The sequence below is a fragment of the Chenopodium album genome, chromosome 21 (genome assembly GCF_948465745.1).
Source record: "Chenopodium album chromosome 21, dcCheAlbu1.1, whole genome shotgun sequence".
Classification (NCBI taxonomy): domain Eukaryota; kingdom Viridiplantae; phylum Streptophyta; class Magnoliopsida; order Caryophyllales; family Amaranthaceae; genus Chenopodium; species Chenopodium album.
In genome coordinates, this window is record NC_137854.1 from 4870843 (window position 1) to 4931790 (window position 60948).

Consider the following 60948-nt stretch of genomic DNA (forward strand, 5'->3'; position numbering starts at 1 on the left):
TAATTGCATAGTTTTAAACCCATAGGGGTAGGCCTCATGTGAGTATGTCCTAGCTGGCAAAAGTGCCCTTAAATAAAATTTGGATAAAATTTCAAGCAAAAATATGGAGTACTTTGTAAGATTGAATTTAAAGTAGGGTTTAGATTTGGAAGGTTAGATATTTCCAATGTGTGGTTCCTACAGGCGTGGATACCTTACATAGTACAACCATGTCGCGAAAAGAACATATTACACACATGTAAAGAATATATCGTTGTAGTGAAAAGAACATATTATTAAGAAGTAATGAACATAAATCTAAAGTAAAAAGAACATATTTATACGAAGTATTAAAAAAGAGTGAAAAGAACATATGTTCATGTTCTTTAATTATCAGTGTAATGTACTTTTATTTGTGATATAATGTTAATTACTTATTGTGAAATGTTCTTTGATTTTTATTTTTTTTTTAAAATCATAGTGAATATACATAAATAATGTTCATTACATAACATTTTCATGTTCTTTTATAAATATTACGAATGTTCTTTAGATGTATAAAAAAACATAAAATTGGATGTTCTTTACAAAGCAGTTATATGTTCTTTACAAAACAGCTTTATGTTCTTTAAAAAACTGCTACATGTTCTTTCCGCGTTTTTTTGTCTATACCTTGCTAGGTACAGGCTGCTGTATCTTAAAATTATAAATATTTCATAGATATTTTGCAAATTAAAAAGAACATATATATGGATTTGATCAACATTTGCAAACAAATTTTGAAGCCTAATTGAAAAACAAAATAAAATACAGTTTATTTTTATTCCAAAATTAAAAAAAAAAAAAATATAGGTCGTATTGAAAAGAATATAAATCAAAAACTTAAACAACATAAACTTTAAAACCAAAGAACATATAAAACGTGTTGTTATTGATTGGGGGCCGCCAGGCCAGGGTGTCCCAACTAGGCAACTAATTTGCAAACACCCCCCCCCCCCAATCTGCTAGCAATACACAATCTTAATTCATCATAAAATATGCTAATAATATGTGGAGCAGCTCACTTGACATATGCAATTCACTAGTTATCATTCTTTCTCTTGTTTAATGTTCAATGTTCGCAAACTCATATACGTAGTGTTTCGGGTAAAAACAATGGGAAGTGGTGAAGACTGGGCTCGGTCCGAATGATGTTGGGCCGAGGGTTTCCTGCACAGCAAAGACACGTAAACTAGCCTCGGGGGTGTTGCCGAGGAAGGCCCCTCCGATGCTAAAGTCAGTACAATGTGTAGAGAGAGAAAGCTATGCAAGAGAATTAATTGCTTGAGGCTTTGTGTGAATGAATGTACAAATGAGATACTGATGACTTTTATACCTTTGCATATATGGGAGAAGTGGGCCTTGGCCCAATTGACTTGCCTTGTTGACTGATCTTGACTTTAGCACAATTGGAGAGTTGAACCTTGACCTTGGGCTTTTAATTGGATCATTTAATGACTAGGCCCAATTGGACTAAATTGGACCCAAACATGTAGCATGGTTTATGTTTCATGTGTCATATATAGCTTCCAATTGAGAAGATTGATAATATTTGAAATGTGGATATGACAAAAGTAATAAGTGGTACATCTTAGTTAATCATCGAACTTACTCTCGAAAAAGGATTAATCCAATAATATCTACAATTTTTTTACGTAAATTGAAGACAAATCAAATGACCAAAGCATGGAATTTCTATTTACTATTAATACTTACTCACTCCGAAATATCTATCATGTGCACTACTAAACAAAATTTTAAACAATTGTTAAAAAATCTCCCTACTATTTAAATCAAGAAATTCCTACAAAAAAAGACAAGTAGAATTTGGCTAACTTTGAGCAACTTCACTCCTGTAATTTCGCACCAAATCTTCCCTTTCAAGTGGCAAGATACTCACTACTATCATCTCCCTAGATGATGATGATGTAGTTGAAGACGACGAAGACGACGACAATGACGATGATGATGAGGTAGTTTGATGATCATCATTACAATCAATAATCTTTTGACTAGTTTCAACTAAAGATTGTCTACAAGTAGGGCAAGAAGAGTTAGAACCAAGCCATTTATCAATGCACTTAACATGAAAACCATGATGGCATTTTGGTAATATCCTAACTTTTTCACCACCCCTAAACTCTGACAAACATATCACACACTCTGTACCCAACCCTTGAATTTCCGCCTCCTTTGAGTACTTCACCACTGGAAATGTCTTTAATGCCCTTTTGTCTAAGCCATTACATTTTTTCTTCTTTTGATCATGACTAATTATGTTTAGGTAGTAATTAGGCTCACCGGTAATCAAACTTGAGCACTTGATCACAAACCTAATGATGGCGTTTATGCAAAACGAACATATTAACGCGCATATTAAGACCGCGAGGATCATGACTATGTTAGCATCAAAGCCGGGGTTGCCATGGCTCGAAGTCGGGTCTAGGACTTGGTAGGTTGGTGTTGGAGCATCTGTTGTAGGGGGTGAAGGGTGGAATGGGGAGTGAAGTAGTAATCTTCTAGAATAATGAAGGTTAGTAATGATTTCTTGGGGAATAGAAGAAAAGGAAGTTGAAGGAAACATGTTTTTAGTTTGGATTTTGGTAAAGAAAAAGAGAGATTATTATTGTTGTGAGGGGAGTGGATAGAGTTGGATGTGGAATTGTGATTGTGTTGGAAGATGAATATATAGTGGCCTAAAGTTATAAAAAGTATAGATTTTGTGGATCCTCTACCTATATCTTCTTTGCATTCTATATGTTTGTTCGTTGTTGGCAAGGATATGATATGTATCTTTATCCTTGGCTTTCTTTACCTTTTACTAATATTTAATCAAGTATTTAGTATACTATTTTGATGTTTATTAAGGGCCTAATCTCTTCAGCTTAATTTCAGTTCAGTTCAGTTCACTTTAGTTCAGCATCAATCAGTTTAGTTCAGTTCAGTTCACTTTGGTTCAGTTCAGTTTCTAATTTTCTTCTCTCATAAATAATGCATTTCAACTAGATCTATTCAATTCAGTTCTATTCAGTTCGAATCAATTGAGTTCAGTTCAGTAAATCAGAAAAGGCTCTAAGAACTTTCAATATTAGTTGGTCATATATAAGTTTGTACTTAGGAAGAAAGAATGAGATAGAGAAGGAGTAGATAAAGTCGTGTCAGACTCATGTGTGAGAAATTAAAATCTGGCCCAGCAAAACCTTCTTAAGTACGTACAATAAAAATATCATATTTTTAAAGGTATATTAATTTTTTTGAAAGTCATTTTATAATAATAATTTACACTTCATATCTACCAGAACACTGCTTCACTAACGGTTTGCTAAGTGGTAGATCAATAGTTGAATAGTTGGTATGTAATTTGACATTTTGACCTGAGAGTGTGTACTTTACACATGTTTAGTAGGCGGACCGACACGAGTAAAATTGAGAAAAATTAGTTAAGATTATGCTATACGCCTATACACTTGTGCTGTTAATCTAGCTTCTAAGTAGGTATTATAAACATTCTAGCCGGGCCCAAACATGGAGTTACAATTTGACGGGTCAAACGAAAAAGTGAAATCAGTAGGGATGGCAAATGGGCGGTACGGTATGGGTGTAAGTAACTCCATACTTACACCCACCTAAAACTTTTATACCCGCAGTCTACTACTATTCACAGCGAGTACATGTTCAACATCCATACCAGCGCAAGTGATCTTGAAAGTGCTACGTTGTTACAATCTTGCGGGATATTGCCATCTATCCACATAGACCTCGTATGTACAATTATAAGAGTAATAGAGATGTTATTGGTCTGAATCTAGTCATTCTAATTGGATCAGTTATATTACTTGAAAGGAGAAGATAAGCTTCTTGCGATTATTGATCCAATTGTCCAATTTAGTGGTTAATTAAGAATACTAAGTGACTCACAAGCTTAGCAAGTTTCAAGTTGACATAAAACTATAACATGCATTTTTAAGATTAAAAGCAAAAGATTATCTCGTATTTAATTTGCTAGCTTAGCATTCTATACCACAAGTTCGATTCAAAAAGACGTTACATTAAGGCATGCAATTAGTAGCTGGATCTCACAATTCGATTACTTGTACGGTTGTACCCTATCAACTTGGCTGTTTTTTAGTACATATACTTAATACTTGCTATTGATTTAATATAAAACATGCGTAGTATATAGTAAGCAAGCATCTTGTTAGTCCTTTTCAAGTGTTTGGATATATATTACGAGTAATAAGTTTATTTTCAGATAATAAAGTACTATTAAGTGGGAGTATGATTGCTTTTACAAAAGAGTTTTTATACATAAAGTGTTGAAGTACACATCATATACGAGAAAATGAAGGCCATCTAATTTACAATAACGAAATTATATATCTATTCATTATCGAGTAATCACATTTATTATATTAGAGGCTTTGAAAATTCAGTACGTCACTTAAAATTTTATAGATTTTAGAGATTGGAATAGTTGAATGACCTTGGTCGGCATGAAAAAAAATTCTAAATACCCACTTCTATTCATACATAACAAGTTTTTTTGACTCGGTCTAAATTGACCTAACCTACCTTAGAAACATAAATCGAAAACGACCCAAACCTATCTTGACATAAATCAAAAATTGGCCCAAGTTAAAACTGGTATGACCAAACTTGAATTGTACCAAAACAAGATGATGATGACCCAAACTAACTTGAAATGAAATTCACCAAGCTCGTCGTAAAAAAAAAAAAAAAATAAATAAATAAATAAAGACCCAACTTAAACCAAGGCTATATCTGCCCCATCAGCAGGTTATATCTTGCATTAATACTCAATATATCTTTTGTCAAAAAAAAATACTCAATATATCATCATAAGATATTTATATATCAAAAGCAGCTTAATAAATATCTTGCACTAACACTCCGTAAGGACCGTCGTAACGTATTAGAAAGATATTTATGTATCAACGGTCTTAAAGTGATAAAGTACCGGAAATGCTATTAAGCTTCATTATAGCTAAGACAAGAGATTGCAACTTACAACTCTCTTGAAGAAACATTAAACTATTCAAACAAGTATCATTAAACAAGATTATAGTTACATTGTCGCGTTTTGATTGGTGTTAGAAGAAAATTAACGAAATCAAATCTGCCTATTTCCAAAAAGCACGATTCTATTCTTGGTACAATTGTTCTAAATATTATTTTATCGGATAAAAGACCTTTATTCATTTATAGATAGTAAATTTTTGTATTTTTATTTTTTACTATTAGTCATGATAGGTGAACTTTTTTTATTCGGCCATAAGTTAGTCTTTAGATTTAAGAAAAAATAATACTAAATTTCATATATGTTTTTATTTTTGAAAAAATAGAATAACATTAACAATGGATAATTGAGTGTAGGTGTATGCCTTCAACAGCTAGCTAAGTCACATTACTATCATAGTAAATAGTAATGCATTATTAAGTAGACCAACTTAAGTGGAAAAATATAAGTGTAATTGCATTATTAAGCGGGTTAAGCCCACAGGGCTGGGCCCCATGTGTGTCTGTCCTAGACTCCTAGTTGGCAAAAGTGCCCTTAAATATAATTTGAAGCCTTTACAAGAAATGAAGCCCGTTAGATTTGGATATTATTTTGAAAATTGAGTATATATTGTATTTTGAATGTTATTACTTGTAATGTTGTAATTGACTAATTGTAAGTAATTACATTACTTTTTTCCTAATAGAAATGTGGGTGTGAATTGTGAAACATCTTATATTTTAGCAAATTACTTTTTTCCTAATAGAAATGTGGGTGTGAATTGTGAAACATCTTATATTTTAGCAAAATCACCTGAACAATCTAGCAATACACAATCCTAACAAAGTTTCATCCTGAAATCCGCTAATAAGACGTGAAGTAGTTCACAACACTTAAATGAATAAATGATGGTTATCATTCTTTCTCTTGTTCATTGTGAGGCAGTTAGCTCCAACTCACATATGTTTACTCTTAACAAAATATATTTTATCAATATAATTCAATAGATTCATTCTTTTTTTTTTTTTTTTTTTTTTATTGAGATTAGTTTATATCTATTGGTGTTTTAAAACGATTATTGTTTCTCTATTTAACTTCATTAACTAGTGTTTGGGCCCGGGCGATGTCCCGGGTCATTAAATTTTTTTCTTGTAAATAATATGTTAAATATATTAATATTTGTGTCAAAAAGTAACATAAAATGTTCTATAGTTTTGTGGTAAGATGCTCAACTTTAGAGTTAGAGGTTAAATGTTCAAATCTTGTGGAGAACAAATATTTATAGTTTTGTGGTAAGATGCTCAACTTTAGAGTTAGAGGTTAAATGTTCAAATCTTGTGGAGAACAAATATTTATTTTTAATATTAGTGCATGACATGCAATGAGAATTGCAAAATATATAAGAAGGTAGAGCCACGTGGTGTTGAGTGGGTGACATGGCGTAATAAGAAGTTGAGTGGGTGACGTGGCACATAGACTTTCTTAGGAACGCTTTTTAATATATAATAATAATAATAAAGTATAGATGCTAGTATAGTTGAGAAAATAGTCTGAATAAATGATCTAGAAACTCCTTTAAGCTACCCCCATCCTCACAACATAAGAGCTTAACTTTGATATATGTGGAATGAGATACATATTAAGCTACATTCCAAGCTTTCATATATTATGTGATCGACCTATTATTTGGTGTCATTGACAGTCCAATTCCATAAAATTAAATTACAATGCTTTAGCATAATTTACATCTTATTGTAGCATTAAATTTTACTCATATACTATTGAACAAACTGATATTTATCTATCGTAACTTATTACAACCGCGATCCTGAGGTGCAGTCGTTGTAGCTTGAAATTCTCTCTGGCTACATAATACTATAATAGAGTTTGCTTAGTATGACCATTGAAGTGTGTGGATTTTTTGATCGAAATATCAACCAAAACAACATACTTTGACACTTTGTAGTAATTTATTTAAAAGGGAAATTAAATTAGATAAATTAGTGCATCAATATATGTTAGGTCGTTCAATTCATAAGCCAATAATACTGACAATTATTTAAAGGAGGTTATGGACAAAAATAAATAACCAAAGCAGGGAATTGCAAATTATTGCTCTTTTGTTTGTTTGTACACTTGCAAGATGAACAACAATTAAGAACTACTCATTGTTATAATTGATATAATATTAATCATGTGCACAACTAAACAGATTAATTAATCATAAAATTGTTAAAATCTATCTAATTTTTTACTCTTTAAATTAACAAAAATCTACAAAATCAACAAACTACTGAATATGGCTAGCTTTGAGCAACTTCACTCCTGTAATTTCTCACCAAATCTTCCCTTTCAAGTGGCACAATACTCACTACAATCATCTCCCTTGATGATGATGTTGTTGTTGATGATGTCGACGACGATAATGATGAAGATGATGTGGCTGATGATGAAGATGAGGTAGTCTGATGATCATCACCACCAATAATCTTTTGACAAGTTTCAACTAAAGATTGCCTACAAGTAGGGCAAGAAGAATTAGAACTAAGCCATTTATCAATGCACTTAACATGAAAACCATGATGGCATTTTGGTAATATCCTAACTTTTTCACCACCCTTAAATTCTGATAAACATATCACACACTCAGTGCCCAACCCTTGAATTTGCACCTCGGTTGAGTACTTCACCACTGGAAATGTCTTTAATGCCCTTTTGTCTAAACCATTGCAACTTTTCTTCTTTTGTTCATGATTAAGTATGTTTAGGTAATAACTAGGCTCTCCGGTAATTATAAATGAGCACTTGATCACAAACCTAATGATGGTGTTTATGCAAAATGAACATATTAACGCGCATACTAAGACCGCGAGGATCATGACTATGTTAGAATCAAAGCCGGGGTTGCCATGGCTTGAGCTCGGGTCTAGGACTTGGTAGGTTGGTGTTGGTGCTTCTGATGTAGGTGGTGAATGGTGGAATGGAGAGTGAAGTAGTAATCTTCTAGAATAATGAAGGTTAATAATGATTTCTTGGGGAGTAGAAGAAGAAAAGGAAGTTGAAGGAAACATGTTTTTGGTTTGTAAAAGAAAAAAGAGAGTATGTATTATTATTAATGTGGAAGGAGTGGATAGAGTTGGATGTGGAATTGTGGTTGTGTTGGAGGATGAATATATAGTGGCCTAAAGCTACAAAAAGTATAGATTTTGTAGATCATATATAGTATATAGAAGTATATCTTATTTGCAATTTTTGCATTCTATATGTTTGTTGTTAGCAAGGATATGTAGTGTATCCTTGGCATTCTATACCTTATTATTTAATTAAGTACTTTGTATACTTTTATTATGTAATTAAGTACTTTGTTGTATAACATATAGTTGGTCGTATATAGGTTTGTATGTAGGAAGTTATGTTTTTTCGAGTTTATGATCGGCATGCATGCTGTGGATTGGCGTTGATGATGTGAAATTCTACTTACGCAAGAGGTAAACAAGTTTTATTAAGTCTACTCTAGTTTCTTTATATTGTACTTCCTATGTTATTTATCAGAATTAAATTATCCAGTCAGGTTAGTTTTAGTACACGACGAGAAATTATTATTATGTATTCAATGATCTTTTAAAAAAATAAGTGAAGATAATTTCGTTATTGATTCAATCTAGTGGTTATTAAGAAAACGGAAGTGAGTGACAAGCCTAGCAAGTTTCAAGTTCACATAAATCTCTAAGATGTTAGGTTATACATGGTGTTTAAGAGTAAAAACAAAAGATCACCTCGTATATTATTTAATTTGCGTGCATCCTATACCACAAGTCTGATTCAAAAAGACGTTATTGCATTAAGCCATGCAATAAGTAGCTGGATCTCACAATTACTTATACCCTATCAACTTGCTTGCTCTTTTGATACTTAATTACATTAATTATGAGTATTTGCTATTGTTAATACAAACTATACGTCCTATATTGTAAATTTGTAAGCAAGCACCTTGTTAGTCCTTTTCAAGTGTTTGGATATATTAACAAGTTTATATTTAGAAAGTGCTAAGTGGGAGTCTTTAATTTATTTTCAGAGGGTATACTAACGGGAGTTTTGCTTTGATAAAAGAGTTTTTCTACCTAGTGCTGATTGGATTATACAAATAAAAGATGAAATGAAGGCCATCTAAAATTTACAAGGAAAAAATATATCTATTCAATCTCGAGTAATCAAATTCAAATACTATAAATATATTGTTAGAGTCTTATGAAATACAATATAGATTTTAAAGATTGAAATAGTTGACTAACCTTAGTCAACACACGCAATGATGAATCTAAAGACCCGCTATTATTGTCGTCCTTATGTGCCAAATTAACTCGGTCTATATTGACTTGACTTGACTTACTGAATTGAATCAAATATCGGTCTAAATTGAAATTTGTTTGACCAATTTTGAAATGTACCCTAAACCAATGACTTAAATTATGAAAGCCCAAAATGACATCGACCGGACTTAATTGACCCTGTCAAGTCATACCAAAAGTCTATAACAAGATGACCAAAACGAAACTGGCAAAAGATGAGCCGATCTAACTGAAAATCGATCCAATATACTAGTTGAAATCTACAAATTATATTAAAGACATTTTAAGTTTATTAATTAAGAACTTTAATTTTAAAGCTCGGTCTTCCCTCAAAAACGTGCTTCTCTTTTCTTCTTCTCCATTAACTCCCTTCTTGTAAAGTTTTAAGATCTTATCTTAAACTAATATATGTGCATGATTTTATATTCTATTTGTGTAGTAAAAGTTAATATCAGCTGCTTAATATCCTGCACTTGTACAGTTGTACTCAGTATCATAATATAAGATATTTATATATCAAGAGCATGCATAGCAGCTCACTATTAATATCTTGCACTAATACTCCGTATCACGTACAAGATATTTATATATCAACCATCTTAAAGTGATAAAACACTGGATAAACTATTAAGCTTCATTAGCTGATTTACTTAATTAAATGATTGAATTTAGCCAAGATAAGAGAGTGGCAATTTACCACCCTCTTAAAGAAACATTAAACAATAATTCAAACAAGTATGATTATACAAGATTATAGTTACAAAGTTTTGGTTGGTGTTTGGAAGAAAATTAAAGACATCAAATCTCCGCCGGTTCCCAAAAGCACGATCTTTTTCTTGGTACGATTGCTATTTTTTTCTTTTTTTGACGACACGATTGCTCTTAAATATTATTACTCCGTATTTCGTTCATGGACAGTAAATACTATCAATCGTCATAGTTTACTTTTTTTGGTGTTTCAACCCGATTCATCCTTTGGGCTTTTCTGAATTCAGGGATTTGTTTTAAATGGCTAGGTTTTAATACCCTTTCAATTGTTGTTGCAAGAGGTCGAATACACGGTCTTTCTTACCAAGTACAACCTCAATTATCACTGCATCAATAGTCAATTGGTTTCATAGTTTACTTCTTAATTTTGAGAAATATTATCCTCATATTTGTATATTATTTATTTGGAAAAAAAAAAAAGTAACAATAAACCAAAATATATACGAGTAATTGATCATGGGTGTGAGGATCATAAGAAAAAAGGATTGAAAATGTAGTATGGCTTCAAATAGCTTAATTGGAGAAATATGCCTTCAAGAAAAAAAATTTGGAGAAATATTGTATTTAGCCAATAACAGTGGGCCCCGTGAAAGTCTGTCCCAGCTGGCAAAATTGACCTTAAATAAAATTTGAAGCGATTTTTTTTAATCAATAAAAATATAATAAACCCGTTACATTTGGAAATTGGAAGTTTAGATATCTCAGAAAATAGAAACCATTTACATTTTCATGTACTGGGCAACCCGAACAAGAAGGAGGAGAGTTAGGTCCACAAATAAGGCTTTGGAGCTTCCATACTAAAACCAATTGGCAATAGTAGGAGGTACTCCTCTACCTTATAAAGTGAAACCATCTCTCCTCTTTCTCCAATGTGGGATACTCATAAGTGGGCTACAATGGGTTTCAACATAATTAGAGCAGCATGAATTTTTTTTTAATGTGTCATATCATGTCTCTTAACTCTACTAACAAAATTTAGATGAAAATGTGTGCATCTCCTGTCAATTGCAAGCTAGTATGATCTAGAAAAAAAAATGATGATCTAGAAGCTCTTTAGTTAGTACTCCTTAATAAGTTACCCTCACCGGCTTCACAATCTAAGAGCTTTTGGTGGAATGAGATCATATACATAAATTAAGCTTTGCAACAATACACAAATATTCAAATAAAGACCTATTTGATGTCGATAGTGATCTTATTGTAGCATTTAATTTAACATTTTGCACGCACATTTAAAGATATATCATTGTAAATTATTGCAACTCCGATCCTAGCTAGGGTGTAGTTGTAGCTCATCGAAAATTTTATGGCTAGCTACATAATTAGAGCTTGCTTAGCTTGACCATGGGAGTGTGGGTTTAATTTATAAATTGAACTATCTACCCAAAACAACGTACTCTACTGAAGTCTATATATAGAGAAAAAAGATAGATATATTAGTACCGGCATCAATTGATGATATAATATAATGAGGTTGATACCATTCCGGAAAATTATAATTAAAATGATAAATGGTATAGCCAGAAATGTTGATATGGCAAGTCAAATTATAATTTGTCTTACTTAATCTATTATTGAAAATACGCCTTGAAAAAACATTCAATCCAATAATTTTGACAGTAATTTAAAGGAGATCAAGGATAAAACAAATGGCCAAAGCAGGAATTGTTAATTATTGCTCTTTTGTTTATACACTTGCAAGATGAACAATTAAGAACCGCTCGTAATAAATTTGTACTTGTATGTAATATCTATCATGTGCGCAACTAAACCAATTAATCATATAATTGCTAAAATCTCCCTAATTTTTTACTCTGATCTTTGAATTAAGATAAACCTACAAAATACTACTAATTTAAGCTAGAATTTGGCTAGCTTTGAGCAACTTCACTTCTATAACTTCTTACCAAATCTTCCCTTTCAAGTGGCACAATACTCACTACAATCATATCCCTTGATGGTGGTGGTGGTGTTGTTGTTGTTGATGTTGTTGATGATGTCGAGGACGACGACGACGATGATGATGTGGTTTGATGATCATTACCACAACCAATAATCTTGTTACAAGTTTCAACTAAAGATTGTCTACAAGTAGGGCAAGATGAATTAGAACCAAGCCATTTATCAATGCATTTAACATGAAAACCATGATGGCATTTTGGTAATATCCTAACTTTTTCACCACCCTTAAACTCTGATAAACATATCACACACTCAGTGCCCAACCCTTGAATTTCCACCTCCTTTGAGTACTTCACCACTGGAAATGTCTTTAATGCCCTTTTGTCTAAGCCATTACATTTTTTCTTCTTTTGATCATGACTAACCATGTTTAAGTAGTAATTAGGCTCGCCGGTAATCATACTTGAGCACTTGATCACACACCTTATGACGGTGTTTATGCATAACGAGCATATCAACGCGCATACCAAGACCGCGAGGATCATGACTATGTTAGCATCAAAGCCGGTGTTGCCATGGCCCGAGTTCGGGTCTAGGACTTGGTAGGTTGGTGATGGTGCTTCAATTGTAGGTGGTGATGAGTGGAGTAGTAATCTTCTAGAATAATGAAGATTGGTTATGATTTCTTGAGGAATAGTAGAAAAGGAAGTTGAAGGAATCATGTTTAATTTTTTGTTCTTGCAAAAAAATAGACTATGTATGTATTATTATTGTTGTGGGAGATGAGGATAGAGTTGGATGTGGAATTGTGGTTGTGTTGGAAGATGAATATATAGTGCGCAAAAGTTATACAATTATAAAGTTTTGATTTTGTAGATCCTATACATATTTTATTAGCGTGCTATGTTTGTAGTTGACAAGGATATGTGTATCTTTGGGAACGTTTAACTTATTATTTAATTAAGTAATTTGTATACTACTTGGTTATTTCCTTGCTTATACAATAAAGTTAAGTTTCTCGAGTTTATCTACTATCTTAGGCTCTTAGCTACATGTTCTTAATTTATGTACAAGGATTAGGCCGATAAACTATTTCGTTGCAAGTTTGTTCTTTGGCTTTTTTGTGTTTAAAGTCTTTAAACTGTTTATTTTTAAATAACTAACTCTCTTCAGTTTATTTACCAATTAAGCCCTTAATATATTGAGTTGAAACTTGAAACAATACGTTAGTCTTCAATATATGAGAGTAGTTATTTAAGCAGCTAACTTAATTATGTCTCTTTAAGACATCATCAAACTCGAATAAAAAATTGATTTGTTAATTCTATCCTAACACAAGATCTATGTCAAATTCTGATCTAGCAAGTTTTGTGTTTAACAAATGTATTCTACAAATCAATAAGAGGATTAATCAAAATGAAGTTTATAATAACCATCGATTTACAATGTTAATTTACGTGAAATGGGTGATTGAAATACGCTCATAATCTCATATAGCGTTCTTGTTTATGCAACTCAATTCAAGTATATTTCCTCAAAAATAAATACATAAATAAATCAATATATTATCTCAATCATCTTCAATTTCTCTATATATTCCGGATTAATAAAAGTGGTAGAATTGTTCGTAACTTGACAAGAAAATGTGTACTTTACACTTGTAAACATGATTAATCTCCACATTTTCATTAAGTTACATATCCCCCTTTAGTCTTTAAACTAGTCAAACCAAAGGCGTATAATTCTAATATTTTTGCCTTGCTTAGGATGATGACACGTGTAGGAATGAGCAAAGTGGTTAAGATCCAACAGTACACGTGTATTAATCAAGATTAAGTGGGCATTATTATTGCTCAAAAGAAAAAGATAATTAATTAAGTAGGTACTATAGTATAATCAAAATGGGTCCAACCAAACACGGAGATAGAATTTGACGGGTCAACCGAAAGACTAAAAATGGGTTAGATGTTATGGGTTGGGTGGGTGGCATGGTTCATGGATGGTGGCATGGTGATCAGCTGAATCATATGATAAGAATTTATATAATTTATTTAGTGGTAATCTAGCTTATAATTATATTTACAATTTTGCGGGGTATAGCCGTCCAAACACATAGATCGACAACATATAATTATCATACTATTATATGATTATTACATGAAAGTGGGGTGATAATAATTCGTATTTTATCAGCAAGTGTAGTCTTATCTCTAAGCTTGTTTCATTCTAAAAAATAATGCCTTATAAACCAATTAAAGTATGTTCTTAGTTTAAAGAGTATGCTTTATGCTACTTATTGAAGTTCTTCACTATTCACGTTAATAAAGGAATTGAAGTTTATCTATGAAGTGTAAACAAATTTTACTCATAGATTCTAAAACCACATTTGCTATGATTTAGTCACAACATGTTAGTTTTCAAAATAAAAGCTCTAATTATGAATTAGGATGATTGTGCTAAATTAAGTTTAAAAAAAAAAAACTTATTTCGTATTAATAACCTCTTCAAGTATAAGACAATCATCATCATTTTTAAACACGTGAACAATAAGTCGCATGTGGAGTGTTCAATACCTCGACGGCTCAACCTTAGTTGTATTCAATCCAATTCAATACCTACGACACGCTCAATCTAAGCTAACATCTATGCCAATTTCTTTATTGCCAAAGTCAATGTTAAGTAACGTAGCCTAGTAGGGTATAGCCGTCTAAATGTCTAATGCAAGACCTAGCAAGCATTATGCTAGTACTTATAAAGCTTACAGTAAAATACATAAGTAAAACAGAATTTCCCTCTTTTCCTATAGATCAATGACAACATAGAAATGAGCATGATTAAATAGCAACTCCCTAATGAGACTATGACTCTATCTGCCTACAAAATTTTCCCTTAGACCTTACATCTCTTTTACATTAATAAAGAATAATCTATTGAGAAATATTCGTATATCACTAATTCATTGTATGTTCAACCAATCTATCTAATTTAAGTCGTATTTAGATCAAATCTTTAATCTAAGTCATGATCCATTTATCGACCACATCGTTCATTATGACTAGTTAAATTGGTTAGGGTGGAAATTTACAACCAGAATCATGGTATGCTCCGATGCCTAGGACAAAATACAATGGTTTACCTTTAGTGTGGGAACTCACCTCAACACCTTGTCAAACTATCATATGTGATAGATAGTGACCATATACTTTGATGGAGTTGACTTTTTTTTTGAATTATTTGAGGTAAAAGCAGAGTTATATGTGGAGAAAGTTTTGCAGCTATATAGTGGTCATTACAAGCTTAAGTCAATGCAACTGATTGTGAGATTAGACTATTTGGTACAACAAGAATAGTGAGTTCATGAATTTAGTTGAGAAAGAAAGGTGAAAGGAAGATTCTTGCAATCTGTTCTTGATGCATACATGATTGAAATTAAGAAAAAAATATGGTGAGTCATTATTGTATGTCCCTCAAACTATTTGTATTTTATGTATTCATTATTAATTTAAGTAAGTTCCATATAAAAATATCATTAACTTATAAACTACAGTATATCTCTAAAGAGCAGTTGAGACACAAATGAACGCGTCTGTGATAACTTTATCATTTATGTGTCATATCTTGAAACAAATAATCATTGTCTTAAAATTAAACCGTACCACACTTGCCATTCTTTTGTTGGAATGTGGAAATTAAAAAATTTGAGCATATGATCGAACTTGATAAATTCAAGATTTTAAAGAATCTGCTCTAAATTTGTCGTAAAGTTAACATTTTTAATCAAAATTTATGCTTGCAAGTAGGCTTAGATCTCAATCTAATTTAAACCAATCAAGTATATGCCCTTCATTCTTCTTGGCTGATAAACAAAGAGATCATTATGAACTTAATTAAACGAAAAAAGACTGCTTTTTGAGTCTATTTTTTATCATGGAAATAAATAAGCAATATTTTGTTATGTCCTTTTCAAAGAGTATATATAAAATAATTCATAGATTCTGAAAAGATATACAATGTACTATGTGTTACAGCAACCACCATTTAGTGGGGATGTATGTGTTCTTTATAATATGCTTTCCTTTCAATTTTCAGTTGTTATGATTATCAAATATTATGGACTATGGCCTCATTATGTTATGCCTTCCGTGTGGGATCCAGACCAGTCCTAGGTGGCTTAACCTGTTTAAGGAATGAGACATATCGATCGAAAGGCTCGGACCCTTGGAGTTAAACCTTTTAATAAAAGTGGGATGACAAGTAAGTTCGGTTTTTGATTTAGAATTGACTCGACTAGCTAGCTAGAAGAGAAAATAAATTTGAATAATGAATCCATACCAATAAAGAGTTACTTTTGAGCCTATATATGATAAGATTCAATTGAAATATAACTAGAATATGTTTCCATTTTAACTTCATGATGATCAAATAATAAATAATGAACAAATTACATTGTATATACTTAGTATTTTACTATTTTTTTTAGGACCAAATTATATTAAATTGTGTACTACAATATAGTTACATTGTAAGTATTTGTGTTATAGTTGTATGCAATGGATCGGAATTGGACCTCCACATAACCAACTCTAAATTATGAGCCATGTTGGAAAATTAGTTAAAACTTACTTGTGAATTTGGTGATCAATTGTTATAACTTAAATTATCCATACTTTATAGTCTAACGGTTTGATGTAATGTACTTTACATTAACATATACTAGAGTATTCTATTTCTATTCTATTAATAAAAACATTTACACTTCGACTATAATTATAATCAATTTATCATTATATCTTTAATTCTTAATTGCATTTCCATGATTTCCATCCCCTTCTTAATTTCAAATGACCAACAAAATATTGTTCATGCATGTTTGGATCGTCGGCCCTGACCTCAGGTTAACGTTACAAGCATCCCATCCTCAAGTCCCAACCCATGCACTTATTTATTAATTATTGGGAGATGCAAATATACGAGGAAGCATGACTTTTTTTTAACCCTATTATATTCGCCTTTTTCTTACATCTGATCTAGCTACAACTTATAACTAGTCAATTATGTAAAAAAAAAAAAATTTAACCAACTTAACTACCTAGGTAATCAACCACACCTTAGGTTTCGTTATTTTCACAATTTCACCAACTTATTAATCTAATAAGCTAAAAGTTTCTTAAAAGTGTTTTGAGTATCAAATTACTACACTACCAAATTTACAGCAACACTAATAATTTGAGACCAATAATTCAATAAATTTGAATACGAAATATAACACATAAGAGATACCAAAAGAGTATGGCAAATTGTTAATTCTTTGTATAATTTGGAAATCCAACAGAAAATGTATCTTGAGCTATAATTTTGTACGATTACAAGCCTAAGTACCTAGTTAGCATGGTTAGTTAATTGCCTATTGATTAAATTAAATTACTCTCTTACTAAACCTTCTCTTTCAAGTGGCACAATACTAATCACAACCACCTCACTAGGTAAAGATGATGATGATGATGATGATGACGATGGCGACGATGGCGACGATGATGATGATGCTTGATGATTATGAGCATGATCACAATCAATGATCTTCTGACAAGTGTCAACCAAAGATTGCCTACAAATAGGGCAAGAAGATTGAGAACCAAGCCATTTATCAATACACTTAACATGAAATCCATGATGGCATTTTGGTAATATCCTTAGTTTTTCTCCTCCCTTAAAATCGGCCAAACATATAACACATTCACTACCCAATCCTTGAACCTTGACATCTTTCGAGTATTTCACCATTGGAAATGTCTTTAATGCCCTTTTGTCTAAACCACTACAAATAACCACTTTATTATCACGTAGACTTCTTTCTTGGGTATTACGATTAGTAATCATAATTAGGCACTTAAACATGCACCTAATTAAACAATTAATACATATCGAGAAGATTAGTAAACATAACAAGACTGAAAAGATCATGACAACATTAGCATCCATACTGCTTCCACTGTGCCTTGGTGTCATGGTCGTGTACGTTTGGTGTTCAGTTGGTGGTGGTGGTGTCGCGGTTATAGGTTGTACTCTATGATGGAAAAATGGGGAGTGTAGTAACATTCTTCTAGGATATTGATGAAGGTTTGATGAAATGAGGGAAAAAGTTGAAGGAATCATTTTTTTTCTATATTTTTAGAGAGGAAATATGAAAGTTTTAAGCTAGCTTAAGAATTATGTTGTTGGGTGGAGAATATATGTAGTAGTGATGAAGATATAAAAATACTAGATTCTAACTTTATTTTATGGTGGATTATTTTTTCGTGGAATGTTTATTTTGTTATTGTGGCATATTGGAGTGGATATGGTTGGTTGATCTTTATCTCCAACCATATATATATATATAAACGACATAGAGACTAATGCACTAAAAAATAGAGGCCTTGTTTTCATTCTTTTTTTTTAAAAAAAAAAATTATTATTTATTTATTTTTTTATAGAAGGTAAAAACAAAACAAAAAATTTGAGTGGTGAGATATAGATAAAATATTGTACGTGGTTGAAATTTTTAAATATATACTACTCGGCTATTATCAAAAGTTCAATTTTTGTGTTAGTGGTGAAATGAACTTAAAGATTTCTATGACTATATTGTCTCATTAGGGAGAACCGGTGGACTATTAGGAGAAATTATGGTGATAGTTTAAGAAGAAAGAAAGGACAAATTTGACATCCTTTTAAGAAGCCAAAATTGGTGAAAATAACAAGACCAAGGCCCCGTTCTTTAGAGCTGCTCTGCTTTGCTCTGCTGAAATCTGCTCTGCTCTACTCTGCTTCAATCTGCTCTGCTCTGCTTAAAATTAATACTTAATATTGAATTATTATAATAATAATAATGTATATTTAATAATAATAATAATAAATAATTAATACTTAATGATAATAATAATTAATATTTAATAATATTAATAAATAAATAATATTTAATATTAATAATTAATATTTAGTAATAATATTATATAATTAATATTTAATAATAATAATAATATATAATTAATATATAATTAATATATAATAATAATAATAATTAATATTTAATAATAATATTATTAAAAATTAATATTTAATAATAATAATAATAATTAATATTTAATAATAATAATAATATTAATAATAATATAATTAATATTTAATAATAATATTAATAATAATAATATAATTAATATTTAATAATATTAATATTATTAATAATAATTAATATTTAATAATAAAATTTAATGATTATAATAATAGTAGTAGTAGTAGTAGTAGTAGTAATAATAATAATAATAATAATAATATTTAATATTTAATAACAATAATAAATCATTACTATTATTATTATTATAGTATTAGTAGTAGTAGTAGTAGTAATAATAGTAATAATAATAATAATAATAGTAATAATAATAATATTAGTAATAATAATGAAATCTACTCTGCTCTACTCGGCTCTGCTTTGCTCTGCTCTGCTCTGCTTCAATCTGCTCTGCTCTGCTCTGCTTTGCTGAAATCTGCTCTGCTCTGCTGAAATCTGCTCTGCTCTGCTTTGCTGAAATCTGCTCTGCTCTGCTGAAATCTGCTCTGCTCTGCTCTGTTGAGTCTGTTCTGCCCAGAAGCTCAAAAGAACAGGGCCCAAGTGACTTGAACGACATAAACTTAGCTCAGTTTTATTGGGCTTATTTAATCTGGCTCAGATTATGGTGATATAGCTCTATTTAAAAGATATTGGCTTTTTTAGAATTTTTTTCTAAGGTTGCATACAAGCAGATTGATAACTCTTGTTGAGATTGGTATTTAATTATTTAATTAAGTACATTTTACAAGGATAGTTTGATTTCAATGGTTAATTTTAAATGAAGTATTTGAGGCACTAGCTTAATTATTATTGAGAATTTCCCTTGACTAGATTTCGCTTGTAGAGACTAGTTAGGGTTAGGTTGTTTATTCTACTCAACTTATATAAAGAAACTCCGGCAAATATAAGCTCCTAAAGCTCGCGTTACAAATGAGAACATATATAGTCACTAGTCTCAATATATATATATGACAAATGGATAATAGTCTAATAGATAATATATAAACTAATCTTAGTAGAATCCTTTGACTATTAATTAGCATGTTCAAATAGAAGCATGAACTAATCCCATTTTCGAAACTCTCACAAATGAGTCACTAATACCCATCAAAAAGTTTTAATATAGAACAAGAAATAATCCTAATTAGCTTGCACAAGATTATTGATCAGTGGGATTTGATTTGCCGCATTCTAAAGGATAATGAAATCATAACTTACTCCATGTAACACAGGATCCATTAAATCTTGGGACTTTAATTTACTGTAATCTGATTAAGCAAAATCAAAGTGACTTACTAAATATGTGGCTTCTCATTAAAGCACCGTACCATTAAGTGTATAATTTATATATAACTAATCAACATACTAATCCTAATACAGTAATACTGCATATGTGCTAAGCTTAAAAGGGATATTAACATAATGTATATAGTTTTAGTACTTTAGTGAAAAGCCCTCCATGATTATAGTAAATTAATTAGTAACCTTTTAAATTTGTATTTTAAAAATATGTGCACCTTAAATAAAAGTTAAGATTTTATAAATAAATTGGAAAAACTCCAAATCGACATGCATCTTAGTTGTCCTTTTCATGAAATTGATTAATTATCATATACTTTCATTGTATATATAAATATCAATAATGGGAATATGTAAATATTATATTCCTTTAAAGTAGCTTTCAACACCCCAAGTGGGAATGTTTCTTTTGTGGCATCTCTAATTAATTCAAGCCTTATCATCATACGTTCGTGTGAACCCTAAAATAAGAAGCAATTATTTGAAGAAAAATCAATTTTAAAAACAACTAATCAAGAAGAAAAGAGCAAAGAAAACAGAAGCAAGTGCACTAATCTTAATGCCCTAAATTTCATTGATGATTTGAAACCACATAATATAATTTACATGTATAAATGGTCTATTAAATTCTTATTATAATTTTGGCGGCCTATCCTTCTATGGAAGCTTACACTCCTTTTTTTTTTTTTATTAGGATGTTTTAACATACAGAAAACACTACCGACCTCTACTCAAAGTGTTTGGAGTTCAATGTTTTTTCTAAAGCCTAATCATTTTAACTTTTGAATAGGTTGTTTCTTGGGGAGGAACTTATATGTATCACCCAAATGAGTACATATATTCATCAAAAGTAAACAAAATTTTAATCATATAAGATAATTTTTATAATAAAACACTAATTAACTTATTGAAATATGTTATATATACTCCCGAAACCTCATAATTGACTTTAAAAAAATCTATTAAGAAAATGGGGAAAAAAATTCTAATAGCTAGAAATATTTAACATCACTGAAATTTTCCATGATTTAAAATTTTTGGTTATGATGAAATGTGTTATTATTATACACAAATAAATAAATAATAATATACATGACTTACTTAAAACCTAGTACTCCCTCCGTTTTTAAATACTTGCTCCATTTCTCCATGCGCGGAGTTTTAGGAGAAATTGGAGAAGGTAATGAAATATGGAGGTAGTGGGGTACTTGAGAAAATAAAAAAATTGTAAAAAACAAAAGTAGTGGAAGAATAGGAGGAGAGAGAGTATAATGTTGGGTCTACTAAGTGTGAGAAATGGATTAAATATTGTAAAAGCTTTCCAAAAAAAGAAATTGAGCAAGTATTTAAAAACGGCCGAAAAAGAAAAGTGGAGCAAGTATTTAAAAACGGAGGGAGTATGTTAAATTTTTATTTTTCATTTGAAGGAAAACATACTATACAAAGTAAAATACGTAGTACATGCTAGATACATAGTTTTTTATGACTATTTGAACTGGGAAACATATACACTAGCTTTGATTCTAAAAGTTCGACTTACTATTTATGTGTTCAAAACATAAAAACTTTGATCACAATATATGATTTGTACTAGAAAAAATAAATTAGCATGTGAGATCTAACTAGATTCTCCTTATTATAAAACTGTTAAATGACAACCTCTTATAATTTTCATCTATACATAGTTGAAGATCATGATCAAAGAAATTCATTATTAAAGACTGCGTAAATACAGAGTGATGAGTCAAATATCAGAAACGGCGGGAGTATATAATATCGATAATGTTATCTCTATAATTCTAGCTGTAAATTCATTAACAAAATCTCACAAGGATTGTGTTTGCGTCTTGTGCAAAGTGCTTATGCTCCTGTATAAAGAGCTGCTTAATTTTAATATAAGTACTTTTAATAGAAGTTAGTATCTATAGTAATATATAAAGAGAAAGGGGGTTTTGGGTGATAAATTAGTGTTTTCCCAAAATGCCCTTCTCAATTTCCTAATTTATTTTTAAGAAATTAACTTTTATAAAAAAAAAAAAAAAAAAAAAAAAAAAAAAAAAAAAAAAAACAAAAACAAAAACACAGTCCACTAAAAAAAAAATCTTCACAGCATATTATTTTAACGTTTTTTTACAAAAAAAAAATCACAAAATATTGTTTTTTTTTTATCTTTTTGGTAAAACAAACAAATGGATAATTATAATAGTCAATTATTTTTTAAAAAAAAGGAAAACAGTTAAACAGCTTAAATCATCTAAAGTTTTTTTTGTTAAAAAAAATAAAATTAATAAAACCACAACTCACAGTAAAACACGTTTCAGTTGGTTACTTAAAAAAAAATTAATAAATTGGATTTTTTTTAAGTTATCCGCGTTTTACTTCATTGACAGTTGTAAAAAAAAAAAAAAAAAAAAAAAAAAAAAAAAAAAAAAAAAAAAAAATTGTTGTGATAATAAAGTCCCACGTAGTCTATTGCTCCCAGTTCATCTTCATAAAGTTTGAATGAATTCATACTCCACTTACAAAAAAAAGTTAAGTCTATTGCTCAATCTTTTATGGTTAAAACTCAACGATTATATTTTTGAGGTTTACTTACAATATGTCTACACCATATGCACCTTTTATATATTTACATCCATATTCTCGAAAGTGGAATGTGAAAGCCCGGCTTATCAGATCGTTTGACATTCAAAATACGAGACATGGTCGAAAAATATGGAAAATGATTTTAATTGACGCTACGGTAAGCCATTATTTCTCTATACTTTTTGTGTTAACTCATACTTTTATTACTGACAAAACTTACTAACTCCTATAATTTTTTTTATTTTTTTTTGTTTCATGTTGTTAGGGAGAGCCAATTCAATGTGTCATATTCTCAAATGATGTCGATCAGTTTGTTGGAAAATTACAAGAGGGATTGGTATATTCGTTTGAAGGTGCACATGTAATTGATGCCGATGATTGGTTAAGGTTAATACCAAATCAATACCAATTGAATATAACTCGAGAAACAAAGGTGTCAGTTATTGATACAAATGATGACGAATTCCCAAAAAGTTTCTACAATTTAGTTTCCCTACATGATGTAAATTCCTTCAAAAATTTTGCAAAAAATTTGATAGGTATTTTATTCTTCTTATAATACTATTAAAATTTGATGTTTTTTAAGTAGTCTATTGATTACACTATAGATTCTTTTTCTTAAATTCATTTATTACTTTAACTCTACAATTTTTTGTTTGTTTATAATGTAGATGTCATGGGAATTATCATTTATTCAACTGGAACTATCCCGATTGACAATGGAGAGAGTATTAAACAAGACATTGTTATACTAGACCAAAGGTAATTATAGATTTTTATTTTAATCCATCCAAATATTATATATTTTCATTACTAACATAATAAATTTTATTGTAGCAGTTGCTTTGCTATGAGATTGACCTTATGGAATGATTTTGTGAATGAAATCGGCAAACACATTTTGGAAAACATTCACCAAAATAACATCTTGCTAGGGTGTGGGCTACAAATTAAATACTTTAATGGTAATTTATTTGTTTTATATTTTCTTTGTGTTATCTACTGTATCATTATTAAATTTTACCTTAACTTCATTATATTTTTCAGGGTCATTATTTTTAACAACGGGCAAATACACAAGGTTGTATATAAACCACAATGATCTTACTTCTTCTAGCTTGATGCAGTGGTGAGTATTTTTTTCTTTACTCTTAAAAACTGTCGTTTCTTTGATGAGCATGTTTTTTTTTTCTTTAGCGTGTGAGTGTGTGACTCTTAAATTTTTTTTTTTCTTTTTTTGACAGAAAAATTTGTTGTTTATTAATATTACTATAGGTAATATAATGTAGTCCAATAATTTCCTATTGCCTCTCCATTATAAATTATTTACGTTTGTTCATGTGATTAAGATTATTAATGTAATAGTTAATTTTCCTTTTTCTTTTTCTATTTTATCAAACAATTTTTTAAAACCACAATCACCCCAAAAACGTGTAGATAACTATATACTTTAATTATTTGATATATATATGTCATCACCTACAAAATTATTTGACATTAAAAAGGATAAGAATTGGAATATCACCATAACAACTAGATACTCTTGATAGGCTTAAAACGATGACACCCATTACATTACATAATATAAAAGAAACGTAATGTATGTGATACTATCTTTAATTTTTTTCCCACTCACTACTGTATCATATGTATTTATCTCAGGTTTCACAATGATCATTTTGCACAATTAAAAGTCAAGTGGATACAAGCAAGTGATCTTTCATTGGATAAGGCACTTACAACATCAAATGCACGACGTACAACAATATCTCAATTTCCATCAATGCCAAAAGTAATTTCATCACAATTTTACCTACATTTTTATCATGATTTTTACCTTGCATTACTAGATTACTTAGCTATTTTTAAATGTCTATTAAATATTTTTTTATACGTGTCATTTATTTCAGGGGAAAATTTACAGAATACTTGGAATGTTGATTGATATAAATGAAAAAAATTTCAATTGGTATGACGCGTGCTCTATTTGCAACAATAAGGTGTACTACAATGTTGGTCAAGTAATATGTTATAAGTGTCACAAAAATGATGTTCAAATTATTCAAGGGTGAGTTATTTATTTAATTTTATTTAAAGTTTTTGCAACATTATATTTTTTTAGTCGTAGCTTTCTTATTCATTTATATTTTGTTAGGGTTGCTCTTACAATTACTATCAAAGACTCAAGTGGATCAATGCGTCTAATATTGTTCAACAAACAAATTGAGTTTCTTCTTCGTTCTACAATTTCTGAAGTTAAGGAATGGATTGAACCGGTATAATAATACATTTACATGAATATTTACAATATTTATTATTGATTTCAACTATTTTAATTTATATATTTAATTTCATTCATTTTTTAACTGTTGTCCCACTACATTGTTATAGGTAAATGAGGGATCAAAACTTAAGGAGAAGTGTCAATTGTGTTTGTACAATGCATATGTCTTCACAATAATATCTCCAAGTACGCATTCTCCTCTACTACCCTACAAAGTCAACTTTGTGACATCCGTTAGTTGGGAAGAAGAATGTGCACTGCACATTTACTCCAAAGGTTTGTACTACCTTTATCATTTAATTATTAATAATTTTTACATTGTAGAATACATAATAATTTTTTTTCCCTAAATGTCACTACCTCTAATTCAATCTTCTACATTGCAGGATACATAATGATATCAGCAACTCAGTGGAAAAATCATAAGATGGGCGAAAATCTACCTTCAACTATTTCTTAGGAATTATTATGTGTATATGTGTTTGCTTACTTAGATTGTACATATTTAAGATAATCTCGACACCTTTTCTATTAGTACTCTTTTAAGTACTTTAGTTGATAAGCTCCTTTATGTAAATTAGTAGATGAGTTCCTTTATGTAAATATTATATTCTATAGATCTTAATTTAGATTTTATTAGATATATATATGTATAGTACTTTATTAGATGAATTTTAAATACTTTATTTATTTTATTTTTAAATTAGATGGCAAAAAACAAAGATTGAACAAAATCCATAAAAAAAAATATATAAAAAAAAACATGACAGCAAATCTCTTTGCTCCACGGTTTAAAAAAAAATTAAATTAATAAGTATATGAATGTGAGTTTTAGAGTATGCAACTATAATACGACGTATATTGTTCTTAATAGTTTAAGCATAATAATTTGGACTATCTTACATTATAAGAAGATTAAGTTAATACTATACAGATAAAGGATTAAGTTAATAATATATACGGAGTATGAAAAAAAATTCTAGCTTGGCAAAAAGTTATCTTAATTCTATTGACGCGACTAATAGATGATTATCGATCAGACTATATGTAAATTAACTTTCTATACTCAAATAGATTTTAATTCTTTCTCCCTTAATTCATCTCATTAGTCATTACCCCCTTAACAGAAATAGATAAGAGGACAGAAAATGAAATTTGATTAACTTAGTGCATTTAATCGAAGTGGAATAACTAACAAAATAAATAAATAAATAAAAATTGTAAACCACTTCCTTATTTCATGGAACAACTAACAAAAACATGATAATAAGATACTTTGACTAAGCAAAACTCCAATAAAACAAAAGTGTATGTGTATCGTGGTTTATGTGGAATTATTTTTAAAGTAAAAATAAATAATTTAATCTCTTTAATTTTTTTAATGTATTAACTACTATAATTTTATCCTTTTTAAAGGCTGTTTAAAATCTACTCTAAAACATTAAAAATCGTTCAGTTATCTTTTTTCAAAACAAAGTCTGCAAGGGTAATATAGTAAAGTTAAATAAACATTAAAAAAAAATTGAAAAAAGGATACTAAACTAACATGTAAGCAGTTACGTTTAAGATTTGATCATCTAACTTGATGGTTACATTTTCCTTTTTTTCAACCTCTTTCTTTTCTATCTCATTATCTATTCTCAAAAGAAACCATAGTTAATTTATTGCATTGATAAACTTATAGAAAAAGTTGATTGACATTAATATTAGTATATTACCAACAAAAACATACTATCACAATGCTTAAAATGGACCACTACAAGGCTTGATTGGTGTTGACAACAAACAAAAGTGGGCAAACTCGGCTAGCGGCCTGTACGACAGTACTACGAGCATACCTTGGGGTTGTGATTTTTTAGGTCCCGCTCGATCGACTGCATCAATTTATTTGCAAGTCCTTTCTTTCTTTCTTCTTTTTTACTTTTTTTTTTAACTATTGTTAATCATCTAATAAGAGCCATTAGTAACTAATAATCATCTTTCATACCTTAATTGGGGTATTAGTGAATTGCAATTACTAAGTTGTATGATATGATATTGTAGAGTTGTCAAAATAGTACTCCGTATATCTTTCATACAAGTCTGTTAATCCTAAGTCTTTTTCATATGGCATTGAATGGCTAATATATAAGTTTTGATGTTTGGATTTCTCCATGTTTAAGGTCCCATTACTCGAATTAGTCTTCCTTTAAGTGAGCAAAAAATTAAATGTCCAAGTACCTTTTACTACAAACCGTGGGTTAACAAAAGAAACTGAGTTATTCTTGCACATGCTAATATGCTATAGACAAGATACATGTGAATTATTAATACCAGAGTAATAATTCGTATTATTGTTGTCTCAATTTTAAGAATGTAATATTTTTAATAAAAGTGAATAAGATATTGTAGTATGTATGTTCGACATTATGTACATAGCAGTGCTAATGAATTGTAAAAATTTGAAAATAAATTTTCAATGCAATACTCCGCTTAATGCCAAAAACTCAAGCATTAAAAAGTTGTTAATCTAGATAGGATATAGATAGACACAAAGCATCTACAGTTTGACAATTTCGGATATTTAAATTGTAATATTGGCAATCAAAATTTATCAAATCTTTATGAAATACTTTATACTTTATTTCTTGATCAAGTGTATAAAATTTTTTCCCTTAAATGAATGGGTTGTAGGTACCAATATATGGAAAATCAAAGGCCAAGTTCATCAAATTACCGGAGATTAAGGCGAGAAAGAATGACTCCTGAACAGCTTACGCAAGAGGCTAATACAAGAAATGCTCAAAGGCGCATGTCATATAATTCAAGGAGGAATTCTCGACAAAATGCTACGGCATGTTCTCTAAGAGACATTACCAATCAAATTAACTCCAATGCTAGAGACAATCTTGCAGACCACATCTCAAGACTTACGTGTGAGTTCATCACTTAGTTTGATATAGTCTCACTTTTAAGACTTTTAAAATGTTCACATTACTTAATGATGACAATGTTATACACAAGCTTATTGATTAATTACTTCTTTATTTATCTATCTTTGTACGACACCAACCGAATAATATAATAAAATTAAGATTACTATTTATTTATTATCATAAACACATATCATCATGTACAAAAATTAATTGTTGCATTATTTCATGCAATACAACTGATTTGCTTGCATTTTTAGTAGAAGTAATAGTAATTTTAATTAACAAAAAGCAAAAAAAAAATTGCAAAGATTTAATTTGTTAAACTATAACAAATACTAATTAAAAAAACACACATAGCTCGCATTCATCATCATCAGTATCATTATTTCACACCCATCTTTTAGAAAGTTTGAATGTGCCTATGTTTACAGTAAGATCTAAGATAAGATTTTAAAAATGCTCACATTTTATTATAAAATTGAATTTTCATATAGCAATGGGCAACCGTCAAAATAGTGTTCGAGAAATTGGCGAAAGTAGTGGAACTTCGAACACGAACCATCATAATGTCATGCATGCAAACACTGTTGATGAACGAATAGTTAGGCAAAGAGTGAATCCTCGATCTGTAATAAATTTTCGCGAGCAAAGAGGAGTCCCAAATGTCCAACTTTGTCCTCCAAGACTATGTTCACATTGTCAAGCTCGACTTTTTCATAAAGAATCTTCACAGATTTGTTGTCTGTCCGAAAAGATAATCTTGCCAACTATACCAGTTCCTACAGAATTGCTATCATTATACACTGATCAAACACCTATTGGAGTGGATTTTAGGCATAATCTTAGAAAACTAAATCACATACATGCCTTCACTTCCATGGGTGTTCACATAGATGAGAGTTTAGCAAATGCCCAACAAGGAGTATATACCTTTCGAGCTCAAGGTTCCATATATCATAAGATAGGTGGTTTACTCCCTAATGGGTCAGATTGCCGGCCACGATTCCTTCAGTTGTACATATACGACACTGAACATGAGATTGAGAATCGATTAGCAGAGAATAGCACGTTGCGACGAGACATTATACAAAGAATCAAGGCTATTCTGGATCAATGCAATCCATTTGTCCATACTCTTCGATCTCTAGCACAGCGTGAAGACATACAACAATGTGCACTTCACATTCGTGAACAACCTTCAAATCGGCCACAATATTGTTTATCATCTGCTTCCCAAGTTGCTGCAGTGATTGTCGGTGGAGAAGAAGTTGCAAACTTGAATCCGAGAGATATTTTAGTCCGGTCAAATTCTGGTGAATTAATGACTATTATGGACACGGCAGGATATTATGATCCCCTACAATATCCATTACTTTTTCCGTATGGTTCTTATGGATGGTCGATTAATAGTGTTGACAATAATGGAAGAACAATTCCGTGCCGAGCTTTCTACGCCTATTACTTCCAAGTAATGTTACTACACTCACATATATGTGTTAATAAATTGATTTTCGTAATAATTTCTAATCCATGTAGATGCTTTTTATTGCAGATACGTCCACATTCTATTTCAATCATTTTGCTTGCACAGCGACTGTTCCAACATTTTGTTGTTGACAATTTTGTCAAAATTGAGGCTAATAAGCTAAGATGGATCCGAGACCATCAACATACCATAAGAGCTGAACTATACCAAGGCTTACAAGATTGTTTGGCTGCTGGAGAACTAAATCCAGGTATTTTTTTTTAGAAAAGTTACATATATATAATTTAAAACATTATGGTTACTACAAATTTCTTTATTAGTTTGCTAAAATATACTTACCCTAAATCACTAACAGTAAATGTTGGGAAAACAACCGTCTTACCTTCTTCATTTGTTGGAAGTCCAAGAGACTTGAATGAAAGATATCAAGATGCAATGGCATTAGTTCTAAATTATGGAAAGTCGGACCTTTTCATCACTATGACATGCAACCCATCATGGAAAGAAATTGTGGAAGAGTTATTAACCGGTCAAACAGCACAAGACCGACCTGATTTAATCACTAGGATATTTCATGCAAAATTTGAAGAGTTCAAGAGTGATGTTGTTGATAAAGGCGTCCTTGGGAATGTTGTGGCGTATGTCTATGTCGTTGAGTTTCAAAAAAGAGGTTTGCCACATGTTCACATGTTACTCATTTTGGATGAAAACGACAAACCAAGATCGCCCGAACAATATGACAAAATCGTGAAAGCTGAAATACCAGATAGAGATGAGGAGCCACGATTGTATAGTGCTGTTCTCAAACACATGATCCATAACCCATGCGGTGTTGGACACCGAAATTCATGTTGCATGGAAAATGGAGTTTGTAAGCGAAAATTCCCAAAACCATTTTCTACAAGCACTATTCAAGGTGATAACTCCTACCCTGTTTACCGTCGTCGCAATGATCGTGCTGCTGTGCCTTTGCATGAGAATAGCTCAACCTATGTTGATAATAGTTGGGTTGTTTCCTATAATCCATGGTTACTACTAAAGTATGATTGTCATATAAATGTTGAGATTTGTAGCAGCATCAAGAGTGTCAAATATCTGTACAAATATGTGCACAAGGGTGTTGATCATGTTTCCATGGAAGTACGAGCAAGAGCAGATAACAATGAGATTCAACAATTTGTGGATGCTAGGTGGGTTTGTGCACCCGAGGCCTTATGGAGAATTTATCAGTTTCCAATCACTCGAATGTATCCTTCTGTGGAACGATTACAACTCCATCTCCCAGATAGACACCAGGTACGATTTAATACAAATCAATCTATCGAAGATTGCCTTCAAATGCCAGAAAATTCCCAAACCATGCTCATAGAATTCTTTAAGATGAATACCATTGATCCTGAGGCAAGATCTTATCTCTATAAAGACTTTCCTCGGCGTTACCGATGGATGACATCAACAAAAACATGGAGGAAGAGGAGGAATAACCTGAAAGTGATTGGAAGAATATACACAGCATCACCAATGGAAGGAGAAAGATTTTTCTTGCGACAGGTACTTAATCATATCAAAGGCCCTGAATCATTCCAGCATCTACGAACCGTCAACGGAGTTACCTTTCCCACTTTTAGAGAAGCAGCTGCAAAATTAGGTCTTATGGAGAATGATGCGAGCATTCATGATTGTTTACAAGAAGCATCAAACTCTAAAATGCCATCTTCCTTGAGAAGATTATTTGCCATGATATTGGTTTATTGCCAACCAAGTGGTGTTCGTGCTTTATGGGATGAATTCTTCCATTTTATGGCTGAAGATTATACCTTTTCCAATCCTCCAAGCACATCATTTGTTCGTGAATCCGTTCTTTACGACATAGATCGCATGTTGAAGCAGTTGGGCAGCACTATTAGTGACTTCGACCTCCCAGACATAAGCATGCAACTAGATGGCAACATACAATTAGCCAGGGCTATACATGAAGAAATCTCTGCTCCCATTCCACCAGAAGATGTGCATTGTGCTGAGCATCTTAATGATGACCAACACCATTCATTTAATGTCATAATGGAAGCTATAGATGGAGATAAAAATCAGATTTTCTTCGTAGATGGTCCAGGTGGTACAAGTAAGACCTTCTTATATCGTGCCATTCTTGCAACTGTTAAGCTTAGAGGGAAATTTGGTATTGCTGTAGCTAGCTCAGGTATTGCTGCCACGTTATTACATCGAGGTAAAACAGCTCATAAAACTTTGGGGATTCCAGTAACATTGCATGCTTCATCAACGTGGAAATTTAGCAAACAAGATGTTGAAGCACAATTGGTAAAGCATGCAGCTGTTATTATATGGGATGAAGCTACTATGACTCACCGACATGCATATGAGGCTGTAGATCGCATCTTGAGAGATCTAATGGAGGTTGACTTTCCATTTGGTGGCAAGGTTGTAGTATTTGGTGGAGATTTTAGGCAAATTCTTCCAGTTGTGACTAAAGGAACAAAAGCTCAAACCATTGATGCATGTTTAGTTAAATCAACACTTTGGAGGCATGTTCAGCAACTTCACCTCACTCAAAATATGAGATCCAGACATGATGAAGAATTTGCAGCATTTCTTTTAAGAGTTGGCGATGGAAGGGAGCCTGTAGTTAATGAAGACATGATTAAATTACCATCTTCATTATGCATCCCAAATGGCAACCAGAACTCGATTGATAACTTAATCCATCAGGTATTCCCAAACTTACCTGAACATGAAGGGGATGTGACATATATGGTAGAGAGGGCTATAATAACTCCGACAAATGATGAGGTTGATATGCTAAATGAGAAGATACTAAATGATTTTGCCGGAGATGAAAAAATATATTATTCCTTTGACTCCGTGCCAGAAGACCGTCAAAATCTTTACCAACAAGAGTTCTTAAATTCATTGTCATTTGGTGGTTTGCCACCACATCTTTTGAGGTTGAAAGTTGGATCACCCATAATGCTTTTGCGAAATATTGATACAAGTAGCGGCCTATGCAACGGGACAAGGTTAATATGTTGTAAATTAATGAATCATGTTATAGAGGCAAAAATCATGACTGGACATTGCAAAGGTACACGGGTATTCATTCCACGCATTCCTTTAAATACAGCTGAAGATGCGAAGTTACCATTTGAAATGATTCGAAAACAATTTCCAGTGAAATTGTGCTTTGCCGTGACCATTAACAAATCTCAAGGTCAAACCATTCCTCATGTTGGCATTTATCTTCCCAAACATGTTTTTAGTCATGGCCAGTTGTATGTTGCACTATCAAGAGGGACTTCCCAGCAAACGACTAAGATCTTGGTTACCAACGGCAACATTCAAGGAAAAGATGGTGTGTTCACTAAAAACGTTGTTTATAAAGAAGTTCTTCTGCCTCATTTTACTTAGCAGTTTAGAAACACGGTAATTAATATTATGCTTCACACTATTTTTTTTCCAAGTATAATCTTTTGCAATTGTTATACACATCTTATAACTAGATTCTAATATATATATCTTTTTAACATGGTGCAGGATAGACGAATTGTGACAAGCATATTGTATGAAAAAATTATTGCGCCCGGTGTTTCTAATGACTAATGTTTGTAAAGTTAATTTCATGTAGTAATTTCTGTTTTTCCAATCATGTATATATTGCTACTACTAATTGTAATAATTTCAACCTATTATTTTATAACTTTCACTACTATAATATTACATACATATTTCTTATATTGTGCATGCATGGAGTGCACCATCTTAGCTTGTAAGTATAAAGAGACTTTATGTTCCACATTCGCATTGATAAATATCTTCAAGACTTCAACAAACAACAGCTACTTAAATTAGTCAAGTGGTCAACTTAATACCGACTTAGTTAAGCCTAAAGTAAGTATGGCCAATGTAAGTTGCACAGCACTTGTGAGTTGTGATATGTGAACTATGACTTGTCCCATGTCTAATATCTTTGGAATATAGACACTAAATTAGGCATTGCATAAACTAACACTTGTATGTATGTAATATGGTGTTGCACTATATTGGTATATAATTTATAAACAAAGACCTGTCCAATGTCCAATACATATTAGACGTAGACGCATCATATTTTTTCTGTGTATGACAAAAATATGTAAGAGTAATGATATAAATAAGATTCGCTCCCAGATTTTGAGTATTTCTCTCCAAAACTCTAGTCAATTATAAACTATTTACGGAGCCTCTACATACATACAGTTGTACCATAAATTAAGTGCACTAGTGTAATTTAAACATTTACAAACTTTAATTATTTCAATATTCTTACTAGTCATTTTACATCATAAAGTAACTTTTATCTAAACAAAATATGTACTCGTATTAAACTTTCATCAAAATTCGCCAAAGTCAAAAGACTTTGAGGAAAAGAACTTAAACTTTCAAATTAGTTTATTATTTGATTTAATTATAAATTAGTTTAAATGTCAAAGGCTCAAAGCTACTTAATGAATAGTACAACAAACACAAATATTACACAAAAATTAAAAACAGAGTAAAAACAGAGGGTATAATAAAAACAAGCAACAATTAGTAAATTATACAGCCAACCACAACTATTAGCTAACCGCTAATGGCCGAATACGATCAATGTAATGATACACTCAACCTCTCCAAATTTGCATCTACAACTCATAAAAAATAAGATTGTTTAACAATAGTTACAAAGTTTATGCTTCAAAAAGTTGCACAAGTTTATGGTTCAAATATGAATTGGGCTACTAAGTGATGGGCCCGTAATGGACCTCATTGTAAATTTTGTATAATTTTAATGGGCCATCGTTGGGCTAAAGTCAGATTTTTATGAGCCCATCTTTGTCTATATATTCCAGTCCAACTATCGACTCGGCAGTTCACTATTTTGATTTACATGGTTCAAGATTAGTTCACTTAGAAAAGACCAATTATTTGGGTTCATATTAGGGTTGTAGATTCAAAATTAGTTCACTCAAAAAATGAGATCCAATTTGAAAAATTAAAGTTTGAAATTCATTACTTTAACTTTATTTAACAATAGTCAATATCGTTACCCCATGATTTCAACTACATTACTAATACGGAGTACAATTAATTCGACTTAAATTGATCCTACAAAACCAGAATTTGAACCTCGCCTAAATGGATTCGATTTAACCATAACTCAATTTTGAAAATTTCTCCCTTGAATTTGACTCGACTTGAATTGCAAATCTCATCAATCAAGTATGACTAGACTCCAATGGACTCAACCATAATGTCATATTACACGACATTGTATGGACATGAATTTTATGATTGTACAAATACTTTTCGAACGAATCAACTTGTATAAATACAAAATAAAAACTTTATCATCGAGTTATAATTGATTTAATTGTATAAACTCTCTAATACGCAATCAAAATTATTGGCAATCAAGTAAACGTAATTTTCTTAGTTATATTGTAGAACGCAAAAAACAATTGTTTTTTTTTTTTTTTTTTGAAGCAAGGACGAATAGAGTACTGTATTATTTTAACTTCTTACTCCGTAACAATAATTCAACATACCACTAAAATAAATAATACTCGTATAACACACACATCCAATATAACCCCTATGACAAGTTTCCAAATATAGACATTATAATGACGTGTAAAGATATAATTGGGCCAAATAGTGGGACCCACAATGAAACCTAAAAGGGGCTCCATAAACATTAAAATTAAGCTGATGTTATGAAGCAGATAAGACCATGTTTGGGGGAGAAGAGATTTGTCCTGTGTTTAAACTCTTTTTCTGCAGTCAATTTTTTCAGTTTTTAGTCTTTCGTCCTCCAATTCTTTCTCCCTTACTTCTCTTGACTTTTTTGAATTTTTCTGCTTGATTTCCTCACTTTTTCGCTGTAATCTTTACTTTTTGGCCCCTAAGAAAAAAAAAAAATTCAAAAAAAAAAACTGATTTTTGGGATTTTAATTTGTTTGTTTTTTCGGGCTTTTTCCCTTTATTTTCCGCTATTTTTTATCATCATTTTAGGGTTCTTCAATTTCCAGGAAACCCAATTCAACTCGGAATTGTCAGCCCTCAACTGGGTTTATCGCGGTTTGAGTAGTAAGTCCACTTTCTCTCTCCTTTTTTTGGATTTTATGAATTGGGTTTACATTAAATTTACAATTTTGCTACTGTATGATCGTTTATAAGTTCAAATTTTGACTGCCCATATTTTATTTATTTTTGAATTTTTTTAATTCTATGTTATATGATTAATTTATGTAGTGTAGTAATTTGGTTGATTGTAATTTGTGTTAACAGTGAATTTTGTGATGGTTAGATGATCGTTGATTTTAATTTATATATTGTTATATGTTACAGAATGATAATCAAGTGGATAATTGGACATTGATAATTTCTTTACTTTGTGGGTTTTTGGCCTTTGAAGTTGAATTATACAATTTTGGATTTTTGGGGTTTTGTGATAATTTTGGTAGATTTGAGAGATGGCATCATCTAGAGGTAATGTTCACTCAGATACCGCGAAAAAGGAGCAAATTATAACTGAGTTTTTCACTAAGACCCTTCAGATAATACTAGAATCCAGGTCACCTTACATGTCCTCGCGGCATTATAGTGGAGAGCAGGTTGTGTCGTCTCCATCATCATCATCCTCGTCTTCTTCGAGTTTTAGGACTAGGGACAAGTGGTTTAATTTAGCCCTCAGGGAATGTCCTGCTGCCTTGGAGAATATTGATTTTTGGCGTCAGAGTAACCTCGAACCCATGGTAGTTGATGTGATCCTGGTTCAACGGGATTTTGTCAACTTTTCTCCTCAAAGGGATTTTGTAAAGAACCCAACATTGAAAGATCAGGTTTCAAATTTTATGAACTTGGAACCTGATGAGCCTGGTGTTGTACCAAGGAATGAAAAAATTATAGAGAGATGGGTGGTGCAGTATGAGAGCCGAAAGAGTAGAGATGGTGGTCTAGGCAGCAAAAAATCTAGTGGTAATTTGCACTCGCTATATAAGAAGTCAATTGTGCTTTTGAGATCATTATATGTAACTATACGACTTTTGCCTGCATACAAACTCTTCAGAGATCTCATTTCATCTGGGCAAATTTATACATACACGCTTACACATCGTGTGTCTACCTTTGTTGAGCCCTTCACGAGAAAAGAAGAGAGTGAGATGCAGCGATTTAGTTTTGCTCCAGTTGACACTTCATGTGGTAAACTCTGTCTTTCAGTATCATATCGATCTGTGCTGTCTGATGTGAGCTCAGAACCATCGACTCCTATGTCTCCACAGTTCATACCAGACTATGTCGGTAGCCCATTAGCAGATCCACTTAAAAGGTTCCCATCTCTTCCCAGGTCTCATGGCTCCCCATCTTATTCCCCATTTTCAAGACGTCATAGCTGGAGCTATGAAAATTATCAAGCCTCACCATTATTAAATTTACCATCTCCATCTCCTACGTACTCAGATTCTCATGCTTCGGTATCTAAGTGTAAGTCTCGAATTCCCCCACCTTTGAGCTTGCCTCAACGCTTACCTGAAACATTTCAAGCTACTGTCAAAAGTACTGGCTACGATGAGTATTGGCCTTCCCCTGTCTATTCTCCCTCTCCCTCACCTTCCCCACCAATGTACATCGCTAATACTGATGCTTCTAAGGCTCTGTTGCGATGTGAAAGTGCTCCTGTCAGAATTCCTTTGAGTAATGCTTTCAACAGGCAAATCTTGCGTCCTTCTCCTCCCCCTAAACTTACAAGAGCCACCACTTTAAAGTCAGATAGATCTACTGGTCCAAGTGGTTCATCTGTTGAGAAGGTACTTCTTGAGTCATCGATTTTCTAAGTCCATGTCTTTATAGTTTCAATTGTGACTTTTTTCCTTGAATGGTGCTTTAATCTTCCTGTTTTGCAGTTTTCTCTGGGCAGAGATGAAAGTGGAAGATATTCCGGGCCTAGGGTATCAACCAACAGCTCTCCAGGCATCTCTTTTTCTAGGAGTTCTAGTAGGCCATCAATTCATGATGATTTTGATGATACTGAGTTTGCTTGCCCGTTTGTTGTGGATGATGATGACATGGGTAGCAGGTAAATTTTATTATGTTTATTCGGACACGTTTCATTGGAAAAAAAAATATGTGTGTAAAAACTTTAAATTGATAAAATGCAAAGCAAGTTTCACATGCCAGTTCATGGGCTCAAGCCTTTTAGAACATTAGCCTTCCTTTCTGGCTACACTTTTTTTTGGCTTTCTTGAGAAAATCTCTTCAGCAATGGTATGTTCTGTGGACTAGATAGTCCGCTTTTCCATCTCAGGCAACTACACCAGGAAACTGTTGGATATCTTTCCATCTTACCTGCTTGATTTGTTTGGGATACTTGTTCATGTGACTCCAGTGGTGCTATTGAAGAGAACTATGTTTGATCTTTAAAATTGTGATGAGAATAGAGAGTAAAATTACATACAGAGTAATATCTTAGGTTTGTCAATTTTTTGGGAAAATTAACACTTCTTTTTAATGGATTACCAAGTGATTTTTAAATTTCTTGATTCACTTAATAGTTGGTGATTGGGTATAATATTTTACTAACCAACTCGTATGAAATTATGAACTTAGAAGTCAGTGCACCAAGATTCATGGCAGGACTCAGGTTAGATGTATAACTGTTTGGGATTTGTGTTTGTGGTGAGCTACTTTGTGTTAGAATCTTGATTTTTAAACATTTGGAGTTAACCTCTAGTGTCCAATAAGTAATACTTAATATAAAAGAATAGGTTAATGAATCAATTAATGTATCGTATCTTATCAATACCTAAATCTACTTATCTGAACTCATCTGATTTTTCTGAACTTGTTGAAACTTAAAAGCTGAGTAGCCTGTCCTATCTGTATTATTAGTCGCTATTTGAACATGTTGGCCCTTTTTAAAACTTGTTAGCCTATATCCTAACATACTTTGTTAAAATTTGGGAAAAATAAGGTGAAGAGGATAGACATAGTTTTATGATCTTCTATGTTTCCTAAAGCTAGGGATGGAAAAAGTTAGGGAAAAAAAAAAAGAAGAAGAAGAAGAAGAAGAAGAAAAGAAAAAGAATTATTAGCACCAGGCTAGAGTTTCGTGTAATAGAAGCTTGTTCGTATCCATCAGCTCCACAATTACTCATGAAACTAAGGGATTAGATCTCTATTATTTCCCTTTACTCCCTTTTGGTAATTGAAATAGAGTAGGGTGAGCATGAATAAGGTCAATGTGTGTCTTTACAAATGCCATCGTGGTTCTATGCACTCTATATCTTCCAGTTTTTTTGTGCCATTTTTAGCAATGTGCATCCTTATCAGGTATACTGTATACAGAATAAAATGGTGATCTTTTTTTGTCATGCTCCAAATCTGCGACACTATGTGATGTGTTTGATGGAGTAATTAAGGACATAATGGTACACTTTCAAGGTATGGGGATTTTGTATCCTGCTGTGAATAGTCTGAGCATCTTATGGGAGCAATGTAAACTATAATTTTGCGAATAGGCAGTAGGTTGTGAATTTGCATCTTAGTAGCATCTTTATTATGTTGCTGTCTATTTAGTAAGTTTGAAAGGGAATGATTCGGTAGGATGTGAAATTGCTTAATTGGGGTTGGTTAACCAATTGTGCTTGAAAATAGTCTATCTGAAATATGTGAAGGGATTTCTCTCTTTGCTCAATTTTTCTCTATATTTCGCTGACCAGGTTGTAGAGTTTTATGCCTAAAATAGGCTCCTGCTCCTTGCATTATATGTAGGATTGGGACAATTATAGACCACTTTTGCTTGAAATTACGTTGTGTCCAAAGAATAAAGAAACAATGATTACCTTTCTATCAACCATCATTTTTGTTCTATTTCTTTGTCTGCTTGGAAATTCCTTTCTTTTCCTAAATTTATTTTTGCTTAATTTGTCGCATGCTCATTATTTTTAAACACATTCTTAGGCCTGGGTCCTTCGATCAGATAGGGAAACCAAATGACCCACTGGAACCAGGAGGATCCGCTCCTGTTAGAAAATCCCAAGATGCTAAAGTGGGAGCCCTGGTATTAATGCTGAAGAAAGCTCCACCTCTTCGCCAGGATTCACTGATGGCCTCTAAGGCTGTGAGCTGCCGTGACAATAAAGAACCTGCTCTCAAACCAGATGATCAACAATCTCAGAAGGGGACTTGCACAAGCATATTGTCGTCAAGCCTTGCCACATCAAGGACCACAGCTGATGCTTTGGAAGAGCTCCGGAGCTATAAGGATTTGAAGGAGTTGTTACTTAGCCAAGGAAAAAGTTCCCATAAGTTTTGCGATTCTGCTGAAGGAGATTCAGGGGGAAATCCTAGTAAATATTGAGCAGTTTCTACCATTATTGGACTTCTTTTCTTGTGAATATTGTCTTGCTCTGGAGTTCTGGCCTTGCGGTTTTCATCTACAAGTACATGTTTGCACCAGCAGTTTTTAGATGAAGGGGGTGGTGAACAGCTGAGAGGAGGGGGGGGGGGGGGGGTTGAGGGTTGAAAGAATTACAAAGAACGTCAGAGCCGGGCTTTGTGTTTTTAGTTATGCCTGGTTTCTGTAGAGGTTCTATATCTGATTGATGACTTATATTGCTATGTGTATAAAAAGCTTTGATCATTGTCATTTTTCAAGGTGTATAAAGTTGTGTCGGGGAGAGCTTGAGAGGTTTAAAGACGGGATAACTGCAATATGAAGAAGCGAGAGGAGATTGTTGTCTTGAATTGTGAACTTTGGCTATTTACCGGAGTTTATAGTTTGACAATGAGGTGTTCAATCAAATCTTTTTTATCCTGAAAGCAATTTACATCATTACATGTATATAATTTTCAATTTGAACCTTCCAATTATGTACAAAAGCTAGAATTGCAGAATTGATAATGTATATTCTACTAGTGTATCATTCATGTGCAAGTGAATCAATGTGTTCAAGTGTTCAACCATCCAACTCAATGTCTTTAATCTAAAGGGTAAAGATAGAAAGCCTCAAAGGATAATGGTTTAATCTCATGTCTCGAATACTAATACCACTCCCATGAACTTACTGTACTAACAAGCTAGTAAACATCCACTTTAGCAACTCAAAGTTAAACACACTCGATCAACTTTATGTGCTTAAAAAAAAATCTTATACATACAAGTATATTGTAGTCTTGAAAGATGACTACATTACTGATCAAGTAGAACTAATTTAGGTATGTAGTATAAGAAATCAACTAATCTAGGTATGTAGTATAAGAAATCATCAATAAAAGAATACATATGTACAACTTAAAAGTTACATATAAAAAGCTAAAAGTAAAAATAATAAATAAATACTCCGTAAAAACATTAATTACAATAATTTACATGTAATTTCATCATGCACTTTAAAATAATAATTGACCATTTATGCTTCACTTCAAACTTAATTTTTAGATATTTTATAAGTCAACTATAATCACTTATTTTCCGTCGGAAAAAAAAAAGAAAAAAAACTATAATCACCTAGAAGAAAAAAAAAAAAAAATTAAATAAATAAAGTCAACCAAAATTGACCATATCTGAAATCAACAGCCTTTTTATTTTTGTAAAACAAAGATAGGAACCATTTGAATCATTTGATCATCCTTACCCAAATAAAAAAACAATGGTATCTTCCAGAAATTCACCCAACAATAATCATCTGAACAGTAGTTTATGCCATTTGAAGACACAGAAATCGGGAATGAATACTTGTAAAACAACCTCCAAAAACCAAAAAAGGGTGATTGGAGATTTCATATTGAGAGAAAAAATCAGTGAAACCCCATTTTCAAGTGTTTGGAGAGCTAATCATAGAATTAACCCTGATTTGAAGGATGTAGCTTTGAAGAAGATCATACTTTCCAAGTTAACCCCAAATCTTAAAGCTTGCCTTGATTGTGAGATTAACTTCTTATCTACTGTTAATCACCCTAATATAATCCGTCTTCTGGATTTCTTTCAGGTTTGTCAGTCTGAAATTCTGATACCCACTTTGTTAATTTTGATTTTTTTTTTTCCTGGGTTTTTGGTTGTTGCTCATTTGAATTTATATTTTGTTAGCATTATTGTATATACCTTTTCATTTGGGTGTAATTAATTTGTGAATAATATGCAATTTTTGAGAATTTTAATGGAATATTGTGCTGCTGATTTATTGTTGTTCTATGAGTCTTGTAGAATTAATAATTTTAGTGTAATGGGTGTTGTGTTTTAATGTTGTAAGCTTGATGGGTTCTTATGGGGGTTCTTTATGGGGGCGGGGGCCTGGGTCAGCTTCATTGTTAGTTTCGGGATAAGGTTGCGTACATCTGAACCTCTTGAAGTATGTTTGCAGTGGTATCGGAGTTAAGAGGTTTGGTGTCTTGGTGATGGGTTAATAAAATGGGGGTTGTGTTTGGTTTGGAACTTGTAAAAGTTTTAATCCTATTAATTTGGTTTCTCAAAGTATTCTCATCATGCAAATGGTTTATATGTACGCCACCTAATCTTTTGTTTGTTCAGGCTGAAGGTTGTTTATATTTGGTCTTTGAATTTTGTGATGGGGGTAATCTAGCTTCTTATATTCGTCGCCATGGTGGAGTCCAAGAGCAAATAGCTAGAGACTTTATGTATCAACTAGGTTAGTAGGTTTGAGGTTTCGTAGTGTGCCCATTTTTTTATATAGAATTTTGTTAGTCGTGATTAGATTATAAAATCTCATTGAAAATCAATTGCAGGTGCTGGTTTAAGCATTATGCGAAGCCATCAAATTGTCCATCGAGATTTGAAGCCACAGGTATTGATAGTGTTTATGTGCTGAAGTTACTTGAGGCTAAATTTATCGCTCATGTTAGAATACATTGAACATTAGGCTTTTCATGCATGTCATCAGCACCCTGAATCCCTGACCTAGTCACATTAGTATAGTAGTAATGTAGTATCATTGTAAGTTTGTAAATTTATGATATATATGGTTGGGTTTGCTAGTGTTTTTTGGTGAGAAAGCTTGGATCTTCAAAGTGATCAGATATGTTAGGAGTGAATATCATAGTTTGATGCCTCATAAAAAATGTCAATGGATGAGGTCTTTCTTTCTGGCAACACTCTGAAAATCTATATAGTGAGCAGCAATTAGCAACCTTCCACCATTTGTGATGTTTAGTTTAGGTTTATTTACAGAAATTATGTTACAGAAAGGTCGCTTTGAGGCTTAATGATCCAGAAGGATAAGAACTAGTTAGCACTTTAAAGAAGAGGATTACTTTTAGTTTCCTCGAGTTTCCGAGCTGGCAAGTTTCTGAATCAGGGACATGTGATCATTCTGCACAGGAAAGCTCTCTACTGTTCTTACAACTATTTTAACAAAGATTGGTTATCTCAGCCAATCTCTCTTTTGAAACCGATAATATAGAAAGCCCTAGCTTTTGAAGATTGTTTAAAAATTCATGTTTGGGTCTGCAGAACATTCTATTATCGAGTTCTGACAGCAACACAGTACTAAAGATAGCTGATTTTGGCCTTTCGAGGTAAGTTGTCAAAGATTCATGCTAGCATTGTGATGTTGCTGTCCTTGCTCTGTGTGTGTGTGTGTGTCAGTGTGTGTGTGTGTGTGTGTGTTTTGTGAAGGAGATTTTTATGCTTTATTACTTAAATTTATATTAAGCTCTTCCAATTATCATCATGTCAATAAGTAGACGTCCTGATTGTAATAATTTTCACTGTGTTCCTACTGCTCTTAACTTGCAGAGTTTTACACTCGGGGGATCATGCTGAAACTGTTTGTGGCTCACCTTTGTACATGGCCCCAGAAATGTTGGGGTTTCAAAGTTATGATGATAAGGTAAGAAATTTCTTAAATTCACAAATATATTTTATTTATTTATTATTTATTTTTTATATTTTTTTTTTGACACATAAATTCTTAATTATGAAATAGCTGCAATGAATTATGTAAGCATTGTGTTCTGCTCTAGGTTGACCTGTGGAGCATTGGGGCAATCCTTTTTGAACTTTTAAATGGTTATCCACCTTTCCATGGCAGGACTAATGTTCAGGTAATGTTCTGCTTTGGCTTCAATTGTAAGCATAATGCAATTTTTTCTAATTTTATGTTAGGGGGTTTGTTTTTTCTTCTTCATCTTCAGCTCTTGAAAAACATCAAGACTTCTACAGGACTTCCATTTCCAGAGCTTTTACGACAAACCATACACCCAGATTGCTTTGATATCTGCTCTGGGTTGCTGTGTGTAAATCCAGGTTGGTGTATTAGCCATGTCTAGTGGATCCCCCTCTTGGCCTCTTCAATTTTCGTTTCGTATGGTTTGTGTTTATTTGTCTTTCGATTTATCTCTTTTTTGCAGCTGACAGGTTGTCATTTGAAGAGTTTTACTGCCATAGATTCTTCATGCAAACAAAGGAGGGGCTATGACTATAATCGTGGAGGTATTCTGCACTATCTGTCAAGTGGAGAATTAGGTGACTCCTTGGATTTGAAAACTGAAGATTGCAGAATTGATCTGAAACAGCTTGTCTAGCAGTATAGGTTTCTAGGACAATGCATTGAAATATATCAGGGTGATGTAGTTGTAAATGTGTGTACATGATGGAACTGTATTATTTCCCTTGGCTGTTTTGCCGATACTACCAACTGAGGTATTTTGTATAATTCCCACTTCCCACCAAGGGTAGGATATTCGTAGGTCCCCATATGTAAGCGATCTAACCTATCGATTGTAAGCCAGCAATCTAGCTATTTTCTGAAAGACTGGCATAGAATTAATCTGTCTTGATAGGATCCGTGCTTTAGAACACACTTGTGTAAGTGTGTTGGTATAATGTTGTATCAATATACAATCGTTCAATGAAGAATTCTTGTTCTTTCTGGCTTCATGTACTTCTTTGTATTAAAATTGGCTTGATTACTGTAAATTTGTTCCTCCGGTGTTCCTGGTTCCTCGTCTTTAAGGGTGATATGTTTGTCCAATCCATTATGGATTTAAGAACATGTCATGATCTTCCTCTAACCCCCCATGGCCCCATAATCAAATGGCCTCAAAGGCCAAGTTTAGATCTGTTTACCTCATTAAGTCATTATGCATAGTCATGAACTTCAATTGAAGTTGTTAGGTTGAAGAATCAATCTTGAATGCTCAAATGACATCAAGGAATCAAGAATACATAATAATAGCTTGCAAACAAGAATTAAAGGAAAAAGACTTGGATAATTAAGTTTTACTTGTTTTAGGTTTGAACCTCCCCTCTCTAATTGTAAACATTGCAATGTTATTTGCTTATCTAAAAAAGAAATCAAAACTTAATCAAAATCAAGCTAATTTCAATCATCCAATCATATACTTTAACTCGTTTCACACCAACAAATATTAGGATCAGCTGGTAAGGGAGTTGTTCCAACTTAATCAGAAGTGTCTAATTTAAATCTTAAAAATGCAACAACATTTGTTGGCAGAGTTTTCCCTCGTCTAAAAATTGCTCCATAACAGAATTACTCAAGTATAACAAACTTCAAAATTCAAATCAACAAAAAAAAATATACACAATATAATTTCAAAAATTAATTTAGACTTGTTAATATGCTCCATCACCTAAAGCAAAAACTTCAAAAAGACCATATTGTCCTCCATATACAATGTTCTGAATTCTGATACAAAGGTCGAATCTTTAAAGTTGCCCTGTAAAATCAATCAATGGCACCGGCGAAGAAGAGCAAAGCAAACAGCGAGTCAACTCGGAAAACTCAGGCGAATCAGAGTCAACCCAATCAATTTCCGTCATGTCTAAAATCAATTCCACCTTCTTCTGTTGCAATCACTATCCACGCTAAACCCGGCTCCAAACTCTCCTCCATCACTGGTATTTCAATTCTCTCTCTTCCTATTTCTCAATTTTATCAAAAAGTTGTAATTTTTGTATATTAAATTTAAATTATTATTTATTAAAAAAAAAAAAAAAAAAAAAGATGTAGGTGAGGAGGCAGTAGGAGTACAGATTGATGCACCTGCTAGAGATGGTGAAGCCAATGCCGCTTTACTCGATTTCATCAGCTCTGTATGTTTTTTTTTTTGGGTGTATTTTCAATTTTGTTTTCCAATTCATAATTTTTTAATGTGCATTAATTTAATTTTATTTGATGGGGTGATTGATTTTCCATTTATGTTTCTGGGTAATTGCCTTTGGTTTAAGATACAATTCTATTTCTGTAAAATTTGTAGTCGAATGTTTTTATTCTTAAAAATGATACTGTTGCATCTGAGCTAATTAGGTTTATGAATTCCTTTCAATTAATCATGTGTTATGTGTAATGGGCTTATAATCTTAAACTTATTATCGATATATAATGAGCTGCTGTTGTTATTGTTGTTGTTGGACAGTCATGTTGTTGTTGTTTGCTTGACAAAGATGTGTTGAAAATGCACCATTCTATTTCACTGATCAGTTGCTTATGTAGAATGCATATACATGCCAATTTTCTGTTGCAGCCAGTGTAAGCTGGATACCTTGTTAGATAGAGATAACTTGGAAGAATTGTTATTTTCAATTTGTGGGATGATATCATGAGGCTATTGATCCCTGATATACGCTGAAATATCCCGGTCTAATGATGTGTATGTACGTTTCAATGTTTTGGCACATTTATGTGGTTAAGGACATTGTTTTCTTGTATCGAGTCTAGGACCTTTAGACCACGTATGCCAACTGTATATGTTCTAGTATTGTATCAGTAGAAGATGGCTAGCCTAAAGATATATACTCCGGTCAATTCACCTGACAAACTCTCTAGACTTATCATCCCTGACTATTTTCTCTATTTGAAGTTATCGGCCCTTATTCTTTTTTTAGCTGTGCATTTGACATTTGTATTCCTAATGAACTTAGTTAAGGTTTCCTGAAACCTTTTGTGACGCTAAAAGACAAGTTTGAACAGAAGTTACATACTTCTTCAGGAGGTTGTTCATTCTATCTTTAACTAAGAATCGTCTCAAAAGTAAGAAGTTTTGTATCTCAAAATTTCATCTTAGACTTGAATGTTGGAGGACCCTATAATGTACTAATAGCCACCCTGTAGGCTAATGGTTATTACCTGTGTGCCTTTAAGTAATTGGTAACAACTACTAACCAGACTGCAAGGGTGGGATAGTCAATTCAAGCATGCTAAATTACCTCTTCATATGTCTTGTACAAATAGACCAATGCTAACCAGATGCCATACATTTTCTAACTCAACACTCCTCAAAGAGATGCTTGATTTCTAACACATTATCTTTATACAGGTTATTGGTGTTAAAAAGAGGCAATGTTCTATTGGTTCAGGTTCCAAGTCAAGGGACAAAGTGGTGATTGTGGAAGATGTAACTTTAAAAAGTGTATTTGATGCTCTGAATAAGGATGTGAAATCCTAGCAAAGGATAATGGTTGAGATGAACAATATGTATAAGAGAACTTTGTCGAAGTTAGGAGTTGACGTAAATCAAATTTTGCTACCAAGCCTCAGCTTTTCTGCAGTTGCTTTTCCGTGTATCAGCCATCAGTTACTTGTAACAACAAGCTGGTGACTCCAATTACAGTATTTTGTCAAGGTGCATTGTAAGGACTGAATATTGGTGCAGAGTGCAGGCTGCTGAGTTTCACTTGCAATTTATAGGTGCAGAGTGCAGGCTGCAGAGTTTCACTTGCAATACCTTTATTCGAAATTCCTTTGGATGATGTTCTTCAGAGTTTTAATACCACTGTATAATACTTGGTGTCTTTCTTCCCTTGATATGGTGTATGTTGTGCCTCTAATGATGTGAATAGTGTAGACTTGGGATTATACCTTATTACCAGCTTTTCCAGATCATTCTAACCAAGATTGGAGACTTTTTTTAAGTTGATGATTGTATTCCAAGTCTTAATTACAGGCTATTTACAGCTGCTCTAAAGATTATTATTTTACTTCATGAGTATAATGAACTAAATGAAGTGTTGTTCCTTTTTTGGCTCCTCCAATTTATTTTGGATAATCCGTTTAACTTTTTGCACAATTTAACGGGACTTTATATATATTTTGGAAGGCTTATTACAGTTCCAAAACAACTTTTACAACCTTGGGAGACCCCCCACCCCCTACACACATCCACTTCAATTTGGAAATTTTTTCTCGAAGTTGATTTGAAATTGTGAATTATAACCTTTAATTTTGATCAATTTTTTTTTTTACTTTTATGAGCTTGAAAGAGGACAAGGTGCTTCTCATAGGCCCCCCACAAAAGGCTACAAGACTCCAAGAGGCCTCTAGATGATTGGAAATTTGGAATCATCTACTTTCTTCTTGTTAGTCGATTTACTTAGCTACATACACGACTCTCATCATTGACAAGTGATAGTATATAATCCCGAACAACATTATATGACCCTAGGAAGCATGACCTAAGATCATTTGAGATTTTGACATTAAGTTCGAAATCTTCGTAAATAGTTAAATTTTGTGTATTATTAACCTTCAAATTTAGCCATACAAGGGAACATTTTCAAGTCCGGAAAAGTTAGGCATTGAGGTGCTTCCTAAAGCTCCCAAAGGGTCATCGAATGTTCACTTAGTGCTCGAAATCACCTCATTTATGCCTTGGCCTACCCACTATAATCATGTTTTAAGATGTCTTGCCTTAACCTTAAATAATGGTCTTATTTCTCACCAACTATCAAGCATATTATCGACTATACTTTGTTACATCACAAAATGTAATTAAAGAGAAGGACGTGAATAATGTAAAATTCCATATGGCGCGCCTAGCGCTTAAGTATAAAAACATTTTCGGCACAGAGCTTACTCGTTAGGGCTTCATTCTTAAAAATTCAAAGTGACAGCCCATTCTTAAAAAAAATGCAAAATTTTGGCGCGAATTTGAAATTATTTCACACACAAAATCCCACTCTTTCTCTCATCTTTCTGTTCACTTCGAATCCCCAAATCAAAATTGCTGAATTCCCAACAAAACCCCTAAAAAATCACTTCAAAAAATTTCCCCCAAATCAATTTCTGAAATGGGGAAGAACGATCCAGAGCTATCATCAGCAAGGAAAGCATATAGGAGTGCTAAAGATATAGGAAATCGCAAAGAAGAAGCTAGATGGGCAAATGTAATTGGTAATCTTCACAAAGATAGAGGTGAATATTGCGAAGCCCTAAATTGGTTAAGGATTGATTATGAGATTTCCACTTCTTGTTTGCTTCAAAAAGATCGTCTTCCTTCTTGTCAATCCATGGGTGAAGTCTATTTGCGTCTCCATAATTTTCAGGACGCCCTCCGCTATCAGGTATATTTTCGGGTTTTCGCGGTTTTGTGTTTAGAAGGGATAACCCAATTTAGTCGGCTTCCGCATGGTTGATGTTGGTAGTATTATGAAATTTGATTGATGTAAAAAATAGGATATCTTGACAATTCTCATTTCATTTTACCTATTTTTATGTTGTACATGTGAATTTAGGGGTTTAAGTTCATATTATTGATTATTTTTAGGATCAATTTTCTTTTTGTTTATAATGTTTATTGATTCATGTATCAGGGTTATTATTTTGGCTTTGTTTTGCTGCTTTTAGGGTTGTTTATGGTAGCTTTGTTCATATTAATAATAAGTTTGATTTATGCAACAACAGCTCTTTGTTCTTAGGAAAGGTAGTTTCTTTCAATGATAATCTTATTTGGGTTACTGGCATTTTATAAATATATATTCTTATTCATTGAATTTTGGTTGTGTAATGTTAAAATGTTATATTATCTAACTAAGATGTTGATTAGTGAGGTATAGGAGAATTTTATGACAATGGAAGATGTATGATTTTGCTAACTGAAAGTAGTATTCGAAAAAAGAGCGTAGTAAGTACTGGATTCGATTTATTCTGTTATTGTTGATTGGACTAGAATTAGCTTGGAAGATACTGTGAACTACCCTTTGCTAATACTTGATGTATTGATTCTGTTTTCTGTTGCAATTGTAGAAAGAGCATTTAGAGCTAGCCAAGGATGAAGAAGATCTGGTTGAGCAGCAAAGAGCTAACACACAACTCGGACGTACATACCAAGAAATGTTTACTAAATATGAAGATCATTCTGCTCTTCATAAGGCTAAAAAGTTTTTCAAATCTTCTATGAGTCTCGCTAAAACTCTCAAGGAAAATCCCCCGGACTCTAAATCCTCTTTTCTTAAGGAATATGTTGATGCATATAATAATGTTGGAATGCTTGAAATGGAGCTTGATAACTTGGAAGAGGCTGAAAAAATTCTTACCAAAGGATTGGAGATCTGTGATGAGGAGGAGGTGAATGAAAATGACGAGGGGCGCACTAGGTTACATCATAATCTTGGATTTGTCTATATGCAGCTAAGAAAGTGGAACAAAGCTCGAGAGCATATCAACAAGGATATATTGATATGTAAGAATATTCGCCATCGCCAAGGAGAGGCTAAAGGCTATATTAACCTTGGTGAACTATATTGCAAGGTTCAGAAGTTTGACGAGACCTTGCAATGTTACCAAACGGCTCTCAAACTGGCAAAATCTCTGGAAGATGAATTTGCTTTGGCTCGTCAAATTGAGGAAAACATTCGAGTTGTGAAGGAATATATTAAAGTGAAGAAGGATATAGAAACAGAAGAGCAAAACTTAAAGAAGCTTAAGCGTAGCATGAACATGGCCAAAGGCACTTCAAGTGAAAGAAAGTGTTTAAGGCAGCTAATGAAGTCTCTTGATCTTCTTATTGATAAAGCCACCGTTATTTCTGCTTGGGAAAAAGTAAGTATCTAGTGTAAGATTCTTCCATTGTACTTAATCCCTGAAGAACATACTGCAATTAGTAGATATATATGAAACTTTACTGTTTCTGCACTGAAGATTGTCTCTTTTCTTCTTGATAATGGCCTTTAGGGTTTATAACTATAAAGTGGGGGATTTTATTTCACCCGTATATTCCAAGAGCCACAATGATATGTCTCAAGCATGTTTCGGGCTGTTGAGTAAATTGAGGAAGTTTGCTTTGGATTTTGTTTTCAAATCAATTTTGATGGCATTAGAAACTATATTAATGCACAGAAAGGGCTAGTTATAAAAAATTAGTGCTCAAAGAAAACAAAAAAATGGAAAATGACATGTCCTGCGATTCTTAACTGTAAGGTAGATTAGCACAAGCCTATCGGTAAGTTTAGTTGCTGTACTACACTGTTAAAGATAAAGTTCTTAGAGACCACCAGAGAGCATTCTAAATTACCTCTATTGTAGCATAGACCACAAGAAAGCAAAAAGGCATCATGTAGCTTGTAGGTGTGCTTTTGACTTCCAAGAAGTGAAGAATATGTTTGGGTTGCTGTGAGCCTGTGATAACAGAACTGTATCATTTTGCTTACTTTTGTTCACTTTGCTTACTTGCTATACTTGTCTTAGTGTCCTGCCCTTTCCTTCAGTTCCCTCTGGAGTTCTTTGTTTTGATCCACAGATGGTTCTTAAAATTTACCATTGTATAAAATGGGGCACTTAGGTGCTGAAGGCAAATGGGTCATGCACCTTTTTGGTCTTGGTGAGGGTGTGAGGCGTTTTCACTTTTCAGTGAAGCACATACACTACTTTTTTCCTGAATATTTTCTCACTTATATCAAGCGTGCCTCACTTGTGCTCCTTGAGCCTTATTGCTATTTATTAAACGCAGAAGTGATGGAACAATTAGTTGCATCTTTTGTCTCTCTGCTATTTTTTCTTCATGCAAATGGAGCTTTAGATTATGCTGTTTGTTTCCAACTTAACTGCTTGATCTTAAACCTCTGGCTGGAAAAAAAATCTAATGCAGGTCAGCAGGTTACATATCATTTTCTTACATCTGTGCTCAATTAGTATACACATTTGAACATGATCTTGTGCTGGAGTTGGACTTGAAAATCACATTTCTAAACTTGGCACTTTCTTCTAAGAATTCCTGAAACATGCATAAATACAAAGCCACTGTTTTTACTCATTAGGGCTGTGGAAGCTACAAATACTATTAAGCTTTTTTTATGTTTAAAATTATATATATCTCTGTTATCTAACTTTGGTTCATTGTTTTCTAGCATCGAGAACATGCAATAGATAAGATAAAAATTGCAAGCGAACTAAGTGACAAAGAAAAGTTGGCTGATTCATATTTGGTTGTTGGAGAGTCATATGAAAAGCTTAGGAATTTTGAGAAAGCTCGTGAATGGTATACCAAAAGTTGGGGTATTTATAAATTGATTGGTAATCTGGAGGTTAGTTTTAATATTTTTTTAAAAAAAAAGTTGTTTCAGCTTTCTTTTTGCTCAACATGTCAGAGGTACGAGTTTGATTTAACCTTCTCTCACAAACTCACAATGGTGATTTCAGGGCCAAGCATTAGCAAAAATCAATTTGGGTGATGTTTTAGATTCTGAAGGTGATTGGCAGGGTGCCTTAATGGAATTTCAAGAAGGTTATAGGTATAACACTTGATCTCTATCCTCATTCGGAAAGGTGCTGTCAGACCTGATATTTCTTGCTGTAGATCATTTTACTTAAGCGGAGACTAATTTCTAATAAGGTGGAAATCCATACATAAAGAAATCACATGTGTGACTTTTTTTAAACAAAATTTATTATTCTGATGTGTTAGAAACAGAGTTAACTTGTTTGATTGATTGTTTGTTTGTTTGTTGTGGATGACAACAATAACTACAGCAGCAGTATTAAAGCCTTATTCTCAATGATGAGTGGGCTACATGGACCAAGATTTTATCTTCTATGGTCGTCAACCATGTTCATGACCCTCTATTCTCTTCTATCATGTACTGTATATTTATGCGCACTTATGCGATATGTCCAAACTCTTTATTTCATACTTATCTCCTTCCATCTACGTCATCTTCGGTCTCACTTGGCTTCATAATTATCAACTTTAGCTACATTAGTTGCTACTAAAATATTAGGAAAATTATTTGCTTAGACCTTGCTGCTTATGGTTAGTTAAATGTGATACTAAATATCAAATTGGGTCTTCAAATACAAACACAATGATATATTTGAGTATATGTATGCTTATTATCTTAATTTTGTTGCAGGATTGCAGCTCAAGCAAAGAAAATTACTACGCAAATTTCTGCCTTGGAAAACATGCATTACAGCCACATGATTAGATTTGATAATGTTGATGAAGCTAGGTATTTCTGTTCATCATGCATGACCATCAATAAAACAAGTTTCAGTTGGATATTATATCTTTTTTCTCCAGTGGATTCTCTATTAGTTAGTACTTAGTATTTGCAGGGTGCATTGCAAATGATAATTGTGGTATCTTAATCATAAGCCAAAAACAACAAAAAAAAAATGTAAAATTGTTTTTTTATCTGTAGTTGGTAGAAGATTTTTATGTTTTTTGCTACTCATTGTATGAGATAAAACAAACCTGGAGCCTATTCCCAGCCTTTATTTTTAGAGGGTGTGGTATGGTTATGTCCTGATGTTAAATGACTCAAATGGGGCTCATCCTTTTAGGATATTTTCTGTTTATTTGAGCTTTTGCAGCTAAGTTCAGGATGTTAATATTACTCAGCTGCTGCAAATTGCTAAACCTGCAATATTCATCTCTTACTACTAACCCTTTTGATTGGTGGAAAGCATATGATCCTATTACTAACAAAAGGCAGAGAAAACAACAATAAGTAATAATAAATAAAATGGCTTTTTTTTATCAAGGGAAAAATATCTGTTTTGCAGACTTCTCTCTCTCTCAAACCATACATTGCCAAAAAAAATAAAAAATTCCTTCTTTCACTTCTCCCAAATATTTCCTCAAATGAATTTGAGTAAAATATGAAGTTTCTCTAAGAAACTGATGGAGGGACAGAGAGAATATTTTGATACAAAATATCCTTCGGTAGTTATAAAAAAGTTGATATGTAGCTGACAAGATGAAAACACTTATGCTTGAGCATTTGAGCTGATTTACCATCCACAATTTTCTTAGACCCATTGGTGGGTGATGATGTGGAGCAATATTGATAATTGAATTTTTCTAGATGATGCTTTTCTTAGTCCATCTTTATTTAAGTTTGGGCTACGTAGAGTGCGGAAAAACTTATTTCTGTAAGTGACATTGTGCTTTGTAGGAAGTTGAAGCTTGAAATAGAGAGCTTGCAGACATTATTAAACAATGAGCAAAAGCCACATAATGCATTGGAAAATGGCTGCTCTGAAACAGAAACTGAGGGAAATGATAGTCTCTCTGAGGGCAAGTTTGTTGACTGTGGATTATCTCACGACAGTGAACCCCTTCCCATGGGCAAATCTATTTCAAGCCTTGAAGACCTTGAAGATGATGAAGTTTTGAGTTCACTTTCCCGCTGTAAAAAGTTGCAGAAGCTTGAAACAAGTAATGAAAATGGGGCTAAAAGAGTTTCTGGAACAGCTGAAGCATCTGCCAAAAACTTACCTGATTCACTAAAAAGTCCATTGACCACTGTTGGCCGAAAGCGTGCTCGTCGAGTTGTTTCTGATGATGAAGAGGATGCTCAATGCTCAAACATGAGCCTGGATGCTACTCAAGAGGATATTGCTACGTCAAATGAATGTGGGTAAATAAATATTTGTGATTTCTGTTACTTTTATGATACTGAACACTAATCCTGTTTCTTAACTACTTACAGTAAAGAGTAGAAGCAATCATCTTGATTCAGCTTGTGACCAACAGGTAACTTTTATTAAAAAAAAAATAAATAAATAAAAATAAAAATAAAAAACAAATTTTTTTTTATATAATGCATCTATTATAACAGTAAGAGCCACAGATTAAATACTATTCTCTGTTCATTCACCCAATTTCTAACAGGATCTTGTATTGGATGGCTGTAAACACGACACCAGTTCTTGTAATCTTGTGAACCATGAAGAAAGTTCGTGTTCATATAAATCTAGCAAACCTGATGAAGCTGCTCACAGTAATCTCAAGTCTCTAGACAATAAGGTATTTAGGGAACTTGTCTTAAATACATGTGTTACTGATCTATTGAGAAGGTTTTATTTTCATCTTTTATTAGTCTAAAATCCTAAATTCTAGTTGCATAGGCATCTGATCAGCCACGCTTATATTATATTAGCCGAAGCCATGTGTAGCTCCTACCCTGATACCACCAATAAGGCTGGAATAATTATGAAAACAGATCAAGTCAGTTAACGAGATTTCAAATTGAGCATGCGTGTTGTAGTTATTAGAGTAGATCAGTGAATATTCTTGCATGTATTTCTGTGTTTATGATAAACTTCCCTCAACCTTTTTGTTTGTCAGTTCGGCATTAGAATAAAATTCGAAGATGCTGCAGTGTGCATTGAAGCGGAGCCAAGTGCTTTTGCTGGTGAATTTGATATTGAAGCCTTGAAGTTGCAAGCAGCCTGTTCCTATTACTTGCAGTTATCTTCACAGAGGAGGTCCAGTGGTAGGAAAACCTTGCAGTATGCAACTTTATTCTTGCAATACCATGATGATTAGAGCACCCATGAAATTTAGGATTTTAAACTTTATGGCTCTATAGTGATTCATTGTTAGTCAAATAGAATCTGTCCGTGAAATTTATTGGTCATTATATTCAGCTCATTTCCACTGCCTTTCAATCTTTGGGTAGGTTGTGAAACCTCATGTCGTGAATTCGTGATAGATAAAAGCCAGAATTTAATTTGTATTTTGCACATTTAATATATTTAAAGTGTTAGATACTGAAGAATGTTGATCAAACTTAACCATAAAACCACTTGTTAAATCTCTCTTTATCTTAATAAACAACTCTCATTGCTTGTGTGGCTTAACTTTAATAGGAGGTTAGCAAGTTACCGTTTGAGTACTTGTTTGATTGCCATAGTTAGGAAGAATAGGGATCTAAAACTTCAGTGGAGTGGAAATTCCCACAAGACATGCAAAAAGTACATAACCCTTGGGGTAAGTTGCTCTTTCTACATTAATTCCTTTAAAGTGCAAATTCCCTAGTGTCAACTATACATGAAAATGCCATTTCTTTGGATATGGGAAATAAAATTCCGGGGAAGTGCAGCTTCATGCACAAATTAATATAGGGATATCAAACTGTTGCATGACACACTTTCACATGCCTTCTATTATGAATTAGAGAATTCATGGGTTTTGCAGTGATCCATCTTTAACTTGATTATATGAAGATGGCTGTTCCAGTAATGCATTTATGCTGTCAAACAGGTCTGTTGCCAATCATTGACAACTTGAAATTTGGAGAGCAGATCCTTGCTGCTGATCACACAATGGATACTCTTTTGATTGAAGCTCAAGCAGGAGGTTCAATAGAAGTTTCCATTAATGGTATGCATATGCTCTTATAGATGATTTTCATGAATGCTGATCTTGTTTTTTTATTACTGTACTATTAATTGGCATGACACCTTAGCTTGATATATGTGCTGATGTTATTCTTTGCTTACTACATGGCTTGTGTAATTGTATTTCACAAGTTTGAGGTGTACTGTGCTCTCTGATGCAGTATTGTTAGAGGTTTTGGCTTTCGTCTCTCCTTTTATTACAAAAAATACAGAATAATAATTGAGATTTTTTATTGCATGAATGAAGCATATTGACGACATATACTATACGGTGTTTTACACATTTACTACCCGATTTTGCATTGAAGAAAAGAAAATGAATAAAAGGGACAATCTTTCATCTCTATTTGAGTACTAGTCAACAAATATTGTTGAAAAAGTAGTTCATTATATTTCTAGCATACTGTGAAAGTTCTTTATTGTTCTTCCAATTCTACTCTTAATATCAAAATGTCCTACTACTCAACTGATCATTCCTGCTCTCCTAAGCTGTCTAATCTTTAGAGTCTCTTTTGCACAGTACAATAATCATGTGGAGACATATCAAAATATATTCCTTATATTTAATGCTATTATGGTAATTGGTCGATCTACCAGCTAATCACTTGTGATCTAAACATTGACAGGATGGGTGCAGAAGAGATTGATAAAAATGTATGTTGACTGTTGTCAGAGATTAGCTGAGCCACCTAATATGAAGCTGCTAATGAAGCTGTATAATTTGAAGGTGAGGATATATTGAGCTGTTACAAGTGACCTACCTTATCCCCTTTCTTTTTCGTTGTCTATATACTGTACGGGGTAAAACATGAGCTTTCATTTGTTTTTTTCTGTTATTTGCTTGTGTTATTGCAGATTTCTGAGGATGAAGTCATAGTGTCTGATTGTGAGCTTCAAGATATGTCAGTAGTTCCTCTACTGGATGCTTTGAGTGCCCACAAGACTATTTCCATGTTAAATCTTTCTCATAATATGTTAGGTAACCACGTTGATCATATGGTTGAATTGCTACTCCTGTCTATTCCAAATTTTTGTTCACTTACATTTGCCACTTATATTACTCTATGCCTGTAAAAAGGCTCTCTCCCTTACCGAATTTAAGAGTGGTTAGAGTTATGCAACCTTACACTTGTAATAATAGAGAGCACGTTAATTAGTTCTTGATCTGATACTCTACAACTGTCAGATACTGCACAACAAATAAAAGGTGTACACATGACCATGAGCCATTTTCGATTAAGTCTGTTATCATTCAAACTTACAAAAGTAAAAAATGCAAGGCAATAATAATGGAACTTTGGAAGTGAGACAGGATGGTTGAAGAAAACGTGAGTCACAAGACCCACAACTCACAAATTTCAAAATTAATATATTTGGCAGAGATTTTTAATTTCTAAAATTTGCTGGTCAGATCTCAAGTTGATTGGTGTAGGCCTGGTAGCTTATTTAGTATTTAATCTGTTTCTGCCTTCAGGGAATGCAACAATGGAGAGACTCAAGCAAGCATTGACATCATCAGGTCAGAAATATGGGGCCTTGGTGTTGGATCTGCACTGCAATTTGTTTGGGCCAACTGCTTTATTTCAGGTAGATTATTTTCCTTCTATACATTTCGCTTAGTAGTTTTCTGCAATTAGAAATAAGGTATGGTTGTAGACCTTAAATTCATTTTGGAAGACAAAAGGAAGTTTCTATACTGTCAGTAATCAAGTTGCCATAAGAAACAGTTTGTTGTGACTTGAGAAGATAAGAGGAGCTTTCTGGGCAATGATGTTGCATCACTTTGCCCGATATCTTTAGTCTACATTTGATTCTTTTATGTTTTATTCTCTTGTATATTTACAGATTTGTGAGTGCCCTGTGCTCTTTAGGCGATTAGAAGTTCTTAACATCTCAGGAAACCGTCTGACTGATGCCTGTGGAACTTACCTGTCCACTATATTGTGTAACTGCAAAGGTTAAACTATTTTTCTTCTTTTATATGTTCTGATTTTGTTTCACTAACTCCATGAATTGATAATAAATATGATATGGAAGGTTAGTAGTTGACCTTCTCGGCTGTTGTACACTTGTAACTCTGCAGACGTGTTTAGGATTTGGAGACTATTTCTTTGTCTAATACTCAAATCTGTTCTCTTGTTTTACAATTGCAGGTCTTTATAGTCTGAATATGGAACGATGTTCTATCACATCCAGAACAATTCAAACAGTTGCTGATGCGCTGGATTCTGGTTCTGTACTGTCACAGCTTTTAGTGGGTAAAGACTTGGTCTATGTGTAATGTTTAATACGTTTTCATCCTTTGATTGAACTACTGACTTAGTTTCCTTTTTTGGCAGGACATAATAACCCTATATCCGGTAACTCTTTATCCAACCTACTAGGGAAACTTGCAAAGCTTGAAAGGTGTAGTTTCATTCTTATTTGCGATTGTCATTATAAATTTTTAACCGATATTGTAGTGAATAGATCTGTGTGGATATGTACAGGTTTTCAGAACTGAGTCTGGATGGCATAAAACTTAACAAGCATGCATTTGACAGTGTTTGTCAACTTGCTAGATCTTCATGCCTATCAGGTCTCATGCTTGGTGCAACAAATATTGGATCTGTGAGTGATAACATCTTCAAATTTGATCATGTTATATTGGTATTGCCATTGATCCTCCTCACACCATGCCTTGGCTGTTAATAACTTGTAGGATGGAGCTTTAAAGCTGACCGAATCTTTGTTCCATGAGACCCAAGAGCTGGCAAAGTTGAACCTATCATTTTGTGGCCTTAGACTGAATTTTGTTGAAAGACTAAAGATAGTTCCTGCAGTATTGAATATACTGGAGTTGAACCTTGCTGGAAATCCCATTACGTCAGAGGTTTGCTTCAACTTCAAGATTAAGTCAATACTGAGATGTAGTGTGTATATCTGTTAACTGTAGGCCTTCAGTCTATAAACAAGAACTGATCAACTTCTAGATTCTTTTTAATGGATACAACAGCAATCAGTGAAGTATAAATTCTATTGAGAGTTGAGACTAGGTCTTAGGGAGTTTCATATAGCACTACTCTAACTAACTTCTACAGACTTTTAATTGGTGTATGCTGATTAAATATCAGTTTGGTCCTTAAATAGATAATGGACTCACCTTTTCTAATATTTGGGAGGGGTGTAACGTGTAAATGTAACTGGCGTAACTCAAATTTATGTACATTAAGGCTCTAGGAACTAAATTTAGGCTCCTAGGTTTTAAATTAGGATTTGTTCTGTTTTGGGAATGAATTTTTCTGTTTCATTTGATACCTGAAGGCTCAAAAGAAGTATAGAGAGAAAGGGGTGTGTAGAGATAGATGCTTGAACTATGTCATTCCTCATTCAAAACTGGTTTTAAAACGCTTGTATGAGTTACTCAATGCAATGCTAGTATTTAACCTAAAAAATTATTGTTCTTAGTGATAGAGAGAACCCTTTTCTGTATTTTGTTACCAGTAGATGCATTTGCTGACGAGGTCATAAAAAAGCAAAACCTTGATTAACTCATTAGAGCTTTTACTGCAGGCTGGAAATGCATTAGCGTCAATACTTGTGAATCCAGAATGCAGTCTGAAGCTTTTGCTGCTTAACAAGTGCCACCTTGGTCTCACTGGGGTTATCCAAATCATGAAGTCACTTGCTGGTTAGAATTACTAAACTTGCCCTATTTTTCATCAAATTCTATATCCATCAACAAACTGATGCTTGACTTATTGTTTGATGTCTTAAAGAGAACGAGTCCGTCGAGGAACTCAATCTTGCTGGCAACATTGAGCAAGAACAACTTCAACATATTGGAAATGATATTACAGGCAATAAGAATTCAGAAGCATTAGGCTCTAAAAAAGTACTTCAAGATCCTGCAGGTGAGCAACATGAAGAAGACGCCTTTAATCAGCTAGTAGTAGCTGATAGTTACGAGAATGATTCAAAGGCTGAAGATTCAGATGCAGTACTTGCTGACACCTGCAATAGTCAAGACAACCAAAGGATTAAGGAATTATCAGATGCCATAAGAAATGCAAAACGTTTGGAGTTACTTGACCTCAGCAACAATGGCTTCACAACTCAAGTAGCTGACACCTTCTACACTGCTTGGTGTTGTTCTACTAGAGCCAGTGTACCTCGCAGGCATGTAAATGATCAGGTACTTCACTTGTCTACACAAAACAAGATTTGTTGTGGACTAAAACCTTGCTGCCGAAAGAACTGATGCATCACCTCATTCACCTGAAACGTTTGTGTTAAAATTTGTATATATTTATAATCTTCTTATGGTAGGATTAATATTTATATTAGACTAACATTCTTTAGGACATTAGAAGCCTTCTGCAATGCTGTATATAATACAAGTATATGCTCATTAAAGATTGAAAACTGAATTCAGTGAAGCATATTCTTTGACGCTCTTGTATAATTCTTCATGTATGATGTACTCTAATCATCTAAAGTTCAGCATTAGTTTTGTAAAATGCTTGATTAGCCTTCACATTACTGTTTTTTGTTTCTGAAGATCCAGTCTTAGATGTCATAGTCAATACCATATACAGGGACTCTACTTGTTTAGCACAACAGATTTAATAACTAGTAGAATTTTCTTTTCCTTTTTTTTTTCCCGAGAGGTAGAAAAATCATCTTAATTTAAGCATTACTCTGTAATATTTTTACACATCTATAGTACTGAGTATAAATGGAATGTTTTGTATTTTCATTTTAATATTTGGTGCCATTTTGGGTATGAGACTATGAGTAGTAATTATAGTGATCAATGGGTAAATCAAGGCCTTTATTCATTT

The 60948-nt window shown here is 32.7% G+C and overlaps 6 protein-coding genes and 4 pseudogenes across 7 annotated transcripts; 6 read left to right on the top strand and 4 right to left on the bottom strand.

The window, feature by feature from the left end:
- Positions 1-1678: 1678 nt before the first annotated feature.
- LOC145602836 (RING-H2 finger protein ATL78 pseudogene) lies at positions 1679-2659 on the bottom strand (annotated as a pseudogene).
- A 4679-nt stretch (positions 2660-7338) lies between these two features.
- LOC145602984 (RING-H2 finger protein ATL78 pseudogene) lies at positions 7339-8106 on the bottom strand (annotated as a pseudogene).
- A 3712-nt stretch (positions 8107-11818) lies between these two features.
- On the bottom strand, positions 11819-12838 carry LOC145602561 (RING-H2 finger protein ATL78 pseudogene; annotated as a pseudogene).
- A 4491-nt stretch (positions 12839-17329) lies between these two features.
- Positions 17330-18385, bottom strand: LOC145601881 (E3 ubiquitin-protein ligase ATL76 pseudogene; annotated as a pseudogene).
- A 4780-nt stretch (positions 18386-23165) lies between these two features.
- LOC145602730 (replication protein A 70 kDa DNA-binding subunit B-like) lies at positions 23166-25773 on the top strand. Its single transcript, XM_081658897.1, has 10 exons — positions 23166-23186; positions 23295-23568; positions 23701-23791; positions 23870-23994; positions 24077-24158; positions 24692-24821; positions 24940-25097; positions 25185-25305; positions 25421-25499; positions 25700-25773. The coding sequence occupies exons 1-10, from the start codon at positions 23166-23168 to the stop codon at positions 25771-25773; spliced, it is 1155 nt and encodes a 384-aa protein (XP_081515023.1).
- Positions 25774-27996: 2223 nt separating this feature from the next.
- LOC145602731 (uncharacterized) lies at positions 27997-33137 on the top strand. The gene is made up of 4 exons (XM_081658898.1): positions 27997-28228; positions 28723-29696; positions 29781-29964; positions 30070-33137. Exons 1-4 carry the CDS (start codon positions 27997-27999, stop codon positions 33135-33137), a joined length of 4458 nt encoding a protein of 1485 aa, XP_081515024.1.
- A 2354-nt stretch (positions 33138-35491) lies between these two features.
- LOC145602911 (autophagy-related protein 13b-like) lies at positions 35492-40717 on the top strand. The gene is made up of 4 exons (XM_081659058.1): positions 35492-35834; positions 36096-37555; positions 37652-37824; positions 39708-40717. The coding sequence occupies exons 2-4, from the start codon at positions 36221-36223 to the stop codon at positions 40105-40107; spliced, it is 1908 nt and encodes a 635-aa protein (XP_081515184.1). The 5' UTR covers positions 35492-35834; positions 36096-36220; the 3' UTR covers positions 40108-40717.
- A 527-nt stretch (positions 40718-41244) lies between these two features.
- On the top strand, positions 41245-44643 carry LOC145601867 (serine/threonine-protein kinase ATG1t-like). 2 transcript variants are annotated; one of them, XM_081657952.1, is made up of 8 exons: positions 41245-41737; positions 42277-42394; positions 42492-42550; positions 43216-43280; positions 43501-43594; positions 43728-43808; positions 43927-44010; positions 44115-44643. In XM_081657952.1, exons 1-7 carry the CDS (start codon positions 41399-41401, stop codon positions 44002-44004), a joined length of 834 nt encoding a protein of 277 aa, XP_081514078.1. In that variant the 5' UTR covers positions 41245-41398; the 3' UTR covers positions 44005-44010; positions 44115-44643. The 2 variants fall into 2 exon arrangements, with proteins under 2 accessions (XP_081514078.1, XP_081514077.1); XM_081657951.1 differs by having other exon boundaries at positions 41320-41737; positions 43899-44010.
- A 710-nt stretch (positions 44644-45353) lies between these two features.
- LOC145602712 (uncharacterized) lies at positions 45354-47618 on the top strand. The gene is made up of 3 exons (XM_081658882.1): positions 45354-45624; positions 45731-45819; positions 47043-47618. The coding sequence occupies exons 1-3, from the start codon at positions 45459-45461 to the stop codon at positions 47169-47171; spliced, it is 384 nt and encodes a 127-aa protein (XP_081515008.1). The 5' UTR covers positions 45354-45458; the 3' UTR covers positions 47172-47618.
- A 984-nt stretch (positions 47619-48602) lies between these two features.
- Positions 48603-60602, top strand: LOC145601994 (protein TONSOKU-like). The gene is made up of 20 exons (XM_081658101.1): positions 48603-49065; positions 49748-50542; positions 51847-52023; positions 52139-52230; positions 52849-52947; positions 53896-54356; positions 54433-54476; positions 54615-54749; positions 55071-55218; positions 55989-56108; positions 56752-56852; positions 56981-57104; positions 57600-57712; positions 57971-58082; positions 58279-58383; positions 58465-58531; positions 58615-58735; positions 58827-58997; positions 59678-59795; positions 59884-60602. The coding sequence occupies exons 1-20, from the start codon at positions 48793-48795 to the stop codon at positions 60363-60365; spliced, it is 3858 nt and encodes a 1285-aa protein (XP_081514227.1). The 5' UTR covers positions 48603-48792; the 3' UTR covers positions 60366-60602.
- The last annotated feature ends 346 nt before the right edge of the window (positions 60603-60948 follow it).

Bases quoted from the DNA above. Each gene is read 5' to 3' on its own strand.
- LOC145601994 (XM_081658101.1), top strand. From the start codon at position 48,793: ATGGGGAAGAACGATCCAGAGCTATCATCAGCAAGGAAAGCATATAGG. The intron at 55,219-55,988 runs GTAGGAAAACCT...GCTGTCAAACAG, and splicing joins TTCACAGAGGAGGTCCAGTG to GTCTGTTGCCAATCATTGAC. The intron at 58,998-59,677 runs GTTTGCTTCAAC...CTTTTACTGCAG, and splicing joins GAAATCCCATTACGTCAGAG to GCTGGAAATGCATTAGCGTC.
- LOC145602730 (XM_081658897.1), top strand. From the start codon at position 23,166: ATGATTTTAATTGACGCTACG. The intron at 23,569-23,700 runs GTATTTTATTCT...TTTATAATGTAG, and splicing joins TTTTGCAAAAAATTTGATAG to ATGTCATGGGAATTATCATT. The intron at 24,159-24,691 runs GTGAGTATTTTT...TATTTATCTCAG, and splicing joins TCTTCTAGCTTGATGCAGTG to GTTTCACAATGATCATTTTG.
- LOC145602911 (XM_081659058.1), top strand. From the start codon at position 36,221: ATGGCATCATCTAGAGGTAATGTTCACTCAGATACCGCGAAAAAGGAG. The intron at 37,556-37,651 runs GTACTTCTTGAG...CCTGTTTTGCAG, and splicing joins GTGGTTCATCTGTTGAGAAG to TTTTCTCTGGGCAGAGATGA. The intron at 37,825-39,707 runs GTAAATTTTATT...ACACATTCTTAG, and splicing joins GATGATGACATGGGTAGCAG to GCCTGGGTCCTTCGATCAGA.
- LOC145601867 (XM_081657951.1), top strand. From the start codon at position 41,399: ATGGTATCTTCCAGAAATTCACCCAACAATAATCATCTGAACAGTAGT. The intron at 43,595-43,727 runs GTAAGAAATTTC...GTTCTGCTCTAG, and splicing joins TTCAAAGTTATGATGATAAG to GTTGACCTGTGGAGCATTGG. The intron at 44,011-44,114 runs GTTGGTGTATTA...TCTTTTTTGCAG, and splicing joins GTTGCTGTGTGTAAATCCAG to CTGACAGGTTGTCATTTGAA.
- LOC145602712 (XM_081658882.1), top strand. From the start codon at position 45,459: ATGGCACCGGCGAAGAAGAGCAAAGCAAACAGCGAGTCAACTCGGAAA. The intron at 45,625-45,730 runs GTATTTCAATTC...AAAAAAAAAAAG, and splicing joins CAAACTCTCCTCCATCACTG to ATGTAGGTGAGGAGGCAGTA. The intron at 45,820-47,042 runs GTATGTTTTTTT...ATCTTTATACAG, and splicing joins TACTCGATTTCATCAGCTCT to GTTATTGGTGTTAAAAAGAG.
- LOC145602731 (XM_081658898.1), top strand. From the start codon at position 27,997: ATGGAAAATCAAAGGCCAAGTTCATCAAATTACCGGAGATTAAGGCGA. The intron at 28,229-28,722 runs GTGAGTTCATCA...ATTTTCATATAG, and splicing joins CCACATCTCAAGACTTACGT to CAATGGGCAACCGTCAAAAT. The intron at 29,697-29,780 runs GTAATGTTACTA...TTTTTATTGCAG, and splicing joins TCTACGCCTATTACTTCCAA to ATACGTCCACATTCTATTTC.